This window comes from Leiobunum rupestre, chromosome 3 (assembly GCF_980474605.1).
Source record: "Leiobunum rupestre chromosome 3, qqLeiRupe1.1.hap1, whole genome shotgun sequence".
Classification (NCBI taxonomy): domain Eukaryota; kingdom Metazoa; phylum Arthropoda; class Arachnida; order Opiliones; family Sclerosomatidae; genus Leiobunum; species Leiobunum rupestre.
In genome coordinates, this window is record NC_143386.1 from 10,681,757 (window position 1) to 10,753,845 (window position 72,089).

Genomic DNA, 72,089 nt, shown 5'->3' on the forward strand with positions numbered 1-72,089 from the left:
TATACGGTTTATTGTTTATTTGTGTTACCAAGAACGTATTGAAGTTACTAAGAATATTGGACTACAGGATTCTGATTCCCATCCTCGCAGCCTTTGTAGCTTAAATTCGTCTGCTTTCCCATTCAAGTTTGCTATATGGTATGACTTTGAATGTCCCTTAAATGCAGACGAACTTTCTCCACAAAAGCTGTGAGGATGGTACCAGGGGTTGATGCTATGCTGAAATATTCTTAGTAACTTCAATACATTATTGGTGTTACAGTAAGTATTTTTTCAGTTAAATAATTTCAAAACATTTGACATAGTAATAGAAAATCGTCACGTCATCAGTAAATGTAAGGTTTTTTAACAAATTCTGGTACGGATGGAGGCAGGAATGCGTGTTTATCAGGCCAGTAAATGAATGACTGCAAAGCGGCTGCCGAAAGCTGAGTCTGAACATATCCGTACAAAATGTCTATACGTATTTCCATTCGCTTAGTTTCTCTGAAAAGACGTAAGTTATAAATATGTTAGCGTATTGTTTTTTAAAGGGCCATAAAATTATTTGATATCAGGTAGCTCGTGATAGTAGATCCAACGAATTTGTCACTTTTCAAGCCCCATTCACGAAATTCAAACGATTCTGTGACCCTTTAAGATAAGTAGTTATAATTATGCCAAGAACCGTTAACGGGTCGAGACCACTGAAAACAAAAAAGTGGCCCTATGTTTTCTTAATCTAAATGATTTAAAATTTTGTTCACACCCAAGAGTTGACACCTACGGTTATGGTTGCAATTATATTCTTTGGGCGATAACAACCGGAACGAAATGTGATTAAAATGTTGGTGATAGTTGTTAACTGACGGATTATCGCGAACCAATCGAAATAATTATTGATGTAGCTTTTACTGTGCGCAGCCATATAAAGTTCCAACATTTTTATACAGTAAATCGGAGCGATAACTTTCCTGTTGATATTTCTTTTCCCAAAACGGATTTTAGTGCCCTCTATTGTCTTTTTTTCCTAATTAATATCAACATTTAAAGGATATATAGTGATAATTGGTCTGAAGGTACCTGTTTAGAACGTGGACGACGATTGCTCCGTCAGTTCTGAGGAAGGCAACGACGTCAATTTTCAGATCCTGGTTACTTACAACTGACTGAATTTTTACTGAGTTTCTAGGAAGAAGTTTGCTGGAAGCGATAAAATGTTCAGTTATCGAAATTAAATTAATTAAATTCCACTCAGGAATAAATAGAATATATTCCGAAAGCTAAGCCGTAAAGGTGGTACATTTAAAATGTACTTATCCATATTTCAAAAAGGGCAACTTTTTGAAATATAAATAACACATTCATTCATTCAAATGGTTTAAAATTCAAGCGTTATTTATCCATTGCTCAAAAAAAGAATTTTGAGTCTGGTTGTAGAACTCGGTCAATTCAATTTGAGAACCATACCTGAAATGAGCAAGAACATAGAACATTGGTTGTTTGTAAAACTCTTGCGCAGTGGCATTTACAATGATAGGAGCGTCTACAAAATTCTCGACGATGTTCGGTCCGCCCTGTTCGTCGAGGGCCAAATTCCAATCCACCCATCCGCTCGTTGAATGCTGCAGGTCCTTAAAGGCATAGTGAAACCAAACATTATGCACCTATCGATTTATTGATGCAATTCTCTTTTCTGGGTTTTAGTCGGTATCTAGCATTTTGTATGATAGGAATTTAGGAGCCCCCAGAAGCCCTCTGGCCCTCCTGCATTCCTGCATTGCGGGTCTTATTTACGCCACTGCCTCGGGCAAAAGTGTACTTAAAAGGCAACAAAAGTGGAGTGGGAAGTAAGAAAGAAGCTGCTCAAACTGGCGAAAGGAGAACATGTGCATAGTTCGAAGAAAATGCAGGTTGAGCAGGTTCTGCCACTTACTTTTCCCCACGTCACTAGAAATTTCTGCGGGTTTTGGTATGGAGGTTGTCGACGATGCATAGATCAGTGGCGTAGATTTCCGTGTCCAAACCATAGCTTTGACTGTATTAAATTTTCTACCCACTTATCCATGAACGTATTCCTATTATGGCTGCCCTAGAATTATTTCTGGCTACGCCACTGTCAAGGGATGGATAAAACCGATCGTCGCCTTCCATGTCGTAGCTTGCTCGTGGGTGCAAAGATGGGCACTATCATATCTTTTTGAATCTGATACTTTTTTTGATTGATTTAAGAAATTTTCTTTAAAATTCTATCAATTTTGATATTATTTTTAACACAAAAAATTCTATACAAAGAAAAATTGATTTTGAAAGGTTTCAGAATACCGTGATTCCGCATATTTATCGTTACGAAAATTTGATTTTAATGGGATAGGACAGTGTGTCAGAATTTATAGCCCGGTGTACCTAGTAACAAAGACCATACCACCGGAGGCCTATCATCATAGTGCCCTACGCCAGCGTCCCCAAGCCCGTACAGGTGACAAATCCAGCCTGGGTAGCAGAACCCCACTACTGATGGTCTCACCTTTGACGCAAGCCACTCAACCCAGCAGAAGGTGCAGCAATGGGTGGACCAATCCCCACTTCGCACACAGCAGTGGGATTTAGAATGGATGCTATAGCAACTCCAGCCGACACCCTACCTAAGAAGGTAAGGAGCCAAACCCTTTGGAAAGAGCTCCTAAAGGGAAACTACGAGCACACAGCAGCCCAAGTAACCCGGCACAGCTGGCACCGGAGATCCCGGTGGGCCCCAAAAGGCGGGGAAACAGGACCGCCGTGCCCGCATATGGAGGCTCGCCGCCCCACAGCAGGCTACCCAATCCGCCGAGGCGGCCAGTTTGCCTGGACCCTCTCCGTTAGCCTGAACCGAAGTTCAGTATCCAGCCCAAACCTGACCGAAGTCGGAGGTGGAGATAGGACCATTTGATCAGAGCTAACATCTCCCAGTGCGCCACCGCCCTTATGGGTTACAAGAGCCGGACCCCGACTCCCCGGTAAAGCCACCAGTTATTGCACACTCTAACCCGTTTAGGGCCAATGGGATAGGACACGTGTCGACAACTATTGAAAAAAAATTGAAATGATATTCATTTTTACAGGTCAAGTGAAATTTGATTTGAAAGTGATAGAGGTCGCCATCTACCGAAAAAAATTGAAACGAGATTGATTTTTGTAGGTTAGGTGAAACTTAATTTTTGATAGTTTCGAAAAACTAAGTTAAAATATTGATTTGAATCTAATATAATCTTCGGCTCTCGGTCAAAAAGTTGATTGCTAACAGTCTTTTTCATTTTCCTGCTTACGTAAAAGGGGGGAGAGGCAAATCGTAGTTTTTTTTATAAGCCAGTTCGTCCATGCATGGAAGAACGGTCCATGCTCCCTCTAAAACGTCTTTTGACAAGAGTCACGTGATTTCGCGAGCAATGAATTATTTTCGGCATGGGTAAAGCACGGCCAACTTCGATGACGCGCTGTTCGCGCTTAAGCGCGTCATCGAAGTTGGCCGTTGGCAAAGTAAAACTAATACCAAACCAAAACTGTAGTTCACATTATTCCGGTGGATTAGGGATTAGGGTTGTAAATTTCTATTTAAGGTATTCGGATAAAAAAGTGCCTATTTGATTTGATATATAAACTTAAGTGATTTTAGTGAAAAATTGATTGGAATTTAATAGAGGTACCTTGTAAAGATTTTTGAAAGGAACAAAATTGATCTGGTAGAAAGTACTCATTGGATTTTGATTTGATATATAGACTTAACCATTAGATAAAAATTGATAGGAATTTGATAGTGGTGTTTACTCAAAATTTTTGAAAGGTAAAAATTTATTGGATAGAAAGTACTCATTTTTGATTTTCATTTGATATTTACACTTTTTGGGATATTGATAGAAAATATGATCGTAATAGTGATAGTGGCGCTATATGCAAATTTTGAGAGGAAAGAAAATTGATAAAGAAAAGTTACTCATCTTTGATTTTAAATTGATATTTAAAAGTTGTGGGGTTATAAAAAAAATTGATCGGGATAGTGATAGGGGCGCCATCTTAATGATTTTGAGAGGTAATAAGATAGATAGGAAAAACAAGTGCCCATCTTTGCGTGGGTGTGACTTGTATTCGTTGCCATGGTAACGCGAATAGTTCGGCCATGATATTAAGTTAAAAGGAACTACCTATAGACTGCATTGCAAAGGATGATAAAATTATCGAATAAGTACATGTACATTAGTCCATTATGAAAAGGGATAAAAAAAGCTAAACCCTAAACAAATTTGTACCGATAAAAGACGCGAAACTCGCACCAAATAGATATTCGAGTGAAAAACTAAATTAAATTAAATAAAATAGCCAGAAATTCCAACGGTAGACCGGTTTCGTCCTATTTGAGAAATCTGGCTTGCGACTATTACACAGAAAACAGAAACTAAGTCTAAACATTAAAAATTTCAAAACGCATTGCGTAGTAACGGAAAGCCGAATAGCGGGAGAGTGGTGGAGGATAGTATACACGAAATGTTAAGATGCCCATGGCGGTCACCTGAAGAAATTTACCGTGTACGGGCCTTTATAATAATGTTGTCTATGGTTTAAACTACACCGAAAATGGCCAACTTTCGTTTTCCCGCCTAATGTGGAGGTAGTAAAATTAATATTTTGCGGTGTAGTAATAAATCGCGTCTTTAGTCTTTTGGTCTGAAGCAGAAATAAGCTGTCGGAGTAAATTCCTCACCGTTTTTACCTGGAAGTTACGAATGGCACCAAGTTTGCCAATAATCAGGTCGATAATTATTTTACGCGTTTACGAGGCTTAAGAATTTAACTAAAGTTCAAGCTCTCAAAAATGAGGAATACTTCTATGATATCCTGAGCGTAGCTCTCTCCTCTTTCCCAGCTTCCGAGTTCCACAGGGTTTGTCTCTTGGGAGCCTCGACAAGCCTCCGTTGACAAAATGAACTTTTGCGGGTGTCTCTCCAGCGTCGTATCCAGAAGTGTGGCTGGGGCATAATTGTTCGTGTACCAATGAAATGCGATTCCAGAGACGTACTGATCGCAATCATGCTCACCGAAGATCTAGATTAAATGTCAATTTTACTTCCTACAAGATGACAAACGCGGCAAAAGCAAAGTGCTAACAGCTCAATACGCTAATCAGGTCGTCACGGCCGATTTAACCCTTCAGTAGGCCTTAGGCAAAAATCTCAATTACTGTCTTTTCGGACCTTCGTAGGCCCTATTATATGGAATCGTAGGCCCTAATTTAACTTAAAACTTTTGTAAGCCCTAGGCATGCCTAGTCTGATAAGGCGGCCCTGCAGGTCGTAATTTTCAGATGTCTGAAGATTTATAAACTTTAAATATTTAAGTGCCTACTTAACCCGGGCTTAAAAGTCTAGAAAACACTTAGCACAGCACCACTGTATTAGATCTATGCTGTAAACTAAATAAAATAATTATTACTATTATCTGTAATGTTTCCCTCACCCAGAAAATTGTATTTAATGATCAAACGTTTTAAGAGCAGCCACCGATTAGATAGCGCCACTAACAATTGTAAGTACTAAGGGGCTTAAGCTATTTCTACCAATGGGAAAGCAGGTGAAAGGTTATTTCCCTTTACCTATATTTTATATTGGGCAATGTAAAAGCGCTTGCTTCTTGAGAAAACACATATTGGAGAGGAGAGCTGTCCTGGATTATGTTTTATTTGTCCATGTTATTTATGGAGAACCGCTGTTAAGTTTTGTAGCCATTTTAAATTACACGGCAAAACTATCTCAAACTGAGACTTCAAACGTGATTACTACCCACTAAACGTTTACCAATGGCTTTGTATTCAGCTAATGAATACACAGATATGTTGCTAGCTTAGGGCCCGGTGCAGAGACGTTTTTAAGAATCGCCAAATTAACAGAAAGGGGGCGTGGTTTCGGAAAATCGCGAGCTTCGCGCCAAATCGGTGTGCAGAGACATCGCGATCGCAAAATAAACAGGAATGCGTTCTGTTTATTTTGCGAGTGGTCTACGGCAATCGCTAGCCGCCCCAAAGGCAGTTTGTTCGTTCCAGGGAACTAATAGCGTTTTCCATTGGGATCGCTCGGGATTTTACGATGACGTCAGGACTCTTACTCGGACCGACGCGAAATCCTTGTGAGAGCAAAAAAAGTTGCTCCGTAACTGATTCAGTTAGACCAGTTTTGAGTGGTCCGCGAGCGAGTGATTCCGCCAATGAAGTACGTAAGTACACGTAACTCGCCCTCGGAACAGGTTTTTTCTACCCAATGGAAAACGAAAAAAAATTACAAGCAGTCCGCGATCGCTCGGACCAGGCCAATGGAAAACGCTATAAGAAAAGCATTATCTCTCTAGGGGTCCCTCTTCGCTCGGGTCCGCGCGACCGTCGAAAACTTTCATAGCCCAATTTTCGTTTCTACACTCCAGCAGTTCACCCCCCTTTGGATGTAACACTTCTCGATATCTCGGTTCCTGTATCTTCAAGACATGCTGTCCCCTTTTCAAAACCGGTTGATCTCCCCCACCCTGCCTAACCTTGAAAGTAATTTTGAAAACTCCCCCAAAAATACGAGGTCGCCACTATGCAGAACGTAAATATGGAATCACTTTTTAGAAAACAAGTGAGGTCCATACCGATTTTTTTTCGGTGGTATAGTGCCTTTAAGGAAACCCAAACTTTTAGCTGTACAACGACACATTACCGTCCACCGCAAATCGTTTTCTACATGTGGAAATGAAACATCGAGGAGCCATAACAACAAACAACGCAATAGTTATCCAAAACGTTTGCATATAAGAGAAAAATCTTTACGAGTAAAGAAACAGTCTACCATGTTTAAAAACTACATTAAACTCGACCACGGCCCCCTGCACGCGCTCACGTGGGCCAATCAAATACGGGTTCTTAAGGTGACGTATTCCATAATCGAATTATTATTTTCAGAAACTCAAACTAGATGGCAACTAGGAGCAACAAAACTCAAGGAGAACGCAGCTAGCCTTTAAACACGCTAACGAAGGGTTGTGTACGAATTTCATTGGACGAGCGTCACGAGCCTTTACGCTTAACGTTTTACGGGCGGGGGGGGGAGACAATTTCAGGATTTTCCCCTTCCGACGGCAGCAGGCAATAAAGCGTTTAGCCAATGAAAAATTTACACAAGAAAATCCACGACTTTTGACGGGTTGCGTTCTCCTTGTGTGAGGTGTAGTGTTTGTTGCTCCTAGATGGCAACCAGTTGTTGCCGTCAAAGACTATATATACGCTTCGCTTACTAGACAGGAGTGTTCTATGGCTCAACTTGCATACCGATTGTCGCTCGATCTCGACGCTGGTCAAAATTTTCCCCTAGCTTGAGCTGTGTTACTAGTGGCGCCTCTAGCCCCGGGTCAAAATATTACTCCAGCTTTTACAGTGCTACAGAGGTGTTAACAGGTTTTTCCTAGGAACACGCCTGTCTAGTAAGCGAAGCGTATATATAGTCTTTGGTTGCCGTAGTCACTCTTTGAATCGTGATTGGCTGATAATGACGAAACCTCCGATAATGTAATTGGCCCATTTTGTATTTATAGTCCAGGGAAAAGAGGATTGAACCTTGAATAAATTAGGAGGCAGCTGAATTTTGGTAGGCTTGTAGTATATGACTATGTTAAAGGGGCTCCAAAGTTCGGTGGCAAAAAAAAAAGAAAATTGAGCAAGCTTTTCCTTCCCCCCAACCCCTCACTCGGCCTTGGCAGAGGCGGGCAGTGTCAATCGTAAATTTCGCACTTTACTGACTTTACACACATTTTGCCACCGAACTTTGGAGCCCCTTTAAGCAAAACCTGAAAAGTCCCCATGATTCCGAGCGCCGCTCCCCCTTTTTTTTATTAATTAATTTTTCCCGCCAAACCGTTAGAGATACAGTTTTTCATGTAATAATAAATGGTAGCATTGGATATGACCTTTAAAACGATTGCTCATTTATCTCTCTATCTAGTGCCGTTCCGAAATTAGTGTATACATCAAAATCGATGATTTCCCAACTTGAGGGGGGCGTAAAAGGGGGAGCGGCACTCGGAATCATGGGGACTTTTCAGGTTTTGCTTAACTAGTCATATACTACCAGCCTACCAAAATTCAGCTGCCTCCTAATTTATTCAAGGTTCAGGGTTTTTAAATTATATTTTCCCTGGGCGGAATCATTCTATGTTATAAGATTTCTATGGTCAGGACCATAGATATAAGAAATGTATATAAAGGTCTAGATAAATTTCGGGGCGTCTAAGCCTAACATAAAATACGGAATTGACACCTAGCATACTCCGAGGAAGGCACGTGACCAAGAGCGCGAGCTCTCTTAGCATTTTAGTACTAAGTGCTTTACCTTTCCGCAGGCCGTAGTCTTTGGACACCATCTGTTGGTGACTTTTAGTATCATTTTTAAGCAGGAGACAATTATGGCTCTCGCGACGATAGCGCGAGCTTTCTTACGATAGATAGCGCCTTATAAGGATAGCCTGCAGAAAATACGCGTTTCTGCTAGCTGTCACCTCCATATAGACGGTAAAATAAATGGGGGGTGGAATTTTAAACCGTCATTGCCACTTAAAAACTGGAGTACTGGACACTAGCCAGGGAGGGAACACCGGATTGGTTGGTATTGGAGCATGCGCAGAGACCAATTTTTAACTGTAGCCGAGTAACAAATATCTAAATCATGATTCTTCGTAGAGCACGTGGCGCCATCTAAGTAAACTAACCGTGAAAGGATGATCTAGATAGCTTGGTTGGTCGGGAACTGGACGTTTGTACAAGCTAGGGGTATTTTCAGAAATAACATTTTCTAAACACTTCGAGAAATGTAGGTTGGTTTAAGAATTTCAAAAATACCTTTAAACTTAGTGGTCAGTATATAAGTAAGAATCCATTTAGGTACCATAAGAATAGACGGTAAAATAAATGGGGGTGGAATTTTAAACCGTCATTGCCACTTAAAAACTGGACACTAGCCAGGGAGGGAACACGGGATTGGTTGGTATTGGAGCATGCGCAGAGACCAATTTTTAACTGTCGCCGAGTAACAAATATCTAAATCGTGATTCTTCGTAGAGCACGTGGCGCCATCTAAGTAAACTAACCGTTATATTTCGGGAATAAAAGCTAGACAAAATGGTTGTTTAACTGTAAATTTACCTATAACTTGAATTCTTTAAATTAAAATACAAATTATTAATTGAGATCAATCGTAATAGACGTGAAAAACGATTGAATTGACTTCAGTGACAATTAAAGTCGCAAAGTGGGGAGGCTGGCAGCCATGCTGTCACGAAACGTTTCCCCTTTTTTCCTACCCCCAAATTCAAAAACCCTTCAGAGGCTGGGAAGCCGTTGGAATTTATTTTACCGTCTATTCACTCCCTTTCAAATATTTTATCTAGACCTTTATATACGTTTCCTATATCTATGGTCAGGACGGTGTCTACATGGACTAATTAATTAGTCCATGGTGTCTACAAGGAAGATTAATTCGGTGTCTAGTCGTCGCCCACCACGCATGCTCGTTTCACGCGGCCCACTCAAAAGAGGGTCGACCTCACAACGATTTTTTCAGTTGAGTGGTAATCAGCTTATTTTAATAAGAAATATTTTGGTACAAGCTAGAGCAGTACAATTCGAATAATTACGTGGCGAATTGAACTAGCGACGAAATAGAACTTAATCGGCGATGATTAGGTTCCATGTCGCCACTAGTTCATTCCCCACCTAAGTAATTATCCCAATATAAGAGTCTCTAATAAGGGTACAAACTGGGCACTTACAAGGAGAGTCCCCGATGTGTTAATTGCCGATTTTGTTCAAAGTCGGGCGTATATAATCAAAGATAATTTAAACTCGTACCCTAGATTCGAAATCACTCTCTCGCGCGTGTACGATAGCGTTTACCCACTTCCCGCTGGAACTCAGAAAAAATTCGCTCCCTGGTTTGCGCCTTACCGCAACCGATGGAGCCCGATTTTTCTGAGGTCACGTGCCAGAAAAGGGTAAACGCTTGGTAACAAAACCGTCAATGGGAAAGCTCTCAGTATTCGAATCTAGGGTACGAGTGAAGAATTTCGGTTTATTTCTTCTCGTAACAATTTTAATTTTAGGAGAGCGTTTGATTTTAGCAATCGGACTGAAACAATCCACTAAACTATCGTTTGATCGAATTGGTGAAATAACTAGTGAAACAAAGTATATTTAAAACCGAGAAAAATAGCTTTATTTTTGAGGACTTTTATTTTTTAAAAGGTGAACGCTTTGACGTCCGAAAAGCCAAAGATACCGTTTAAACCCCGCTCGTTCGCTTTCCGCTCCCCCCAAGAGATGACACTTCACACGTGTCTTGGGCCTTCTAGAAAAGGAGCATCCGCGAACAATGCGGGGGTCCCGGGTCTCATCTGGCAGCCATTACAAGGGCTTGTCGAACTCGAAAACGTGTACGAATACATCATTAACGACAAAAAAACAAGTTTAAAAATACAAAATACTTTTTAAGAAAACCGTTAATTTTTATCTTTTTGACATTTAGTTTTGAAACTTTTAATTCTTAATTTTAACATTCCACATAGTTTTAACAGTTTCTTAACAACGAGTTTAAATTATCTTTGATATAATGTAGACCTATCTGAGATATGAAATTTCCCAAAAGGAGACGTTGCACTTCCCTTTCGATTTGCCATGGAAGCTGAAAATGTTTTGACCACTTTAAACAAAAAATCTCCATTTTAAAAAGCATGGAATGTTTTCGGTTTTACCTAAGAAAAAAAATTAAAATCACGAAATAGGTAATTTCGACCACGTTTAGGTAAATTGGAACATTTTTGGGTAAATTTTAACATTTTTGGGTTAAAGTTGTAAATATTTTTGGGTAAAATAAGGAAAAAATCTCATTTCTGTTTTAAGTGGTCAAAAACATTTTCGGTTGCCATGGCAAAACCAATGGATAGTGCACCGTTTCATTTTGGGAAATTTCAATTTCATATTGGTCTACATTAAGCCCGACTTTGAACAAAATCAGAAAAAACACTCTCCTTGTTAGTATCCGTACCATGGTTTATGAAAATTAAATCTGGGGATCTAAATGGCGGAACTAACTTTCGTAAGTTATTATATTGTTTTCAAGAAATTGCAGTCCCTTTTCACTTGAAAGGGGGCGTTAGTAGTTTAGATTATTATTACTGGGTTAAAGTATTTCAAGCAGAAATACAGAAAATGGGAAATAGAGTAGTATCAGTGTGACGTCTCCCATACTTTTCACACGTTCCTAAAATTCTATAACATTCTGAGATTATGTACGTTAGGTTAGGTAGAATCCGACTCCTTGAAAATAAGAGCTGGCCTGTGGTCGTTTATTCACTTCATTGCATCGAGTCTTAATTTTTTTAAACATTTCTGCTCATTTTGTTCTTTGAAATCGAAGTTGGAATTTTTTGGATACAATTTAGCTTTACCGAAGCACGTCAACAAAAAATAAAAGCAGACGAGGAATCGGAACTTTTTGCAGGTAAGCTAGACGGCGAAATGAAATGCGCCCAACGGGGCCAAACCCGAGGCCAAACCGAAGGGCAGTTCACTCCTTCTTAGAGTGCAGAAGTAATCAAGGTTAAAAATTTAATTGGATTAAATTTAATACAGCCAAAGCTACAGATATTAAATTTAATCGGATTAAATTCAATACAGCCAAAGCTACAGACATCAAATTTAATCAGATTTAATCAACCAAGAGTGCAGATTTAATCATGGGAGTGAACTGCCCCTCGGGCCAAACCTAAAAACTACGAATTTTCAACGGAGCCTTTTTTCTAAATTATGACAAATTTTGGGGCTTTCCTAATCGAAGAGCGATGCTATTCATTTTACAGAAAGAGAACAATTGTAAAATACGCTAAAATCCCCTGATACTACATAAACACTCTTTGCTTTAAGGGCGTACTAAAATAATTTTATTATTAAAAATAAAATATACCATTTAATATATAATATCATAACCAACATAATAACCATTATTATGAAACTGAAAGACGTCGGTTAATGATATTAATGATGGTCTGTCGTGGGAGGATTCCTAACCATAAATTCGTCTAAAGATTATTTTTACGGCTGTATATACGAGCCAAAGCACGTTTGGGCAAGGTTTGGGTCTCAAATTCGAACAAAACTACCTTCAGAAACAAAAATAAAGTTTAAAATATGTTCCGATTTAACTCGCGGAGAGTTGTCAGTCCTTAGGATGTAAGTGACCTTCTCGGTTTCTTACACGAGACTCTTCCACCGCACGATGTTTTCTTCTTAATGGGAGATTTTAACCTACATGTTGACTGGTCGAATCCGTCCCTTTGTACAGCCCAGGAGCCAATTTTTTGCGATACTGTGTTTGGCCTTGGACTTCAACAGACGGTATAACAAATCCCACACGCGGAAATAACTTCCTTGACTTGGTTTTCATAAATGACGAACGTTTCCTCACTGAGATTCACACTAGAGACAGCCTACCAGGTTGTGATCACTTTGCGGTTGCTGGAAGCCTGAACTTACCTCGGTATTTTGTTCAGAGAATTCATCGAACTATTCTCAATTACAAAGATCGGTCTAAAAATGATCTTGCAGGCACTTTGTACTACGCTCCTTGGGACATTGTTTTTTCTTCAAGTGATATTGATGTGACTTGGGAACTTTGGCTTGATCTCTTTTGGGCATGAGTTAGGGACAATGTTCCGAGTATAACCATTCATGGAAAGAAGCGTCCGCCCTGGATTACGGCTGGTCTTGTTCACGCGAGCCACGTGAATTCTCTTTTTAGGAAGGCCAAATGGTTGGGAAGAGATTTTGATTGGAAGAAGTATCGGGATTTTAACAACACTTTGAGAACTAAGACTAGAGGTGCATATGATATATTTGTGTCAAATTTGCATGATACCATTGCTACTTATCCTACGCGGTTTTGGAGTTTCGTCCGCTCAAAGTCCCAACTCCCTCCACCGTCTTCGTTTAAAGTAAAGAATGGGCAAATATCATGTCCTTTGGCCATAGCTAAGGCCTTTGGTGAATTCTTCTACCGAAGCTTTAGCATGTCAGACACTACCTTAACTCTACCATCCGTTTCGAAAAAACGCCTTGAAACGTTTGAAGAATGGATCGGCCTGTGGGCCGGATGGTATTACATCCTAGGCTTCTTAAATTGATGTCTCCTGCCATAATTGACCCGATGGTGAAAATGTTTAAGTTATCACTATCGATGTCTTCTCTGCCTTCTGGTTGGAAGCTTGCTAATGTTGTGCCGGTCTTCAAAGGGTCGGGCAAGCGCAACGATCTTTCAAATTATCAACCTATATCACTCACGTCTGTCGTTGGAAAATTATTGGAATCGATTGATTACGAGAAGCTGAATAAGTTCTTGAAAGACAGTTCCTTAATACCTACCTCGCAGTATGGATTTCGAAGGGTCGCTCTTGCACGCACCAGCTTCTGAAGTCTTTCCACGAGTGGTCTTCCTTTTTCGATGAGCGTAACCCAACTGACATTCACGTGGTGGCCTTTGACTGGTCAAAAGCGTTGGCTCCGTTTGCCACAAGCGGCTTATTTTTAAACTTCAAAGAATCGGGATCACTGGTGAGGTATTGCTTTGGCTTCGGGATTTTTTATCCAATCGCTTTCAACGAGTGACCTATCGTGGTGAATTCAGCACGTACCTTCCAGTGCGTTCTGGAGTACCTCAAGGCTCGATTTTGGGACCATTACTTTTCAACGTCTTTGTGTCTGATCTGCCATCTGTGTTGACTTCAAAATGTTATCTATATCAGTATGCGGATGACAGCTATATATCTCTCGCAATTAGATCTTCCACGGATCTTTTGAACTTGCAAGATAACATCACTAGTATTTCCAATTGGGGTGTGGCCAACAACATTTCCCTCAATATTAAAAAATGCAACGTCATGGTAATTACAAGGAGGAAGTCCCATGATGATGTCACCTATAATATTAATGGCGTTCCACTTAACCGTGTGTACTCTATGAAGATTCTCGGTGTCGTCGTTTCAAGAGATCTAAAGTGGACCTCCCACATTAATTACGCTAGCAATCGAGCTCGCCGCTTTTGTGGTCTTATTCGTAGAACCACTGGTTTTACGCCTGCATCTACCACATTATTTCGTTCGATGTGCTTGCCAGTGCTGGACTATGCGTCTCCAGTTTGGAATCCTTATCTCAATAAGGATATTGCAGCACTGGAACGCGTACAGCGTAATTTCCCGAGTTACTACCTTAAGTAGCCTCGGTCGTATTTGCCTGGTCATATTCCTTATAGCCAACGCTTACGAAATCTTCACCTTTGGCCACTCTCCGTTCGTAGAAGTGTTTCGGATATGGTCACACTCTTGAAAATTGTCAAGTCACCGACCTTTAATACAGATGACAAAATGACATTATGCACCCGGAAGACCTACCCTACGTATAATCTAAAGTTTGCTAGATGCTTGGCTTTAGAAAATTCATTCTTCTTCAGAAGTGCACGGACTTGGAATCTTTTACCAGCTGACATCCGGGTGAATGACACTTCTCTTTCAATTCAACATTTTCGGTCTTCTTTTCGGATTGGCTTATTCAAAATTCTTAATTTATTTATTTATAATTTAATTAATATCTGGTATAATTTATATTGTGTATTTGTTTTTAAATTATTTATTTTAATTGTTTGTACTGTTTTGGTAACCACCCTGTATAGGCTTTGCCTCTGTGGTTGCCTGCAAACTTTGTGTTGCGAAATAAATATTATTATTATTATTATTATTATTATTAATGATTTATATGGTCATTGCCGAGACAGACTATCATTAAGTAATTTATCATTAGGAGAATAGGAAGTGTATTATGTTACTTATGGTATTACGCAGTATGTGAATATGTAGCTTTTTATGAATCGTGTACTATTTATAGTAAACGAGTCATTATAGGCTGGTGTCGTCCATGTGTGTGTGTGTGATCGGGTATGATTGGGAACGCGAAAAAACGTAGCCAAGCGGGGGAAATTCCTCTTAGTTTGCGTTGTGTAGATCATCAAGAGCCCTATACAAATCTCGCTTCCGCATATATTTTAGATAAATTTTTTTCTGTTAATTTTATTTTCAGTTTGAACATTTTATCTGCTTTTTATATCAAATAATTTATATTACTGAAATTCCTCGAATTAATTATCTTGTCATTTTAATTCATTTTGGGCTCTCAACGCCATCTCGTTACAAAAAAAATAACCAAGAATTTTGGAATTTGCTGTATTTTTCAATTATAATTATTTATAATAGTATTTAATTTCAGTAGTATTTCCAAAAATTTTAAAAATATTAAATTACACTCTTTAAACTAAAATAACTACTAACAATAAACAATCTGAGAAAACACACGGGTACACGATTCATATTACAAAAATATATTTTTGTTTCCTTGTTTATAACTTTGGTCGTCATTTTCCAAAATGGCGAATTTTTTACTCTTCTTTAAACGTGTGATAGAAGAGCGCTTCGTACTATTAGTAATAGATTTATTCACTTTAAGCACTTAAACAAAGTTGCATAGAATGTTTATGGTGAACCAAAATAAAATAAAAGAAATTAGCACAAGGTTGCCAGATAATCGGCGAGCGAAGCACCAGGGGGGAACGAGTTAAGAACTGATGCTGCGTTCCCTCTTTGAACCGCAATAGCAATTCTTTGCGTGAGAAATTCCACCGATCGCGGCTCGCCGGTAACCTCACGAATTCGACGCCCGATTTAAACATCGCAATTTTACAAAATCTTTAATTGTAATATGTGGAAACAATATCGATTTACCCGGTTTCAATGCATGTTTGCCAGCTTCCGGTTTGCTGTATTACGCAAAGGGGCGGACTTAGAGTTCCTGGATCAGGGGGCCCCGAAAGATCCCACGTCAATACGCTAGTTCGAAAAAACATTAAGCTTATTTAAATTGAATAACAGTTTTACCCCATGCTTTTTCAAAATGAAAACAACCAATAATTTTGAAACTATATTGATTCTATTTTTCATATTTATAGTATAAACGAAATATGAAATACTCTTTCGACAAACACTAAAGAACGAATTCGAGTAAGTCGAAATACGGTACCGCGTAGCCTCTATTTCGTTTTACGGTGATCTATTGAGGTAAAACCGTACCAAAACGACTACCTTGTAACCTTACATAACCAATCTCTTATCCACTCTGTAACTACGTGTCAGGCGCTCAGCAGAGTGGTAGTAGCCCCACCCTTTTCCCAGCATTAAACAAATTTGAATAGTCGAACTATAATTTGGATAATTATGGTCCAGTTGTTTCTTCCTTTAAGTGGGTGCTATGGCATTTCTTTTTTTGGTTTTAGTTACGTTGTGACTTGTCACGTATGGAAATCAGGAACGTATGTAATTAAGTGCTTCGTCTTAGACGAGGGGTAAGACACTCTGCGAACTCGGTGTACACTGCCGTACCTTTGACAGTGCTAAATGGAACTCGCGAACTCTTGAAAATATGTACCTTTAACAGTGCTAAATGCACGAACTCGGTGTACCGATTATATGAGACTGTCTTACCCCTCGGTCTTAGAGGGGTAGGGTGAAAAGTTAGGTTTTTGCCAAGTCAAATAGAAAAAGGTTCGTTTTTGGGTTCAAACAAAGTTCAAATAGAGAGGAGCATGCAGTGGTATAGCCAGATGGGTGGGCCAAGGGGCAAGTCCACCTCCCCCGAAACGTATGGCTTTTTTTGATTCCCATTGTGTGCTCCCTCCGAAATCAAATCCTGGTTACGGTGCTGGGCTGGAATCCGGGAGAATGTCACTCAGAATTAAATTCCGCTATTTCGTTCTTGAGTATCGGAATTCTTTTTTGGCATTTGGCTTCCGCAAAATTCTTAATTTCTTATGTTAAATTTAATTTTTTTTTAATTTGGTTTTATCTATTTAAACCTTTTTTGTAGAGCTTTCAAATCTTTAATCTAATTTTTAATGGAATCTAACCCCCACGTATAGGCCTCTGTGGTTGCCCGCAGAGTTTTATTTTGCGAAATATTATTATTATTAAATCAACAAACCTTTCTAGCTTGAATATTTTTTAGATATAGACGCGTCATCAGTCATGATATTTTAAAACTACTGTGCAATAACACATTAATTGGTATAAACTAGATAGTAACAAATTTGCAATAGCATTTTTTTTAATGAAGGTCTATTAATTAATTAAGCAAAAACGTATTAAATGGTTTTTACCTCTCCGAGGGAACTTTGTACCCTGGAGGGGTATTACAATCACCGTGTCTGTCTGTGGGTCTGTCTGTATGTCTGTGGGTCTGTCCGGGCTTATTTATTTAATAATAATAATAATAATAATAATCAGCTAGGCTAATACCCAAGACACCACCTTAGTGGTCATCAAGCAACTTTTATAGTCATTAAATAGCATTTAACAATTGGATATTCGTTATTAAAAGCTTCAAAACCCGTTATGTTTTCGTGAAATGAAATTTAAGCAGATGAATTTTATATATAAGCTAGATTACTCCCTCTACACCTCCTTTCGAGGAGGAGTAAAAAGTGTAACGTTTGAGCTCTGGAACAAGCGAACAAAATTCGGAACAGGGTAAATCTTACCCCGAGAACAGGCGAATAAAACATTTTAATGTAAAAAGTTTACACTTTTTGTCCTGGGACAGGCGAAAAAAAAACCACCTATTAAGTAGACCCCAGTTAGTTACAGAGGTGGGCAAAAAGTTGCGAGCGTTCGGAAAAATGAGCATATAGAGTTTTAAACACGGCTTGCTCAAGTGAGCGAGTACTCAAGGCAAACGAGTTTATTTTCTCTATCTCTAATTGAGCAGCCTCTGGGCGAGCGCCGAATAGTTCGCTCCGGCGTTGATGGCTGACGGCGCGCTGATGGAGATTCCCCCCTCGACGGGTTAGTTCCCTCACTTTTAAGCGCTCACCGCGCGCTGAGCGAGATCTCCCGATCGTCGGAATAGCCCCCTCACTTTTAAGCGACGCGTTAGTACCCTCAGTAGAAAGCGCTGACGCAGCGTTGAGGGAAAATTACCGAGAGAAGGAATAGTTCGCTCAGATTTGAGCGCTAGCTACGAGCGGATTTTGATCACGGTGAGCGACGGTAAAGTTCGTTTACGCAAATCGCTCACAGCGCGGCGAGCAAAAATTTCAAAAATCAAACATTAAACTATTACTCGGCTATGGGTTTATTATTTACTTTTTTTATTAATAAAATGAAGGGTACTCTAAACGTCGGGAGTTAATGATATCTCCGATTGAATAAAATTCAAAGGTTCTTCCGAATTTATCCAACGATAAACTAGACTGCAAATATTCCGTTTAGTGTTAAAAGAGCTTTATTAAATATTAAAAGCCACAAATTATAACAATAGGCGCTGGTATACATTCTTTTGGTCTTGACAAACTTGGCAGGTGAAATGGGCTACGCGGTACGCGTTTCTTCATTTTTAGGGGATTGTGGCTCGCGCTACTTTAAAGGAAAATATTAGCGCGCTCTCAACTTAAATTAATGATCGGTACCATAAAAACAAGTGGACATTTACTAACCCCTAATCCAACTCATTTGTAAATCTCCAGAATTTAATAGACAGTTTTAGCAACTACCTACAGGGGCGGTGCCAGAAGATTCTTAGGTGTAGGCTAATAATGTTTATCATTTGTGGGCCCCCTGTTCCTCAATATTGGACTTATAATTCAATTTTGCAAATTCAGGTAATTTATTTATTATTTGATATTAGTGCGGTTTTTAAAATTTTACAGTATTAACTATCATCACATATTTTATTTGAATTTAAAAATCGACTTGATGTGGCCCCGTCAGATCGATTTGTGGGCCCCTATTTGAACACAAAAGTAGGCTATAGCTCGTGTTGCCTACCCCTAACGCCGCTCCTGACTACCTACACCGGGATTTTATTCACAGTGAACGACGACAGAGTTCGTTTACGGTAAATCGCGAAGAGCAAACATTTCAAAAATTAAACTTCACATTTGACGGTATGAACAAGTTAATAATAAGATTATTTTTAATGTATATGTAAAATATAATACAATATCTTTGCATATAACCATCTTCGATTTTGTCCATTGTTTATGACATCGACAAAAATAACCATATCATCAAATGATCAAGCTAATTGCGAAGATTCACGGTTTTTAAATAATAATTTTTTTCAGAAAAAAAGGGAGGGGTTGGAATTAATATAATGGCCAGCCTGTGCCAATATTAAAACTGTTTTAGTTCCAAATTGAGGTAACTCGATTTACGCGAATTTTCTTTTTTGCCGTTTTTCAAACTTCCTTTACACTAAAAATATAAATATTACAAATAGCGGCCAATGTATAGTTACAAAGTTATCGATTATTTTCCATTTTTAAAAAGCATTACGTTATAATTTTTTTTCCAATTTAAATAATATTTTTTAGATACCTGGTTTTGAAACTAATAGCGTTCTTTTCGTTTTTATTTCACACCGAATTTTAGAAATAATAAAAATGTTTGAATAATTCTAATGTCTAGTTTGTGCGGGTAACAAAAATCAACTGTGAAGAAGCTGTCAACGATCACCGTCAAGCTCAGCATGTGGGGAGTGGGGACCCGCTGGCTGCCGGGGAGTATGAACAAGGAGGAAGGGGGGTGGCATTACCAAGGTAACCTATTTAAAGTTACTATAGACAGTAGGCTATAATCACTATGCTGTAAACATCTGTGTCGCGCGAAAGCGATCCAAATGTAACGACTGACGATCACGATAAAAATTACATCATTCTTCCGAACTTCAAAAGGGCGTTATTTTATTTCTGGGGGGGGGGATTTCTATTTGAACTTGTAATAACTTACACACAAATATTTTCTTTACATTTTTCTGTTTTTATTGCTTACGATGTTACACTTTATATACAATATTGGAAGTATTTCAATATTTATTTAAATCTTCGCTCTTGCTTGATACCTACAAAGATTCTCAAAAAAAATTGTGTGGATCGTGTCATTTTCGCCTAATTTGGTTTGCACATGTTTCTTAACAATGAAACGAAACCAAAATTAGTTACAGACATACGCCAAACGAGGAGGCAATGAACACCGCTAATGCCCCACAATGGAACATTTTGAAAAAAAAAAGGATCCACCGTGGAACTTCGTATGTCATTAGAAAGTGTTCATCTTGTAAAATACGGAACAATTAAAACAGCGAATATATTTTAGTTTCAATAGTTCAGCATTTTAGAATCACACAGTCTAATGGTCTTTAGACCAAACGAAGGTGGTCCTGAAAAGGACCGTTTTGGTTTTAGCCAATTATTTGGCTTCTTCTGGTTTTTGAATTTTTGAGACCTTTACGCAAGAACAACCAGCTACAGCCACTTAGGGGGCTTTGTTGGCATTGTCCAACTGCTCCTTATACAACTGGAGTTCAAATTCCATTGCCCCGTTCTTTAACTTGGCATTCATCAGCTCGTCTGGCCTTTGGGCGAGTTCTTGTTCGTTACAGAAAATATCAAAATATTTTTCTGTAAATCGTCCTAAGAAATAAAAAAACAAAAATTATCAATAATTAGTAACAATAATAATAACTATATGTAAAACTAAGTTGCTGTATTTACGTTTTAGCGATCGGCTTTCAACTTGAAGCTTGAAAAGAGGGGGGGGGGGTGGAACCTCAACCCCTTTCCAAACTATCCCAATCGTTTCAATTTTGGGACCCGCAGGTGGAGTCCAGACACAAAGGCGTCTCTTTCGGCATCTTAACGAAAAGACAAAGGTTGACCACTCATAGGAAACGTCTCTTAGTCGCAGCGGGACATGACTAACCAAATATTTCCCCGAAATAGGCATTCACTCGCTAATTTAGGCTTGACTTATAATTTATAATATACATATATAAATATACTTTTCGCTAAACTGAACTCCCCCTAAAAATGAGTCGTATAGCTTCATAGATAGACTAGATCAAAACTAGCCCTTCTGAAACCGAAATAAGTATATAGGAAAACGGAGAAAACCATGTATATTCGGGCCGCGTCTACGGAACGTTAGCTCCAAAGTATATTTTTCTGGACTACGGATAGACTAACATGAAAACGTTAATCAATAAAAATAAAAATACTACGTAATATCATAAATCCATAATTTAATGGAAATAATTCACTAAAAGCTATTTACAGAGTGACGTCATCACGGTAAAAAATCGCCCCTAGCGAGATGCTGATAAAGGGCACGTCATACACGAGAAGCCCTCTATATAGAGTGTCTCTTGTGGCTAGTTATCAGTAAACGTTTTGCATATAAAGAATAAGACGTGTCATACTTATGTAACAATATTATTAACTAATGGTATTATTAGCTATTTTTACTACATTTATTTACAATATTTATTTATTCTGTGTTACTATTTACTAAGTTGCGACTAATCGGGCCGATTAGATATTATTGAACCTTGGAATCTATAGCCGACATATTCAGACATTAGAATAATATTAGTTAATTCAAAAGCATTGAATTGGCGGCTTGGCCCGATTCATAAAATCCTATTTGGCTCTGCAAACCTTTTTTCCCACTTTGGGCTTTTTTTTTCCAACACTGCCCATTCCAGACAGCAAGGGCGCCACTTACTCGTTACTGCACCTGACAAAAATATTAAAATAGGGGGACAGTCGATGGAGGGTTTTTTCTATTTAGCATCGAACCCATTTTCTTCATTCTCGCAGTTTTCAATTTCAACAATAGCGTGTACTTCTTAACGTCATATGACGGGGGGTCAACGCCAGAATTCCGAACTGACGCCAATGAGTCGCCCCTCCCTTGGGTCTTAGCCAATGCTAGGGCAATTTCGAAGTTTCCTATACTTATACCTCGCTTCGTAATCCTTTCTACAATAATAGTATAAATAGTAGGTTCCTTTCTCATTTCGTTACAGTTTCTTGTCGACTTTTCTCAAGTCTGCGTCTTTCGATTCTTATTTCGGTCCTTCCTTAGTTTAATTTTTTCGTGTTTTTTGCTTTAGCTGTTCATAATTTTTCTCGCCTTCGAAGTTTAATTTTTTCGAGTCCATAGTTTTGGAGTTATAGTACTTCGACTGTGGCTTGAGTTTTTTTATTCAGTTTCAGGCTTTAAGTTCGCTTCCGTATTTTACAAGATGAACACTTTCTAATGACATACGAAGTTCCACGGTGGATTCTTTTTTTTTCAAAATGTTCCATTGTGGGGCATTAGCGGTGTTCATTGCCTCCTCGTTTGGCGTATGTCTGTAACTAATTTTGGTTTCGTTTCATTGTTAAGAAACATGTGCAAACCAAATTAGGCGAAAATGACACGATCCACACAATTTTTTTTGAGAATCTTTGTAGGTATCAAGCAAGAGCGAAGATTTAAATAAATATTGAAATACTTCCAATATTGTATATAAAGTGTAACATCGTAAGCAATAAAAACAGAAAAATGTAAAGAAAATATTTGTGTGTAAGTTATTACAAGTTCAAATAGAAATCCCCCCCCCCCCCAGAAATAAAATAACGCCCTTTTGAAGTTCGGAAGAATGATGTAATTTTTATCGTAATCGTCAGTCGTTACATTTGGATCGCTTTCGCGCGACACAGATGTTTACAGCATAGTGATTATAGCCTACTGTCTATAGTAACTTTAAATAGGTTACCTTGGTAATGCCACCCCCCTTCCTCCTTGTTCATACTCCCCGGCAGCCAGCGGGTCCCCACTCCCCACATGCTGAGCTTGACGGTGATCGTTGACAGCTTCTTCACAGTTGATTTTTGTTACCCGCACAAACTAGACATTAGAATTATTCAAACATTTTTATTATTTCTAAAATTCGGTGTGAAATAAAAACGAAAAGAACGCTATTAGTTTCAAAACCAGGTATCTAAAAAATATTATTTAAATTGGAAAAAAAATTATAACGTAATGCTTTTTAAAAATGGAAAATAATCGATAACTTTGTAACTATACATTGGCCGCTATTTGTAATATTTATATTTTTAGTGTAAAGGAAGTTTGAAAAACGGCAAAAAAGAAAATTCGCGTAAATCGAGTTACCTCAATTTGGAACTAAAACAGTTTTAATATTGGCACAGGCTGGCCATTATATTAATTCCAACCCCTCCCTTTTTTTCTGAAAAAAATTATTATTTAAAAACCGTGAATCTTCGCAATTAGCTTGATCATTTGATGATATGGTTATTTTTGTCGATGTCATAAACAATGGACAAAATCGAAGATGGTTATATGCAAAGATATTGTATTATATTTTACATATACATTAAAAATAATCTTATTATTAACTTGTTCATACCGTCAAATGTGAAGTTTAATTTTTGAAATGTTTGCTCTTCGCGATTTACCGTAAACGAACTCTGTCGTCGTTCACTGTGAATAAAATCCCGGTGTAGGTAGTCAGGAGCGGCGTTAGGGGTAGGCAACACGAGCTATAGCCTACTTTTGTGTTCAAATACACCTATCCTCATATACCATACAGAATAGATGAACCGAAGGGGCGCACGCCATCAACTATAAATTTTAATTTTTATATTTGTCGAAAGATGGCGTTCACATCGTGGTCTGTGGTGATTGGTTAAAAATGCGTAACTTACGTCTCGATGTAAAAAAATATCTTCCCCAACCTTTTTCATGTTTTTAATTGTACAAACGTTTAATTGTCTATTTAGTGATGTTTCTACGTAAATACCACTAAATATATTCATGTATTTATTTATTTTAATCTTCAGTTATACTTAAATTGAACTTCTCTGTACTGTTAAAATAGACAAAACAAGAATCATTTTTTTCTCTTAAGCCTTAGTCATGAGATACTGTAGTGTTTTTATGTGTAAACAAAAAGGAAACATAGATAAAGTTGGAAAAAATGTAAGTAACTTTGGATTAAAATATATGATATGTCTCCTAAAAATGGATATTTGCTTTAGGTGTCTTATCATAAAGTACCATCAACTCAGACTCAAAGGAAAAAATGGTTGCAACTTATTCGGAGAAGAGACTATCTGTACAATTCTGTAGCAGGCATTCACGTTTGCTCGTTACATTTCAAAGATGATGATTTTGTAAAAAATGTAGCCAATAAAAAAGGGATACTAATGGATGGAGCTTTACCATCTTTATTTCCTTGGAAAGCTTTTGAAGAACAAGCACCTGCAATTGAGGACACAGAAGCTACAGCAATGGTAGTGGAAGAAGGTCAAATGGAGAACGAAGAAATAAACAACGTCGAAGAATCCTTGAAACCCACGATAGAAACCCTTCAAGCTGAAAAAATTGATCTTCAAAAGCAAGTAGAAGTCCTAAAGAAGCAAGTAGATGATTTAGTAGTTAAGAACAATCATTTTAAGCACAATTTAGAGAAGACCCAAAAAGAACTTAAAGAAGAAAAAGAAAAGAATTTATTTCTAGGAGATAAATTGAACAAAATGGCTTTTAGCATCGAATCAATTAAAGACAACGACGACAATATAAGTTTCTATACAGGGTTACCATCGTACAAGAAACTCATGGATTTATTTGACTATTTAAACCCAGGCCCAAACGGAGAAAATGTGATTATATGGAGGGGCAGGAATACCAAAGAAGATGGCACCTCTCCAGCTGGACGCCCTAGGAAATTATCAGTTATGGACCAATTTTTGATAGTTATGATGAGGTTAAGATTGGGTCTTATGGTTAAAGATTTGGCACATCGGTTTGGTGTTTCCGAAAGTGTGATAAGTTCTACGTGCATATCGTGGATTAACTTCATGTATTTACAACTGGGCCAAATGAATATTTGGTCAGATCGAAAAGACATTGATAAACACATGCCGGAAGTGTTTAAAGTTAAATACCCTTCTACACGGTGCGTAATTGACGCAACGGAAATAAAATGCGAAGTTTCAAAATCTATGGTTTTGCAAACGGCTACTTATTCCAACTATAAATCGACGAACACGTACAAAGGTTTAATTGGAATAAATCCAAATGGCTACGTCACTTTTGTGTCTGCGCTACACACTGGTAACATTTCTGACAAAGAACTGACTAGGAAAAGTGGTTTTTTAGGATTAGAATTTAACGAAAATGATTCAATTATGGCAGATAAAGGGTTTCTCATCGAGGATTTGCTAAAAGAACTACCTGTGAAGGTTTTTTTAAACATACCCGCCTTTTTAAAGGAGAAAAGTCAATTTTCAAAAGAAGAAATAATTGAATGTCAAAATATTGCAAAAGTTAGGATTCATGTGGAACGTCGTATAAATAAAATTAAGCGATTTCATATTTTTGACAGGCCAATTCCTATAACATTAGCTCCTATGATCAATCAAATTTGGACTGTGGTAGTACTTTTAACCAATTTCCAAAATCCGATATTGAAGTGCGAAGAAGACGAAGCTACTGACTCGTTAATTGACTTGGATGAATTTAACAAGTTATTGGCAATTAGCGAAGATGGCGATGAAGAGAATTGGATGTAATTTAAAAACATGACAACCTAATGTAAATTTTAATTTTAATTTTTTCATTAGAATGTAAACCAGATCAAAATACATTGTGTTTAATAGGTTTTAAATTAAATTTCTTAAGAGGCAAAAATACATTTGCACTGATTTCACTCATTTTCATTAGTTTTAAACTGTAAATAAGTCAATTATCTATTTTTACTATGAGATCTTTTAAGGAAAGTTGTACTTTTACATACTTACTCATATTTGAAATATATCTAATATATTCTAAAACCATAATTAAAATTCATTCTTATAAACAAATTTGGGGAAATTAAATTTTTACAGAAATAAAATATCTCACTAAATTGACTTAAATATGAAAGGAACTAATTTTTAATACCCTGTTTAAGGCAAGTTGTACTTTTACCTACTCATAAAATCTCACTAAATTGACTTGAGTATGAAAGGAACTAATTTTTAATACCCTGTTTAAGGCAAGTTGTACTTTTACCTACTCATAAAATCTCACTAAATCGACTTAAATATGAAAGGAACTAATTTTTAATACCCTGTTTAAGGCAAGTTGTACTTTTACCTACTCATAAAATCTCACTAAATTGACTTGAGTATGAAAGGAACTAATTTTTAATACCCTGTTTAAGGCAAGTTGTACTTTTACCTACTCATAAAATCTCACTAAATTGACTTGAGTATGAAAGGAACTAATTTTTAATACCCTGTTTAAGAAATGTTGTACTTTTACGTACTAATATTTAAAATATATAATTATATTCTAAAACCCTAAAATTAAAATTCATTCTAATAAACAAATTTGGGGAAATTAAATTATAAAGAATAAAATATCACTTATTTTCTTTGAGATTCAGCAAGAGCTGGGAGCATAAAGTTGAAGTAAAATTCCTCAAGCTTAATGATCATATCATTCCACTTGTTTTCATTTAATCTAATTCTCTCTATTATTAAACCCTTTTCAAAGTAGACCACGAAGTCACACCAACTAAAGCCTGTCAATCCCATTTGTGCTGTAACTTGATAATGATATGGGTGAGATGTTTTGAGCTGTGGCGAACCATCAACTAATTTCATATATGACTTTGGGTCATTTATTGCCTCCGACGGTTTCATGTCTTTCATGGTATAGGCCGACTTAATTTCTAAAAGACCAAAAGACTGAACTTCTTTTGGGTCGAACACTATGCCATCTGGCGTAGTCCCTAACCAAAACATTTCTGGAGAGATAATTAATCCATTCAACTTCACTTCAACTTTATGTCCAAGCTCATGCATATGTTTTATGTACTCTAGCCTTGCCACAGATTCCATTTTTTTACCATAGTTCACAGCTCTTATGTGGCCAATGTCCGAAGGAAAAATAACATTTTCTATACCTAGCTTTGACCACTCCTTCCGCTTAGGCCGACAGACAGAGGCGAATGAAGACGAGCAAAGACGGTTCTTTCTCATATTCTTCCATTCATCGGATTGATCTACAGTTTTTCTCTCCACTTCTGCACATTCCTTCTGGGTTAGCGTGATATTCTGTAATTTGATGATAGTCAGTATTTTTATATTATACTAGATATTAGCAGAAGTAAATGAACCAAAGTTATCAAACCGAGCATGAAAATGGGAGGCATTTTCCTTATGGATTTATCTTAATCACTTAGCTTATGTCTAGTGCTATCTAGCGCGTACGTATTTTCAAAAAATCATTTTATTCCGTAGTAAAATCACTTGTTTGTCATAAATAATAATACATTACCTGACTCAGCTAGTTTAAATAATAGAATACATAAGAAATTGTAGATGGCCTCACCAAATAAAATTTACTATATTGTGGTAATTTTAGGGTAAATTGGGATACGCGAAACACAATATTGAAATTTTAGATTGAGCGCATAAGGAAAATGCATCCAGTATGGGAAATATAGGAGACTGATAACTTCGGTTCATTTACTTCTGATATTAGAGTTTAAGCTTCACCTACTTTAAATAATTCCGATTGAACTTCATTCAAAGGGAACACACAACTCATTGATTTGTAATGATCAATATGATTGACAAATGTTGGAATCTGAACTGATGAGATATATTTATTCCGCGAATCCCGAAATTGTGGTGCATACTTGGTTAGATTGTGGATAAGATCTGCTGAACTATCTACGTTTGTCAGTTGATAGGTTAGAGGTGAACCATTTGATGCACAGCCAAGCTTTGTTTCTTTCCACCCTTTCGTATTTGGCTGTGGAATCAATTTCATGAAGTCAAACTTCATTGCCATCTTGGAGACTTCTTCCTCCATTTCTATCTTAGTTCTTACATTTCGGCGAGCTTCGTACGTCTTTGAACACATTTCTTTAGCGGAGCCATTCTCCTTTGGTGACTGGAAATTTACATCTAAAAGACACAACGGTCTTATCTTATCCCCTCTTTTCCTATTCCAGCGTTGCGGCATTTCCGTACAAGAAACTGGGGTATTTTCAACATCATCTCGTGACCTTGCAGATGTTTGAAGATGTAGCAATAGTCTTAACATAGCTATTAAATGGTTACATGTTCCCGTAGTTCCATACGGGCATTCACAATAACCATCCAGTATAATTCCTTCTACATGCAATGCAGTTACTACCGTATAAGGATCTAGCCTTGATTTTTGGCTTCGGAAGCATTTTCCTTTTACGTAGATAATGCATTTGTCTCTGTTAAAAGAAGAAAATAATAAAATGTTTGAACCTAAAATTATTAAGGTAAACCTAAATATGAAGTCCGAGGCTTACCTATCGGTGAACGTCATTATGGTTTTCCTTTCTACGTATTCTTCAATAAAGAAGTTATAACTTCTTTTCAAATGATCTTGCGTATTGTTCCGGGATTTATAATACTCTTGAATATCATTTTCACTAAATTTTGGTATGTTCGATAACGAATGTACATAACCTACGATCGGAAAAATTAAACCATCCGGAACTCCAGCCGCCATAGTTTTCTGTGAAAACTTAAAGGACTCGCGATTGGTTTAAACGAAAATTGATATGAACGCCATCTGTTACCCATCTCTTGCTAAAAGTTTTTATAGTTAATGAAATTTCGCCCCTGTGAAAGGTTCTTTGCCTCTGGCAAATGAAGATAGGTGTATAGGGGCCCACAAATCGATCTGACGGGGCCACATCAAGTCGATTTTTAAATTCAAATAAAATATGTGATGATAGTTAATACTGTAAAATTTTAAAAACCGCACTAATATCAAATAATAAATAAATTACCTGAATTTGCAAAATTGAATTATAAGTCCAATATTGAGGAACAGGGGGCCCACAAATGATAAACATTATTAGCCTACACCTAAGAATCTTCTGGCACCGCCCCTGTAGGTAGTTGCTAAAACTGTCTATTAAATTCTGGAGATTTACAAATGAGTTGGATTAGGGGTTAGTAAATGTCCACTTGTTTTTATGGTACCGATCATTAATTTAAGTTGAGAGCGCGCTAATATTTTCCTTTAAAGTAGCGCGAGCCACAATCCCCTAAAAATGAAGAAACGCGTACCGCGTAGCCCATTTCACCTGCCAAGTTTGTCAAGACCAAAAGAATGTATACCAGCGCCTATTGTTATAATTTGTGGCTTTTAATATTTAATAAAGCTCTTTTAACACTAAACGGAATATTTGCAGTCTAGTTTATCGTTGGATAAATTCGGAAGAACCTTTGAATTTTATTCAATCGGAGATATCATTAACTCCCGACGTTTAGAGTACCCTTCATTTTATTAATAAAAAAAGTAAATAATAAACCCATAGCCGAGTAATAGTTTAATGTTTGATTTTTGAAATTTTTGCTCGCCGCGCTGTGAGCGATTTGCGTAAACGAACTTTACCGTCGCTCACCGTGATCAAAATCCGCTCGTAGCTAGCGCTCAAATCTGAGCGAACTATTCCTTCTCTCGGTAATTTTCCCTCAACGCTGCGTCAGCGCTTTCTACTGAGGGTACTAACGCGTCGCTTAAAAGTGAGGGGGCTATTCCGACGATCGGGAGATCTCGCTCAGCGCGCGGTGAGCGCTTAAAAGTGAGGGAACTAACCCGTCGAGGGGGGAATCTCCCTCAGCGCGCCGTCAGCCATCAACGCCGGAGCGAACTATTCGGCGCTCGCCCAGAGGCTGCTCAATTTAGCCCTCTCGCTGAACAAGAGCAGCTGGAATTCGAATTTGAAGCGCTCGCTCATTACTGCAGGATTTTCAAAAACGAGTGCTCACTATTTTTGCCCACCTCTGCCCAAAGCTCGCTAAAACAATGGCGGATTGTGGTACGCAAAGAGCTCGGGAAATAAATTGAGAAGTAAATGCTTTTTACCTACTTTAATAAGATAAATAATACAACACGGTAGGTCAGAATCTTTTAAATTATTAAAATTTGAGTTTCTAGCTCATTATCGCTATTATTGTCAGAGCCAAGGCCTAATCACAATCATGATTTACGAAACAAAAATAAGCCAACCACTCTTAGCAATTTTACAGGTGAGAATAAATTATAATAGGGAATTTTATTCATTACTACTTTGGGTGTATTCTAAGCCTTGGTTTATTTATAGATCCTTATTTGCTGGTAGTGTATGCAGTGGGTTTTAACTAATGAGTCAGTAATGACATGGTGAATTTGTTCAGTGTATCAAAGATCTTTAGCTATCAACCAGCGTTTATACCAATTCAACTACCGAGAAGATACCTTTCCTCAGGTAGACTAGGAGTTGCGATAAAAGATTTATTGGAATATTCAAATTTATTTGGCATGCATCAAGAGCTTACCGAGCCAATTTGATGTATTACCCGAGGGGTTGGCGATTTATCATTAAATTTAGAAGTGATTTTGGGATTTCAATGTTAATAAACCATAGAGAGAGTTAAAAGATTTTGCGTTTTTAGACAAAGTACGGAATTTTGGTAAATGTCCGACCCCTCGGTATTACCTTAAAAGTGTTTGTCAGTTAATTCTACACGCTTATATCATTTGTTACAATTTATACATGGACTAGGCTATGTATATGCCAGATGATTAAAAAAAACTTATATCAAAAAGCAGGACAATTGTTGTACGTGTGATCAATATAGGATATTTCGCTAGAAATTGCTTTAGACAATTATCAATTTTTGTACACTCGTGAAATTGCTGTTTTTTATTTATTGATGTATGTTATAACTAGATTTATTTTAATTGCTATCAGCTAAGTTTTGATATAAATATTTTCCTAAAAACCAAATGATACGGCTCATTTTCTAACAGATAATCATTTTCGGAAAATGTTGGCTTATAATAGTAATGAATCTTATTTTCATTCGTTATTTTATTGGTGTACCAACCACATTATAAAAATATAGTTTTAAAATGACAAAACCATTAAATAAAATGCAACCAATCTAATAAATAATAAGAGTAAGAAAATTATATAATCAGAAGGAACCAATTTTCATGCACTTATTTTATAGCTTTAAAAAAAAATTGGATAACCTCTCATTCTTCAGGAACTGATTTGGTTTCCCTTAGTGGCTATGTTATATAAATATATTTTATTAAAATAACGGATTTAACTATAAAAATTATAAACCTAATAATATAATTAGAGTAAGAAAATTATTAATTAGAAGTGCCATCATTTCATCGTCAAAATGCAAGCCAACCATAACCACGTGATAGCTTTTTGCGTCAAAAATCGAGCTCTCCTATTGGTCCGTGACTTGGGTAAAAAAATTCGTAAAAATAACAGCGTCGCCGATTAACAGGAATCGCTAAAACGTCTCTGCACCGCGATTTCGATTGCGGTGATCGCAAAATAAACAGCTCGCTAAATCTGAATCGCAAAATTGCGATCCTGTTAAAATTAACAGGAATCGCAAAACGTCTCTGCACCAGGCCCTTAAGGGCTGGTTTTCACTAGAGCAAAATCGCCACGACGGTGGGCGTCAGCGTAAAAAAATCCCCGTTAGGCCTAATGCAGTATTTTTGCGTCGACTCTCACCGTTGTAGCGTTTTGGCCCAAGTGAAAATCAGCCTTAGGCTTTATCGTCGATATCTGCGATAAAGCCGCTATAAGCGACCGTTTGCTCAGGGAACTTTGTTCTAGGTGGTATTGTAAGTACCATCGCGTATTTGCGTTAAAATTTTGTTATGATAACGTTTCTCTGTACCGTTTCGGAGTAGCTTTTCTGAACACTAAATGAAGAAAACGTTTTAAAGCTGGTTTCACACTCGACGGAAAATTAGCAGCGTAAAGTTGAATCAATTTTCAGCTCGACGTTTATTATCGTCTTTCCGGCATATTTTCCGTCGAGTGTGAAACCAGCTTTACTTATTAAGTGATATACCCATATCTACTACTCACTAAATTTTGTCCACCTTTTTATTGTCGTTTTACAACTGAAATATTTCGTTATTTAAAAACAAACAATGACGTCCCAGTCTAGTCTTGACTAACATCATATCAGAATCTAACATTAAATAAAACAACCACTAGTAATACGTAAAAATCTAACAAATATCGGTTTCTTGGTTTTAAAAATAACTAAAGAGAGAAATTGTATAGCAATAGGTTAAGGTGAAAATTGGTAACTTAAATAAATCGAAGCAAACAAAATTGATGAGTAACGATGGAAATGACTGGTGGTTTAGAGGAACTGTTCAAAATGGCCTCCTTCGTGGTCTACGCATAATTTCGCTCTACGTACTATTGCATGGCAAGAAGCAATAGCTTCACCGTTTCTTTCGACAACATTAAAAGCATCAAAAATCCTAGAGCGAAGAGTGTCTTCGTCCGGAACTTTGGTTGCGTAAACCAAACCTTTTAAGCGGCCCCAGGGGTGTAGGATCCTGAGATCTAGCTGACCATGGCGTTGGTCCGGCTTGACCAATCCATCGCTCACCGAAGTGTTTATCTAGGTAGGCTCGCACTTGGCGACCAAAGTGGGGCGGCGCACCACCGTGCTGAAACCAGAGTTTAATGCGATTATTAAGTGACATGTCCAGGGCCGTGCTTAGGGGGTGGCGAGCAGGGCGGTCGCCCAGAGCCGCTAAAATTTTACCATAGGGATGTGCGGGTGAATTGCGCTTCATCTGACCAAAGTATGCGCCGTGTAAAATCCTCGTCCAACTCGTGTTGCTCTAACAGCCACTGACAGAAGATGCGCCGTCGTGGAAAGTCTTGGGGTTTCAAGTGTTGCACTCTTTGGTAGTGGTTGGGCTGTTGCGTGTCTTTGTTTAGTGTATGCCAAACACGTGTGTGCGGAATGTTCAGCATTCTGGCAACGCGTTTAGTGCTAATAGTGGGGTCATTATTAACCATGTTTAAAATACGACCTTCAACTTCTACTGGTCTTCTTTGTAGCCTTCCTCTATCATAACCCGGGACTGTAACACTTCCTGTTTCTCGTAACCTTACTTCGACTCTTGAAATAACTCGATAATCAGGGTGCCGCCTATTTAGGAACAAATTGGCGTATAGACGTGACGCAGATTCGAAATTTCCTTCGCAGTAGCCTAAAGCTAGCAACATATCTGTGTATATAAATGATCGCTTTTTGCTGTCATGGTAACCAGGACGCGAAAAAAAATCGTTAGTAAAATAACTGCGCGTGAATTTTTTCTTTATTAAAAGCGACGTTTATTGGCGCGTGCACATCGCTATGAATGAAAAGGGGATCGGAGAATTGTTGAGTACGTTACTTTAATTGGGGGTCATACCTACAGCAACTAATTCACAACTCTGAAACGGTAGCCCGGAGGGAAAAATGTCAGAAAATTTTCGTTTCCAAATGACGTCTAAAACTCGTGGAACTCCGCTCCTACCACCATTTACGATACACCCTGTATAATGAAGACGAATAAAATTTTGGTAAAATCGGGTGAATTAATGTGATTACCCTTATTTGGAAAATATTACTATGGATTATTTGTCTGCCTGTGGAACTGGAGTACTTGTGGATCGACTGTTCTCTTTGGGGCCATTGCAGCTACCTTTCAACGGCCAGAAAATGTCTTCTGACGCAATCCGTGAAGGTATTTCTACTGGTATATGTCACAGAACAATCACGTTAATTTGTTCTTGGTATCTGTTGCTGAAAAGGTTTTTGCAGACTAGTCTTATGTAATAATTTGCATTTGTATATTTTATTTTCCGAGCGTTACTGAAAACATGGATTAAAAAAAATAAGGATGTTCAGCGGAGCTAGATATCTCTACTAAAAGAAGTGTAGCTAGGTGTCCCGAACTTGTATATGTCATCCCCTTCCCACCCCGCCTTTTACTGCGGCAAACGGAAAAATAATTCTAAATAAGCGCCATCTTTCGTTTATTCACGGCACCAAATATGCGCAGTATATGAAGACACACCTAATGTTTCATAAGTATAATTCGAAAACATAATCAATTTTAATCATCTACGTGGTAACCGTTGTTCATCGTTCGTCTGCTGGCCAGGATATCGAATTTTTTTTTCTTAAAATCTTCCGGAGTTTGCGAGAATTTCCGTCTGGTTTTATCCGCTAGAAGGCGCTATTTGGCCCAGTAATTTTTCTGGTCAGAGGTCATGGTATAGTAGGATTTAATTTGTTTTGACTGATTGATACTTTTTATATTTAATTGCAATTAAGTTTAAATCTTTTTGTAAAATTCGGTGTATTTAAAACTAAGAAAATACAAGTATTATAAATGGTAAGAATTTTAAATTTATCATATTTAGGTTTATAATTATAAAAAAAATTAAAGTATATAACTTTGCTTTAGCCTTGTCAGGCAATTATAACTTTAAAGCAGACATTTCAATAATATTTAAATTTCTTTTAGGACACCGTCATCATTATAAGTTGCGAATTATAATAATAGAATTAAAAATGGTGGAAAGCTGTCATCATACCACTAAATTAACAATTCTTAATTGGATCTTTTCAAGTTTCTTTGTCAACTACTCGTCTACAATATTAACAAGTTCTTATGCACATTTAATAACTTCGGAACTTCTTGAGAGTTCCTTATGTAATCTTAACTACCTCACTGAAAGTTCCTGTTGATTAAAGCATAAATAATTTAATGGCTGCAAGTCAGAAATAAGAATTTTACGGTACAGTATTAATTAATAGACTGTGATTATTGAGACTGTGATTATCGAGACTGTGATTATCGAGACTGATTGTCTAGACTGTGGTTATTGTCTTATCTTAAATATAGCTTAAAATGGTATACCACTGCGTAATTGAGAGTTGCCTTTCCAAAAAAGAGAATAGAAAAGGATTGGAAAATAAATTAAATTTTGAAGAAAAGAACATCGTATATCAAAGAGTACCATTGGATGAATTCCTCAGGAAGAAATGGGAAAATTCTATGAATCTGTATATTAGCTTACATTTTAAAGAAACTGCATGACTACAGTAGATCAACTACTAAACGAAAAATATTACTTCCAAATTCTGTACCTGAAGCCAAGAAAATCAAAATATCAAAAGAGAGCTCTGTAGTTGAAACATCACAATTGATCTGTGATAATGATCAAATCACTGAAACTGTCAAAAAGCCTTTGAGTCCTCTATAAACCAACATTGTAATGTTGGAGACTAGTTCAAAATGCGAATGAGTTTGTTGCATCACTTCCTGGTCTTAGATCCTCAAATGAAATGGCGTTAGAACAACAATGTTATAAAAAAGCTTTAAGTGCCTCAACACCTCAAGTTTTTACGTCAAATGTTGGAAATGTCAAGGAAATATTACACCGCATACGACTTTTTCTGGAAAATAGTATTAACAACAAAGACACCAATTTAAGTCCATCCACGCAGAACAAAATCAAAGTAAATAAGGACTTTTATTCTCCAGAATTATTTAGAGGCACCTCAACTGATGTTATGAAAAATATTCGTAAATCTCACTCTGAACAAATTTTAGAACTAAGCTTTTCTCCAATTCTAAGAACTATCCAAGCTTCAAATAAGACTACTGATGAAGAGAAATCTACCTCAATTCAAGATCTACCTCTATTGAAGAACCAAGTATATCCACCGATGAGGCTAAATTGCCAACCCAAAATACGAAGAAGGTTAAAGCGAAAATATGTAACCGAAATGTAAAATTGTATGAAACCACTCGAAAGCAAAGCCGAAAAATATCTAAACTATAAAGAAACAAAAATTCAAACAATTAGATCAAGCCAGGAGAAAAGTGAAAACAAGGATCCTATATGTTAACAATAGGCGAAACTATAAAGTCAATTTGGTCTTAACCAACTTGCTAAAATGGGAAAACAAAATCACGTGACTACCATATCACCGCCAACTCGTGTTCCAAGTTGGCCGTGCGACGGTAAAGAAAAAAAAATTCCTTCCAGATACTGCAGACAGCTAATTAACTTCCACTTTTCTATTACAAAATGTTCTAAACAATAATAATAATTAGATAATAATTTAGATGAATCGATCAAAATTTAAACGGCTATTAGCAAAATAAAATAAATTATAGTTCTTAATTCTTAGGATAGATGGCGTTACCGTTCTCCACAAAGTCACGTGACTACCATCTTGTCAGCCCCCCTAGACTTGATAGTCTCGAGAAGCTTTACCAACCCAAGTCAACTGCTCCATTGTTTAGACCAGAGTTGCCAGATGTACGATCTGGATCGTATTTGTACGATAATTAGGCGGTCGGTACGATATACGATCCGAAGGTGGGATCGTACGTCTATAATACGATCCCGACATGAAATACGATCCAAAGTACGATCCGAGAATCAGGCCCGTATATCCGCCTGGGCATATTTAGTAACATATCAGCAAAGCTCCGACTTTTACCGTAGAATTAGAGAAATTCAGGCATAGCCTAGTTCCAGGGATCGGAGTAAGTGCAGCTCGTGAAAGGTAGCCCGGTAGTCGTTGGTTTATAATAAAACTAATAAAACGATTGATCTATAATTTCCATACACCGGACATCGTAAAATGTATTTATTTTTAAATCATTTTATATAAATTAAAAAAAAATCCTAGTCACAGACTAGACTATTTTCGGGGAGTTTTCATGAATATATGGGGTTTAGGAGCCGTACGATCCCAATTTTTTAAAATACGATCCATACCGTAGCTCTGTACGATAATCGGGCTTTCGGAATCTGGTAACGCTGGTTCAGACTAATTTTCTTCCACGACCCGACAGCAAGCCAGTGCCGCTGACATTGAACGTAGGATATTCTAAAGTTAAAATATTTTCCGTTCACTTTTCCTTCACGTTTACGCTGAGCCTTTACGGAAATATTTTACGTTTGCGATTGGGTTTCCTTTTCCGTGACATATTTACGTATGTGTGTTCCAAGATTTCTTAGAGAAAATTATTTCAAATGCGACATACCACATCCGCGAATCTGGGAAGAAAAATTCTTTGGTCATCCATGATCATAAGTTTTAGGCGCTGAGCATTATATCCAGCTTTAGTCAATATCGGTCCTAAATAGTGCTTCACAAAATCTCTTTCGGTTTCCGCTGTAAAACCTAAACATTGGAAGGGAAAATCTTTTACGTAACCATTGGCTGGCTCATTTTCAACCGTAAGTCCCCAGAAGTTGACTCCAAGTGCTCTCTCGTAAGATTGCAAAAACCTGAGGAAAATTAACGGAAATTAATGTTACGGTGGCTTTAAAATAAAGATATGAAAGAAACAAGATTCATGGACCAATCACATTAAAGGGGCTCCAAAGTTCGGTGGCAAAATGTGTGTAAAGTCAGTAAAGTGCGAAATGTACGGTTGTCTCTGCCCGCCTCTGCCGAGTGAGGGGTTGAGGGGATGAAAAGCATGCTCAAGTTTCTTTTTTTTTTTGCCACCGAACTTTGGAGCCCCTTTAACTTAACAAGCGCCAATATAACAGCCAAATACGATTTTATAGCAAAAGCAACGCTTTATCAATCACCTTGGCAGTGGCTTTTCCTAGCGCCAGGAGACATGTCAAAATATCTAGTACATTTGGCGGAAGAATACTAACACTAATTTCCGGTAAATCAGTGGCGAGAATTTCAAAGTACGCCTATTTTCTGTTAAATTCCGAAGGTTTCTAGGTGTGTTATATTAATCCATTTTAGAAATGTCTATTTCGTAAATTTTAAAGTGATCACTAAATATTTAATGTACATTAATTTTAAGCTTAAATTAGCGTATTTTTAGTATTATGCTCCTAAACAATAAACAAATCGACTGCCCGTATGCCCGCTTGTAGTACTAAAAATAAATTATTACAACTGTTTTTAAATCTTATCTATGTTAATTAATTAATTAATTAAGTAAGCGCCTATGATCTAGCGTCTGCTACAAACAAATTAAAAATATTAGAAGAAAGACGCAATCGATTCTTACCTGACGAAATAATTGGCATAGGACGTGTAATATATCGGTTTGCTAATAAGCCTGCCATCGCCCGTCATGTTTCCGTTGCTCTTCATCCAAAATGGTGAACTCCACGGACTTCCGAAAAGGTACAAAGGCTCGGAGCACATCGAGATAGCTTGAAGGATATACGGGATCTACAAAGGATACAGAAGGGCGGTCACCAACGCGGTTTGTTGAGATTATAGGCGCTTAAATAAAATATCTTCAAGGGAATCGCCCAGAAGCAATATTTCCTAGAACCAGGACCAACAAGTTACTGTTTATATAGTGCTTGTTGAAATGGAAATTTTTCACCTGCAAAAAGTGTTTTCTTTTAACCAGGCACATTTTTTTGACACTTTAAAGCTTAGCAAAAACACGACGCTCTGTTTACAGGTGAGAAGTTTCCATTATTTCAACAAGCAGTAACTTGCTCTCGGATATTAGTTCTTGGCGATTTCCTTGAAGATAGGGCGAGAAAAAATGTTTAATCTTCTTGAGAGGGGACCAAAGGGTAACGATCGAGACGAATATTCATGGGTGAAATGGCGGTATTTCGTTTTTATAAACTATTTTGGATAGGTCAATAGCCAATACCTTGTAATTATAATCTTCAGGAGCGAGTGAGAAATGATTTAGATAGAAATCGTTAACGACATCATCGTACGAATAAATGCGAGTTGAAAAATCCACACTGGCCATCGGAACTCGTGCCATGTTGTACTGACATCCTTTGAGAAATGAAATTATATGAAATAGTCTTGATAAAAGGATTCGCCACCAAGCCTGTCGACTTTGTTAAACACTAGAGCAAGTGCATTGCGTCGCGTGACGTTATGAAGTTAAAAGCCAGTTCTGCTAAGGCTTGTGTTCACTAGGACAAAAACGCCACTACTGCCGAGCATTGACGCAAAAATCTCCGTTAAGCTTGGTTTCCACTAGCGCGCGTAGTAGCGCGTCATTCAAATTTGGAACGTACAATCGTTTATAAGCGCGTAAGGAAAAATATATTACGACGCGCCCTAATGGAATTTGCGGAAACCAAGCTTTTGGCCTAATACAATATGTTTGCGTTAACGCTTGCCGTCGTAGCGTTTTTGGTTAGTGATAACTACCCTTCATGGTCGTTAGAGACTCCTTTATCAAAAACATATAACAAGAAACGTTGGTAAAAATGTTTACAACATTCAGTGCTTTCACTTTGGGAATTGGCAAAATCTCTTTTTCTATAATAGGTTACCTCATAAATTCCCCTTTTGTCCCTCTTAAATATTAAATTTTCCCTGTTAAATCTTAACATAATATACGTAAAATATCCTATTTTGGTCGTATAAAAGAAAGTTTCAACAACCCATGTATGTATATGACGAAAACGCGTCATTTTCATGTATGTTGAAAATGTTTAATTCCGAAATATTTTTAAACAATTTATTTATAAGCAAGATTTGGAAAAAAGTAAATGAAACTGAAAGCCAAGATAGTATAAACCTCATAGCTTTCGGGTAATAGTCCCCTTTTCAAGCGGCTAGGCAAGCGGACAATTTGTGTATATCCTTTATTCAGTTTACATTTATCTTTTTCATGAATTTTTTTTAAGATTTCAGATCATATAATTGGAGTAGTAATGAAAGTTGCCTTTTCTACGTCCGTGGAAACTTCAAACACCTTGCCACTGGTTGCTAACTGCGAACACCGATTATTTACTTTACCTAATCATTGGATCACTGCACTGGAATACTAATGGATGGTACATTGTCGAAATCCTTACCTTCTTTCGAGAAGTACGCTTTTATGATATCGTGCTGCAGTTTCTTATCTAAGCTTGCAATGTTGAGTCCGGCCGAGTCGGTGAAAGCTCCACCGAAGCCAACAATCTTCTGATACTGCTTCGACGGATCCACGGTAACAATAAACACTTCTGTGAATTCATAAATATCAACACATTTAAAGTTCATGGTTTTAAACCAGGGATGGGCAAACGCTGGCCCAATTGTTTAGTTAGAAATTTAAAAGACAAAGAAAGTGATGTTGGGAAAATAAGGCCTGGGCCTACTTGAAATTTAGGTAGGGTCCTTCATAAGTCGTCTTAAGGGGCCTCCAAAATTTAATATAAGTACCTCCAATTAATTAAATATCCGAAATTGGTTTGCGAAATAATTTATTTATGAATTTTTCAATATTCAATGTGAGTTAACGACACTGCTGTTTTTACCTCTCAATCACCGCGTCTGTCTGCAAAGGTTAATCATTGCGTACGCAGTTGCTAGGACTGTCGAAGGGTTGGCGTCAACGGATTAATTTGCGGTTGGGTTGGGTTTGGATGGTGTTTTTTCGTTAACGCTCACCGTCGTGACAGTTTTAATTCAGTTTGATTCGACATTTCGTTATTGTAATGTTTATGTGTAGGGTGTGAATGTTGACTTCGTGTTATGACGGTTGTGGGTGTTGAGTTTGTTGTGTTTGTGTTATGACGGTTATGGGTGCTGAGTCTGTTGACTCTGTGGTGTTTGTGTTTGTTGGCTGTGTTGTGTTTATACTGGTGTTTTCTCTTCCCATTCTTCTTATTGACTTTTAGGACGGACCGAGTGCTGAGTGTTATGCAACCTCTCAACGTCCAATGGCAGGGTTTCCACCAATTGTTCACGGTATTCGTCTTAGTTTCAAATTGCGATTTAATGGCGCCGGCCGGGAATCGAACCCGGGTCTGCCTCGTGCAAGAGATTTACTCTAACGACTCAGCCACCAACGCTTGTTAAGTTACGGTGTTTTTCTAAAAAACAGCTTTGGCGAATGTCCTTTACAAAGTTATAACGTTAGGTACTATAATTTGTTCTACATCATTTTAAATATTTATAAATTATATTACTCTTATATTTAATTAAATATTTATAAATTATATTACTCTTATATTTAATTAAATATTTATAAATTATATTACTCTTATATTTAATTAAATATTTATAAATTATATTACTCTTATATTTAATTAAATATTTATAAATTATATTACTCTTATATTTAATTAAATATTTATAAATTATATTACTCTTATATTTAATTAAATATTTATAAATTATATTAATCTTATATTTAATTAAATATTTATAAATTATATTAATCTTATATTTAATTAAATATTTATAAATTATATTAATCTTATATTTAATTAAATATTTATAAATTATATTAATCTTATATTTAATTAAATATTTATAAATTATATTAATCTTATATTTAATTAAATATTTATAAATTATATTAATCTTATATTTAATTAAATATTTATAAATTATATTAATCTTATATTTAATTAAATATTTATAAATTATATTAATCTTATATTTAATTAAATATTTTAGTATTTTAATGTAAAACTTGATCGTGATCATTAATTGAACTCGGATCGCATTGTTACAACGCTGATAGTTCACCGCCGAGCCATTGACTTCATTAGGGAAAATATTAAAGTAAAGGAACCATTATGATAAGGCGAGGTTTTTTTTTACTAAACGGATGAATACAATATCTGTATATATTGTTTATTGAACTTTGTTTTTTAATTTTTGTGAACTTGTTAAAATCTAAATATTTTACGTATGAAAATTTAAAGGTCAAATCTTGTTTTAGCGCAGTCAGCAGATAAAATGGTTAAAGGGTAGAACCCGTTAGTTTTTGGTAATTTATTTCGTTTTTCAGTCTTTTTTTATCTATTGTGTGTTTAGCGTATTAGTTTTCAAGGGTAATAGTTCATTTCTGAAGAAAATATCGAGTTGTTTACATAGTGGTCTGGGTTTTTAACTGGGTCGTCATTACTTCGTAATTTATTTTAATCGTTTTCTCGACTGATTAAGATGTTTAATTCAGTTCATCAATTGGGTTCGTTTGTTTTATATATAAAGAGCACTAACTATTCCGTCTACGGTCATTGATATACGAGCTGTCGTTTAGTCAAGGGGCTTTATGTGCTTTGTGAATGGTAAGTTTTTCGCTTCTTGTTAATTCATTTTTTATTGGTGTGGATATTTGGACATCTACGATTCCTAATGCAGTCATTGATTTCCTGGGTGTGCGAGTCATTATATGATATTGGAAATTGGACGGTATTGGTCTTTTTCAAGCGGCATGTGTCACAACGTCAACAGGAAGTCTACGAGTCGTCCACTACCAGATGTCAAATATAGCTATTCTACGGTATCTTCATCAAGGGCGAGTGTTGAAATAAAATGAGCGTTAAAGAAGCGGCAAGTATGTCGTAAGCGAGAAAAATACCAATACCTTCTGTAGATATTTCTATCATTAAAATTTGCTTCGTATTATATTTAAATGATAATCTTGTTCTGTAAATAGGGTTAAATTCAATTGTCCATTGTTTTAGTACGTCTAACTCGCTGTTGTAACTACTTAATTTATATTATTCTGAATAAATTAAACTCGGTTGTTTCGTCTCAATTATTTTAATTAAAATTTTATACCGGGCAGGATTGATCCGGGATTACGTTTTTAGTAAATAACTCTGAATTGCGGAGATATCTTTAAGGGACGTCTCGAGAAATTAATACCACTAGGGACAATTCTTCCGAGGAGAGGTATATTTTGGCTTGCCAACTTGTTATTCCTTTCAAAGGTACGAGTCACTTTTCTTTGACAGTAGTTTATTTTTTAGTTTAATTTTTAACGCTACTATATCCAAATTATATCTTTAATTACCTCTCCGAGGGGTATTACAATCACCGTGTCTGTCGGTGTGTGTCTGTGTGTGTCCGTCTGTCTGCGGCAAACTCGTTCGCAATTTCGGAGCAAAGTGTAATCGCTGCGTTCGCAGTTTCTTGGAATTAGGGAAAAGGTTTTTCCTAAAGCGCCCTATTTTGTCATTGGGTGTATTATAATTTTCTTTGGCGAATTGTGAGTGTAGGTGAATAATCTTCGACGTTTGGGACGGACCGAGTGCTGAGGGTTACGGTAAACGTCTCAATATCCAAATGGCAAGGCTTCCACCAAATGTTCACGGTATACGTCTTATTATCAATTTGCAATAGTATCGTGCGGGAACTGAACCCGAGCCCTCCTGCAAGACAGGCAAGTGTTCTACCACAGAACCACCGACACATGTTACGCTTCATTGAAAATTATAAACTCATCTGAGCGGAAGAGTATAATAATACTTTTTAAAGTCTACATTTTTTACGTATGAAATTTTAAAGGTCAAATCTTGTTTTAGCGCAGTCAGCAGAGATAAAATGGTTAAAGGGTAGTTAGTTTTTTGTAATTTATTTACGGGTTTTCGACTTAGATATAGTTGTATTAATGTGGTGGCGTTGGTTTAACGTTTATTGATGTACGAGCTGTCGTTTAGTCAAGTGACTTTCTGTGCTTTGTTAATGGTAAGGTTTTTGCTTCTTGTTAATACAATTGAGTTGATATTTGGATATCTACGATTCCTAATGCAGTCATTGATTTCCTGGGTGTGCGAGTCATAATATGATATTGGAAATTGGACGACATTGGTCTTTTTTACGCGGTATGTGTCACAACGTCAACAGGAAGTCTACGAGTCGTCCACTACTATAGCTATTCTACGGTATCTTCATCAAGGGCGAGTGTGGAAATAACATGAGCGTTAAAGATGCGGCAAGTATTTCGTAAGCGAGAAAAATACAAATACCCTCTGTAGATATTTATTTCATTAAAATTTGCTTCGTTTTATATTTCACTGATAAACTTGTACCGTAAATACGGGTAAATTCAATTGTGCGTTGTTTTAGTACGTCTAAATCACTGTTGTAACTACTTAATTTATAATATTCTGAATAAATTAAACTCAGTTGTTTCGTCTCAATTATTTTAATTATAATTACAATTTTATACCGGGCGGGATTGAACCGGGATTACGTTTTTAGTAAATAATTCTGAATTGCGGATATATATCTTTAAGGATCATCTTGAGAAATTAATACCACTAGGGACGATTCTTCCGAGGAGAGGTATACTTTGGCTTGCCAACTTGTTTTATCTTTACAAAAAAATGGATATTAAACTTACTTCACTTAGTGTACCTACGTACCTTCATTTTCGTAAAGTTGTAAGTTCTAATGTACATGCGAAGTACCGAAGGAATGAATGTAAATTGATAGACTGGAATTCAGTCGTAGAAATAAGTAAATAACCACTCATTTGTTAAGTGTTATCGGTACACAAAAAAGGATCAACACACTCTGTTTTTAGTAATGTTTACATTCATAATTATTTCTAATTTTTTCGTCGCGTACCCATTTTACAACTAGTACACGTAGCCTACTTCTAATGAAATAATGCACTTTTGATATTTATTTATCTAATCTCATAAAAAACAAATGGGTAATAACTAAAAACAATTGGGACCAAGGCAGAATACAAGACTTTGTTTTGACGGCAGTTTTCGAGAGCCCATAAATTTGAAACTAAATGCTTTAGAACCCATGCTCATTAGACATTTTCAATTCAGTATTACCCAAAGAATACGCACTATAATTTTTAACATAGTATGCCTTAACACCTTGTATTAGGTTGTTTCTTCAAAATACCTTTAGAGGTATTATCAGGAATCCATAACGGAGCACAATAGGCGGAGCTTATAAGCCGAGTGTTAGCTCATCCTCTCATAAAACCACGTGACTAATGTGTAGTTTGCTCTGTCGTCTGCTTGCTAATTAGGGTCTTTGGTCAAGGTCATTGAAGATACGCTAATATGGTCTTTGGTAGAGTTTATTATAATGTTACAAAGTACTGATAGACCAAAATATGAATAAGAAAAAAGTTATTAAAGAACTTAAAAACGGTTGAAAACAGTATTAAAGGAGAACTGTCACCACCCTAAAATAGGTTAAAAACCGTTTAAATGGATAGAGGACGTCCGAAAATGGTTGTACCAAAAATTTCATGTTAATATTTCCAGTATTTGATTTATTATAAGCAACCAAATTTCGTGTTTTATCCCCCCCAACTCGAGAATCTCAGAACAGCTTGGTTGAACCTACCGCAGCGCCATATCGTGAACGAAATATTTTTTCCCCGGTTTTATCGTTTTTCGGTCGGAACTTCCGTCTGCTACGACATTCTGCTTGGCTTTTTAACCTAGTTTTTTTTAGATTGTAGTTAATCGTGTTTTTAATATGATAAAATACGCGAAAAAGTAGATTAGTCCATAATTAAAAGGGATAATATAGCTAAATCCTAAACAAATTTGAAAAAATTAAAAAACTTACTAATAACTCGTACCAATAGGTCTTCGAGCAAAAAACGCGAAACTCGGATCAAATAGATCTTCGAGTAATAAACTAAATTAAAATTAAATAAAATAGCCAGAAATTTCAAAACGCGTTGCATATAGCAACGGAAAGCTTTGAAATTTTTAATGTTTAGGCTTAGTTTCTCCTTTAGATTTGACAGTCGCCAGCCAGATTTCCCGCACGGTACTGATGAGTTCCAAATAGAACGAAACCGGTCTACCGTTGGAATTTCTGGCTATTTTATTTAATTTTAATTTAGTTTATTACTCGAAGATCTATTTGATCCGAGTTTCGCGTTTTTTGCTCGAAGAACTATTGGTACGAGTTATTAGTAAGTTTTTTAATTTTTTCAAATTTGTATAGGATTTAACTATATTATCCATTTTAATTATGGACTAATCTACTTTTTCGCGTATTTTATCATCCTTCTCACAGTCCATAGGTGGTTTCTTCTAACTTAACTTATCGTGTTTTTAATATGCTTTACAAGCCACCCTTTCTCAAATTTTTGCCGCTTAATTCTTTTGGCGCTGCACGTAGTTTCAACCGCGATTTCTGAAATTTTTGAAGCCGTTTGATGTAGGTTGCGGAAAAAGTAGAGTAACTTTTTAAATTCTTTTCCAATAACAATAAAATTTCAGGTTTTGGTGACAGTTCTCCTGTAATTGAGAAAGTTGTTTCGGAAGTCAACATATTTTTAAAGAACGGAATTTTTAATATTCCTGGCAGTTCATGCAAGGAAAGATCTAATGATTTTAACACTTTGTGCCAACTAGGAGCAACAAACACAATGAGAACGCAGCTAGCCTTGTGTACGAATTTCATTGGATGAGTGTCACGAGCCCTTACGATGAACGTTTTACGGTAAGGGAGCAGACAATTTCCGTATTTTCCCCTTCCACCGGCAGCAGGCGCTAAAGCGTCTAGCCAATGAAAAACGTACACAAGAAAATCCACGACTTTTGACGGGTTGCGTTCTCATTGTGTGGGGTGTTGTGTTTGTTGCTCCTAGGTGCCAAGCACTATGGAATAGACTTGATATTTACGGACAATTATTATTGCTCTTTTCTTTCAAGCTTGATCACAAACTACTGTCTTTTCGAAACCATGAATTGGTTTTAATGACTCATCTATCGCGGATTCTAAAACATCTAAATCAACTAAAACGACGGGTTCTGCCATTTTTCTCGATGATGAACACTAGCAGACGACTAATAAAAACCATGGGTGAAATATACAAATATCTGAATATTTGTAATAACCAATCAAACGTAAGGCCTTCCACGTCACCGAATTTTACGTCATTTATCACGGTATAAGCGTTTTTGTCCCAACCCAGAATCTTCCGCCACAAAATACCACAGGGGATATGGGGAGATATTCATTCCAAGTAGCGTTATGGATTCCTTTTATTATATGATTATTCTGTAGACATTTTATAAGATTTTCTTTAGCAATTCTAAAGATTTTTTATAGCCACTCTAAAGGGGATTTTATAAAAATTCTTAAAGGCCGAGAAGAGAGATTCTATTTTCTCGTGCGTGAATTTCGACCCCCGCAAAATGGAACTTGTCGAATTCTTGAGGAGTGACAGCGTGGACAGCGTGACCGACGGCTTAGACTGTTTTTGAATAGAATATCGATAATGAGCATCACTCAATCTGTCAGAGCTGTCAAGTAATTTGTCAGAGCTGTCAAGTAAATTGTCAGAGCTGTCAAGTAAATTGTCAGAGCTGTCAAGTAAGTTGTCAGAGCTGTCAAGCAAGTTGTCAGAGCTATCAAGCAAGTTGTCAGAGATGTCAATCAGTTGTCACTCGTCAACAAATTAAGTACAGGATGATAGGGGTGGAAATTCGCTCTCTTCCCGGTCTTTAAGAGGATTCTACATCCTCTCTAAAGGCGATTCTGTTGTAACTCTAAAACTAAAATTTAATAGCACCTGTTTAACTTAATCAAGTTACTCGTGATTATATCAGAGCTGCCATTTCAGTGGCTTATTCAATTTCGAACATGGATAAGAAAGCCCTAGTTTCGGAGCTGAGGAGTGTGGTCCTTTTTTAGATGTCTTAGAAGATTCTAAAGTAACTGTAAAGTGGTTTCGGTCCAATGAAGTTTCTATAGCAACTCTAAAGAGGATTCGAAAACCACGCTTAAGAGTCTCTATAATTTCGAAACCTACTAATGATTTCAGGGGCTTCTCCAATTTTTGACTTTGAAAGTCCAAATTTTTGGAGCTGAAGAGTTTGGTCGGTTTTTGTATGATTTTGAACTTAATGGAAATCTTCAATCCGATTATTTATCAGAATAAAACCATAGTCATGTTTAAATATTCACCATATATAGGAAATTTTTCAAATATGATTGTAGTTTTTCTACTTTATGGGTGAATTGTTTTTGATAGTGGTTTTATAATGTAAATGTAACTAGATTATTTAGGTTAATTTTTAAACAGAAATTTCATTATCTTGTACCAAAGGTTCATAATAATTCCCATCGGGGGAAGTATTCCATTTCTCGTTGAACCCACGTTATTTTGATGATAGATAATTCTGCGACAGTTCAAAAACCGCGGCCGCTTTCCATTGGTTCTTAGTATTATGATGTATTTTGAAGAAAAAAGTAGTACCGGAGGTAGTCACCGGGTGGTTTTGGGGCTTTAAAAATAAAATGGCGTCTTAAGACCGAGCTGGAGGCCACAATTATAAATTGATTTACTGATAACCTGTTTCTGGGACCGATGTCTATGGCCATATTTTTAACCGAAAAGGGTTTATAAATCATTATTTTTATACCTTTGGAAGACTTAATGTAGGGTTGACGACATTACTAAATAAATGAAGATATAAAATTAGATTAAAAGTAATATTTGCACCTTTAAGGCTTTAACTGGTAAGAGCTCTAAACAGTTTTTTTTTAGTTCGAAGAACTGTTTTTGTTATAATATATATATATTTAGGCCACAGTGCCCTAGCTCGCCAAATAAACTGGAACAAAACAAATTATACACATTACTCATTCTAAAACCACATGTATGTACAGCCGCCACGAAGTTGAATAACATTTAACTGAAATTGGACGTTCTATATAGAAAATATTTGACCCACTAACTTCGAATCACAGTTTTTGTACTCATAACGCTAGTACATGTAGGTCACACGTGATTTTACTTTGTTTTATTTTTATTATCAATGCTACTAGTTCAAGTTTCGTTTATTTTTCACCGAAGGACTTCTGTAGTGATATTTGACCTCTGACCCGAGATATACTCTTTAGGTAGAAGCGTAAGTAACGTATAAATAAGTGTGACACTTCCTATTCTCACAATACTATTTTTTTATTCACGATAGCCTGTTAGGCCAATAACCATAGAAACCAGTACAAGGCTAAGTGCCGAGAACTCTGCGCGAGCTGTTACTAGTCTTTGGAAGTGATAAGTAACCTTGGAGGAGATAATAAGTAACGATGGTCGAGAAATCACCGCCAAGGCTTAGTAAAATATGAAACGCTAAAATAACGTATACCGCAGGAGATTATATACGTGTATACTTGAATCCATGGCCACCGTGCTGCGAAAGCTGCTCGAGAAACAGGCTGTGCTTAAACCTTGGATTAAGAATGTGTTTTTGGATATAGCATTTCCAAAGCTCCGCGTGTATGTGGAGCTTGAATATTGTACCGCTCCTGTAGTTATGTTTTAACAGAGATTTTATCATATTTATTTATTAAATATATTTTTGCGTTGTAAAGTTAGTAAATACGTATTTATTAGTTATATTATGGTATTCATATTCAAAATAATATAATAACAGGAGCCGATGACCAGGAGTCCTTAGCGGTTGCCGTGTTGAATGGTCCCCGGCATCGGCAACGTAAAAAGCGGTTTCCCTCGCCTCACGCTTCTCCTCCCTTCCCCTCCAAACTCTCTCTATTTCCCCAAGTCCGAGGCCATCTGTGATTTCGCCCTCTGGCGGCCGCGGGTGGAAGCGATTTATTATATTTTACTTCTCTAATTTCATTAAATTTCACTTAATCGATGCAATATTTTTAATAACTAGTAGCTTTTCCTAACAAATTCATGACGATTTATGCAATTCATTTTGTATTATAGATTCGAGATGATTTTTTATACCTAAAACTTTCGGAGGTACATTTATCGTGATTGGATAGTAAATACACATACGTGGTCAGGAGCGAAAGAGCGACAATATTAAAGAAAAATAGAAAAACCCCGGCATTCCAACGAATATCCGATCTTAGTATTTAGGGTTCTATATGGCCAGGTTCACACTTACCCCTAAAATCACTTCGTTTTAGATAACTAGTTTTCTAAACCAGGGTGAGAAATCGCTTCGTGTTGACGAACCGGGGTCAAGCGATTTCCAAGAATTATCGTTGGCGGTCAAAACTGGCATTCAAACCGACCTAAACTGGGTTTTAACCTCTTGTGTGACCGTGGTTTAAGAATAGGGCCAGATCAGACTTTCGTGAAGCGCATTCCAAAACCGGTTTTCTCTTCCGTTTAAGTTCCCTTTTTTCCCGCGGGAGTGCGCCCAACATAATATTTTATCTCTGACTCGACTTGAAAATTGGGGGGCTAAATTTGAAAGAGAGAAGGCACGTAGTTCTTTGCCGACGCGAGCTTGAAAAAGCGCCCGCTTGAGGACTCCTGCATTGTCATCGGCTCCTGATAATAATAATGAACGCTGTACGATACGCGCATGTGCCGAGACACCATTTCCCTGGCAACGTGATCTCCCGCGCGAATTCTTTTTACCCCTTCTTTAATGCGCTATAATTGCTATATCCAGTAAGCGTAAGCTTATATTATTAATCCAAGCTGAAACTATGTCGAATGTAAGACTTTGCGCGATTTTTTAAATTCATTGGTTGACTGCTGACACTCATTCGGAAAACAGACTTACCAGAAAATTAATTTCAGAAACCCCGATTAGTTCTTGGATAATTTATCATTTTATTTTCGAAACTGATTTAGTTCGGCGAAATTTTTTTTAAAAAGAGTACAGAAGGTAAGTGAACTTCTATTCGAGACGACTCTTAAACCACGCCCGTTTATATGAGAATCATCAGGGTCACCACAGTCTTGCTTAGATATCCCAAGTGTTTACATATATTGTTTCCAGCTTTTATTTTGGCAAGTGGGTACTGATTTAAGCTGGTAGGCTTGGTAGTTTTATCACCTCTCCGAGGGGACTATGTCCCCTAGGAGGGGTTTTACAATCACCGTGTCTGTCGGTGGGTGTGTGTGTGTGTCTGTGGCTGTGTGTGTGTGTGTGTGTGTGTGTCTGTCTGTCTAAGCTGCGAACGCGTACGCATTTTCGGGGCAGAGTGTAATCGCTGCGTACGCAGTTCCTTAGAATTAGGGAAAAGGTTTTTCCAAAAGAACCCTCTTTTTGTCATTGGGTGTAGTATAAATATTTTTCAATTTGCTACCACAAAACCACCAGTTTCGCCGCCAGCAATAGGCACGAGTAGGCACGTGTCTACGTGGAAAACTAGAGGGTGCCCCAAATTTATTAAAAAAAGGGGGCCCTATTTTTTCATATTGGTAAATTTTCCGTAGCCGAATTAATAGAGAAATTGCTGAAAAATATCAAACTTGTGACTATCAACTAATGCACATATTTTATGGGTTTATATTTACTCCATTTAAAAAGGATAATACCCATTGTATAATACCAGGGGATATGCGCGTAAGCAAAAACGCAACGGTTGCCTTACGCGGCTGTCACTTCTCCTCCCGCTGAGGGGGAGTTACGCGCGTGGCTAGACGAAACACGAAATCGCACAGGTGCGACAGAGAGAAAAATAAACAAACAACAATCTTGTGACTAGATTTAAGGCTTGTATATAGTTATCTTCGCTATATTTTGACGACCGTCTGTAGCAGATATGTAGACAATTGTAGTGTATTATTTCAAAGAAAAAAAGGGTGACTCCCTTTCTCTTTTTATTTCGTGCCTATCCTATATGGGGGTACCATCTTCTGATATAATAATGCATAAATATTTTCACACAAAGTAAGCGTTATTTACATTTTTGAAAGCATTTCAATTTTTAATGGGCCTTGGCTGTATCACTCGGCGATTTCCGAAGACTAAGAGGAATTCGCCGAGAGTTATTAGTCACATAATAATTTACGTTGTCAATGGCGAAACAGACTATTATTAAAAAAACGCATTAGGTAAATAGGTAGTGTCATAATTATGTTTATATTTTACTTATGGTTGAAGTAAATTTATAAAAAATTGGTGGGCAAGAGGGGGCCCCAAATTGTAGTGCCTACGTGGGAAAAAATCCTGGCGGCGCCACTGAGAACCACGGATACATGTTACGCGGCACTGAAAATTAGAAACTCTTCCGAGGAGAGGTATATTTTGGCTTGCCAACTTGTTGTATGCGAGGTCCCATTTCTTGTAATTCGAAATTTGATTATTTTTCTCTTCCGTAGATGTGAAATAGCGCATGAGCTTCTTGGGAAATTCCCAAGTTCCCAAAGGGTTATTAAAATTGCATTAAAAATGGCTTAAATAATCAACACTATTTTTGTAAACAAACCATTATCCGGAGAACTCAGAGGCGTAGATTTTTGGAATTCCAGAAATGTGTTTTTAAATCGGCTACCAGCTTTGTTTGTTTCGTAAACGCTGACTATACCAGGTTCCTGTTGATAGCAAGGTGGTAAGATGTCACAGTAGGTCAGATTGCAAACGCAAACGGTGCCGTATTGATATTCTCTCGGAGCACACTCGTATTGGTGACCTGGAACAATATAATAATAATCAACTAGGCTAATACCCAAGGCACCACCTTAGGCCGAAGTCATCAAGCGACTTTTGAAAACCTTAATTCAGGTGGCCGGGTTACAATGCGTAGGAGGGTTGTGGCAAGCCCTGCATGCCAACATCTCTCTACACTTACTGTTACCGTTAACCTCAACAAGTTTTTATGCAAGGGGAAACTGAAGAACTCGGGGGAATCCCCTTAAACCAGCGGGGAGAGAACTTGCAAACTCAACTCAGAAGGAGTGGTTCCGAGTTATCACCCAGTGCCACAAGCTGGGATCGAACCCGGCTCCTCTTGCTGCGATGCGAAAGTGTTAACCACTCCGCCACCTCACTTCAAATGTACAGGGCCGGAATGACGACATTTTAATCAAGTGGGCGTTAGAAGCAGCCTTGGAAATAACGGTGGTCTGGTGGTCAAAGACCAGTTAATTAATTGGTCAGACCAGTTTATTTATTCAAAATTTTGGGGGTCACTGGTCACCGTGTCCAGTTTATTAATTCGAAATAATAACAAAAAAAACAGAAGGTGACCAGTTTAATAATTCCAAATAATAGGAGATGACCTATTAATTTCAGGTTTTTATCAATTTTGATTTCCCTATTCACTGGATTTCTATGTACAGCGACTCCGCTTACTACCGCCGCGGCCGCAAGTTGAGGTTTTATGTAGAGTACCTTCGCTCGCATCCCTCGAACGAGTCGAACTGTCTAACCCCCCTCTGGCCTCAAACCTCTAGTCTCGCTTTCCCCCGAGTACGGTAGGCCCCCTGGCTACGCGGTAACCGACCAGGGACTCTGGAGTTACGGGCCCTAAAGAAAGAGAGATAATACGGTAAATTACCAGGGTCTTCTAGGAAATGTTAGTAGTCTTAGGTGAGATAGTACGATATTGTACTATTCTTGTGGTACTCATAAAATAAAGTTCACTATTTTGAATATGTGTAAAGTTAATGTTACAAACATAATCTAACTTCTAAACATGTAGTATAGGTTTTTTTAGGCTTATAAATGACATTAGGACATTTTATATAAGACTAGTTTAATCATTCATAAGCTAGGGGGTCACTCGTCATAAGGACCAGTTTAATAATTCATATGCTAGGGGGTCACTGGTCATAAGGACCAGTTTAATAAAAACCTTATTTCCAAGGCTGGTTAGAAGTGGACTGTCAAGGGAGGTAGGGGGGCTAAATCCAACGGCAGAACGGCCAAATTTGGTTCTGTGGGGTTTCAATAGTGGTTTGGGGTACTATGCCCACCTGACTAAAACGTAACCAGGCTGCCCAGGGTAGGCATTGTAACCACAAGGCTAGTAAGCCATCGGGCTCTTAATAGGCTGACCCCCAATGATAAATTTGGCCGTTGTTCCCAAAGGATGTAACGGGGAGCCGTATCGGGAAGCCTCGGTGGGTTTGTTTACGTTTATAGTACCCTCGGGAGTGGAGAGATGGCGCCACCAGTCCAGCGGCCGTCGGCCGTATCTGGAGTTCAAGGGTCGACAACGGCGGGCTTTCGGATGGATATAAAGAACGTGCTGGAGAGTCCGAGGTCATTGCGAATCCTGGGACCGATCAACGATCGACTTACCTCCTGTATTAAAGTTTAATTTGTAATCGGTTGGTCTAATAAAGAGTTTTTAAGAATGAATCCTGTGGTTTTAATTCGGTTGGACAACAAATAACTCAGTGGCCAAACCTTGGTCTCCCGTACCCCTACATTTTTGGACGCACCGCCGAGATACGGACGATCGTGAGTTATGGAATTTTCCGGAGTTTTTTTTCTCGCTATGTGTTTTTTCCTTTGGTAAATTGGCCGGTTTAACTTTACTTTTTATCGTTATGGGGTTTTTTAATGTAGGTTAATTCCTTTTGGTTTTTTCGTTTTATTGGGGTTGTTCCTCATTTTATTATGTGTTTTAATGGGGGGAGTTTTTCTTGTGGCCTATTTCTACGGGAAGTGATATGCGAGGAAGCGGGTTTTTGGACAGTTTTATTTTGGGTTCATTGGAATGGCTCCGGGTCTGAGCCGGGTTTAGCGGACAATTCGGGTGGCTGTTCGGGCTTTGGAGGCGAATGGTCTCCTTTGGGTCCTCCGGAAGGCATCGGGATGGTTCGGGGTCGTCGCTCTAAGAAGGCGCGGGTTCGAGAGAGAGCAGAGGGTGGATTTCCGTGGCGGCCTGGTTGGCAGGACGTAGCGAGTTTCGAAATTTGTTTTTGGCTTTGCATGAAGGGGTCTTTGGCGGTAGCTTAGTAGGACGGAGTTTGCGGGGTTGTTGTCATTTGGAATGGAAAATCTTGGGGATTTGGAACGGGTACCCGCTGATCTCGGGGACAGATCTGATTGGTTGCGGTGGTTCGGACAGCGGCGTGACATCTTGGTGGGCGTCCTCAAACTGAGGGTTTAGCTGATACCGGGGGAACGTCGGGCTGCAGGCCTTCAAAAGAATCGGGGAGCAGGGCTGGGGTTATTTGTCCCGCTGGTAGTTACTTACTGGTGTTGGGTCCCAATCTCGATTCACGATTTCCGGACGATGTATGGCTTTGATTCTCTGGGTCTTACTTTTGCCGTTCTGGGGTCCCGGGTGGAATGCCGTGAGGTTTCGGGGGTTCTTTTTGGGCCTGGTTCAACCTTAAACTAAGGTGACGGATGGTTGTTGCTGGGTAATGGGGAAGCTTTGTTTCGACGGTATCCGGGGGGGATCATCGGCGATTTGCGGGCGACGATCGGCTATACGAATAATGCACTGAGCTGTGCCATTGTTTAGGTTCTCTTGCTGGGACTTGATCGGAAGGTGGGTCGTTGGTGCGATGTCTATGGTTACCCCGGGGCCGGTTCGGGAAAAGTTGCGGTCGAGTCCTCAGGTTGCGACGTATCTGCGGGATCATCCTAGCCAGGGTCGGGTATTGAGTTTGGATAACTTCACTTTTTCGTCTCGGGCGGTTGGGGGTCCTCCGTTTGAGATGGTTCGGGATGCCTTGTGGTGATTCGGTTGTTTTATTTTCTTGGTCTGGGGGTGGTTTTTTCCTCTGGTGTGTTTTTCCCAAGGCTTCCCTTTTTTGGGGAGGGGGGAGATGTAACGGGGAGCCGTATCGGGAAGCCTCGGTGGGTTTGTTTACGTTTATAGTACTCTCGGGGAGTGGAGAGATGGCGCTACCAGTCCAGCGGCTGTCGGCCGTATCTGGAGTTCAAGGGTCGACAACGGCGGGCTTTCGGATGGATATAAAGAACGTGCTGGAGAGTCCGAGGTCATTGCGAATCCTGGGACCGATCAACGATCGACTTACCTCCTGTATTAAAGTTTAATTTGTAATCGGTTGGTCTAATAAAGAGTTTTTAAGAATGAATCCTGTGGTTTTAATTCGGTTGGACAACAAATAACTCAGTGGCCAAACCTTGGTCTCCCGTACCCCTACAAGGAGCTGGCCCAATTCCGACCATAGTGCAGTCGGTCCCTCTCAGATGAGTTACTTAGAAGGACATTTTCATGGTTCTATTTCTAACAGGCGATATTATAAAGTAATGGGATGTACATCATGTACTAGACTTATATGACAAAGGAAAGTAGTAACGCTATTAGAGACCGTTATTTGGTGAAATTCACGAAGTTTTACCTGATGGCGCCATCAGTCTGAAACGTACATATTTAAAATAAACTAAAATCCGTCAAAAATATAATTTTTTTCCGTGTTTCTTATTTATTCCGAATTATTCCCGAGTTGAAGTTTTGCTAATAGCCTTTCCACAAAACATCACTAAAAATAATGTTTTAAGTTTTTTTTGGTGTGCTTAGTGAAAGGTAAGCATTAAAAAAAATCAAATTAGCCGGGCATCTCATTGGTCCGTTAAAACTGAAAAATCAAGTGCTAAATAATACGGGCCCGCGAGAACCCAAACGGGTATCGTGATCGAGATACATTTTTATATTCAATGTATCGACGTATCATTTATATTTGTCGCCTGAGAAATCAATGGTGTGAGGGTCCGAATGTCGATACTGGCTAGAGCGACGAGAGATATTTTGATATCCGATGTATAATTTGATGTGTCGGGTTTTAAAGTTTACGTTTTATAATAATAATAATAATCAGCTAGGCTAATACCCTTGGCACCACCTTTGGCCTAAGTCATCAAGTGACTTTTGAAGCCATTAATTCAGGTGGCCGGGTTACAATGCGTAGGAAATTCCAAAATAGGCCCAAATGTAGGAGCAACAAACGCAAGGAGAACGCATCTAACCTTTAAAACACGCTAACGCAGTGTTGTGTACAAATTTCATTGGACGAGCCTTTACGCTGAACGTTTTACGGAAAGGGGGAAGACAATTTCCGAATTTCCCTTTCCGACGGCAACAGGCGCTAAAGCGTCTAACCAATGAAAAATGTACGCAAGAAAATCCACGACTTTTGACGGGCTGCGTTCTCCTTGTGTAGGGTGCTGTGTTTGTTGCCCCTAGCCCAAACTTATTATTTAAACCAATAAGAGACACATGCAAGGGAGCTGGGGAAAAAGCCCGTGGGCCGTCGGCAAAGGGACCTTACGCTTGGTTTTCAGGGCCCGATAAGATAGGGGCCCATTGACTAGCCCTTCAGCACACCTCCCCCCTTGGAAATTTCACTTAGAAGGGACCGCGTTGAATTTGTAGAAGACATTTCACTTCATCGTTGTCTGTTCTAGCTAGGAGCACTCGAGCAACAAACACAAGGAGAACGCAGCTAGCCTTTACACACGCTAACGCAGTGTTGTGTACAAATTTCAATGAACGAACCTTTAAGCTGAACGTTTTACGGTAAGGGGGAAGACAATTTTCCCCTTCCGACGGCAGCAGGCGCTAAAGCGTCTAAAGAATGAAAATTGTACACAAGAAAATATACTACTTTTGACGGGTTGCGTTCTCCTTGTGTGGGTTGCTGTGTTTGTTGCTCCTAGGATCTAGGAATATGGAGCCCTCTATCTAGTGGGGTATACGTCATTTTAAAACTTGCATACCTTCGATGGGGTACACACATGAAATTAGAAAAATACTAGTTTCGCACACGCTTCGCTTGCTCGTGCGCGAACTTGGTTTTTGAAACGACGCATGCGTGCGTGCTCAAAATCGACTTGCCACCTTTGAAAGGGTTGACGCATAAAGTGATTGTGAAGGTTTTGTTTTTATATGGTGGTTTCAAAAATGTACAAAAGTCACATCATGGGAATTGTGTGTATTAAAATGTCATCTTGTTCTAAATTTATTTGTAATTCCTTATTTGGTTCTGAAAATCTCATTTTTGAATAAGAAAAGGCAATTAACATATAAAGGTAAACTGAGAAACAAAAAATATTTATATATTTAAACAGTAATTTTTTTTTTACAAATCCAGTACGCTCTAGTGAAAAATTATTTTATTAATCTTGAAAACAACGTGAAAATACCAAAATCTCGGGCAAAATTTGTTCCAAAAGCTCGAAATCCGCCTAGAAATCAACACGAAAATCGTACTGTGAAATCTCAAAATTAGTTTCTTATTTCTGAAACCACTTGGATATTAAAAATCCCGTACACAAAATTTTGGCAAATGACGGACCGCTCGGGCTCGCTCGCAAAACTCATTTTGGGGTCCTTAATTCTTATCACGAGACTCTTTTTTCGTAACTATTTGGGGCTTTTATTTAGACTACTGTTATTCAACTAAATTATTACTTACCTTTTATTAAAATAACGCATTGTAAAGCACAGGCTAAAAACACACATAAGCTTCCAGTTAACATCGAAACTATCGAATCTTGTTTAGAGATCTAGATTGTTAGAAAATCAGGAACGGAGGAGCTCGCAAAACGCAGTTAGGGTAAATGTCATAATCGCGGTTAGGAAGCCACTCGTGTGAAGTACAGCTGCTCCGTAAATGTAACGCCTATAGTCCGCTAGACCATGGCCAACTTCGCGCGCTCACTACGCTCGTACCAGGCGGCCTACCCAAAGAATTTCAAATCCATGTATTGGCGCGAAATAAAAGTTTGGTTTTTAGTGTCTTCGACGGCCGTCGGGAGCGCTACTTCCGGACCTTGAAGTCGGCTCCTTTTACGATATAAATAACATGGTTTTCTATGGCGCGAAACTTGACCATAATGAGTACATAGTACTGGAAATTATTTAAATATCAGAAAATTGTATTTATTTTATACTTAGGTTATAACTTAAAAGTTCAATTTCCATAAATAACCCCTCAAATACTTAATTACTTAGGTAATTTTTAAATAGTTTGTATGAATAGTTAAGCCTTGTTGGATTTTAGATTTGTTGTCTTTTAAAACAATTTTCGCGGCCGGAAATTCGAACACTTGATAATTACTTAATGCTGTGTTATATCAGATTTATGTAAAAAGATATTTCATTTTTCAATTATTATTTAAAGTTGTTACATATCAATAATTTTTGTATAAATTACCAAAAATGCCTTTGAGTTGCGTTCCCTATGACCCATCTGTAAAAGGCAAAACACCTGGAGTTTCTTTCCATGAGTTTCCTTCTGATGGGGCGTTGAGAGGCATGTGGCTAGAAAATATCTCTAGGGATAATTTTCTAATAAATGACAGATCAGAATTGAGCGTTGTATGTAGTTTATATTTTTGTGAAACAGATTACCGTAAAGGTCTTAAATTACGAACGCTGGAAAAAATGGCAATACCTACGGTATTCCCACAGTGGCAATCATATTGCTAGTAGGCCAAACAGGCAAACCCTTATGTTATTAGGCCTAACTCCCAAGGGCGCGGGTGGTGGCACCAGTGTGGGAGTTGGTATAAAAGGAGGTAGCAGAGAGAGAGATAGGGCTTTTAAGAGCATAGAGGCAGAGCTGTAGAGTCAGTGGTTAGTAGCAGTCAGAAACTAGTATGGGAGTGGTTAACTCTCAGCTAGCCTGCTAGTCAGTTTTAGTTTTCCCCCAGTGGCTGCCAGGTTGCATTCTCTTCCCTTGGTGGGAATATCTAAGAAATATTAGTATCTTATTATAATAGGATAGTTATTGTATAGTTCGCACTAAGTAGAGTGGCTATACAGTATCCAACTTATATGATACCAAATGCGTTGAGTACAGAGCCTGATATGCAACGAACCACTTTAAAATTGGCAAGTTTGGCTTACGTAGCTGGTTTTGTGGTACAGAAAATGGAGCAAGCTGAATTTTGTAGCTTGTGTCTCGAGTGCATTTCCGGACCCTTCTCTAATTCACCACTTTTAGACTTTATTAAAACATCCGACAGAGGAGGTATAAGTTACCCAAATAAGGATTTTGTAATGGTTCATTGAGGCAGCACTTCCTTATTTACGAGAATCAGCAAGAATTAGCGAAACTTACCAGGTGTCCAATTTTGCATTGCAATTTTAATGTCCCTCATGCCTCGATATCTGCCAAATTTATCTGTGACAAAATAATACCAACCGTAGTTGATAACATAACTAGGACAATTTGATTTGAGAAAGTAAAGGAACTAGTTTACAAACCTCAATCGAGAAAACTTCTGAAAATGTAAAGGTCTTTCATCTTCATTATGGATTTTCATATTTTGATCACCATACACCAGTGATACTTCATTGTTTTCCAGGATTCTTTCATATCTAACATTCATAATTACCAGTTTTCATTCATATCTACCAGTATTCATATTTACCAGTGTTCATTCATATCTACGAGTATTCATATAATCATATTTACCAGTGTTCATTCATATCCAAAAGTATTCATATAATCATATTTACCAGTGTTCATTCATATCTATTCTACCAGTATTCATACTTTTTTTACCAATGTTCATTCATGTTTTCGTTCATTATCACTATTATTCCAACTATATATGTCTCTAAAATTTAATGAAAAAATGCAATTATTAACTTTTACGTCAAACAAATTATTTCATAAAAATATTAAGTATTTTTTTATGCTCATTACACTAAAATTTTAGTTGCATCACTTTAAATATCAGTTTAATTGTTTATCTACTTGCCATAAAATAGTTTAAAATCCAAACCAAAACGTTTGATGAAAAATTCCACATGTCGGTTTGTTTACATTCCATTCTAAACACATGATTTTCACTGGCGCCTGAGCGGTGGCACTTTTGGAAATAGTCGATCTCGGCGGGAAAAATAAATTAGAAAATTTTGAAAAGGTTTGTAAATCATGGAAAAAGGTTTACTCTACCTCTGACATCGACGAATATAGCGAATAGTTTTCAATAAATTCCTTAAAGTAACGAAAAACCATAATCGTTCCATTCGATTCTATGCTAATAGTTAGGTCCGGAGGTGGCTCCAGCGCCTCCATAGCGGCAAAGAACGAATTTCGCTATTTTTGATCTTTTGGGTAGGCCGCCTGGTGCGAGCGTAGTGAGCGCGCGAAGTTGGCCATGGCTAGACGTACTAATTCATATTTGACATACATTACATCATAAGTAAAATAATAACAAAAAGTATGACAATTAACGAGATTTGCAATCAAACTGATTTTCAAAGTTATTGCGTAATCAAAATGTTTTCTTAGCACAGAGCCCTCTAGTGTCTAAAATATGTGAGACTTCCGCTAAGTCGAAATATCTGGTTTCCGATAGATAAGCGGAATATTAGGCTAAAATGATAAAAATTAAAAAAGTTTTCTCGGCGCCACGAGCTCATGGTTTTTTTATTACACATGATTCGCACGAGGGCTTCAAAACAAAGCGAAAGCCCCTCACGACTCCAGAACGTGCTAAATTTCAATGCAAACGAAAATAATAATCAGCTACTCTAATACCCTTGGCACCACCTCAGGCCTAAGGGCCCGGTACAGAGACGTTTTTAAGAATCGCAAAATAGCGATTCCTCGCTAAATTAACAATTGTCTTAGAAATTTACCCAAAAAAAATCGGACTGTGCACAGGACTAAATAAAGCTATTTACGTCACTGAAAGGTATTATTTATTTAGCTTAAAAGCAATCAAAAGTGGCGTACAAACAGGAATCCAAAACAATTTAGAGATCAATTCCATTAAAGAAAGCAAAAAAGGTGTTTTACAAAACCTCAATTCATAATATTAAATTTGACAATTCATTCTTATTTAATGGTTTTGCTTTTGATATATTTAGTTATCTTTTTTGCCTGCCTAATGTTTTGAGAGTCGGAAATAAACTTGACATTTAAATACTTCATTCGTACAATAGTTCGCATTTTGACATACGCGAGTATAATTCCTCTGGGGTATTTGGTTATTTTTTCAGAAATTATATTTTTTAAATTTTTACAAATATCTCTTTCTTTGCTCAAAGAAATGTCTTTGGAATTTTTGACTTCGTGAAATTTTATAAATTCCAATTCCATTAATTTCGTATCTTTTAAGAAGTTTTTGGAAGGGATAGTGATACCGCCATAACTCAGGTGTTCCACCCATGATGGCACCATATAATTGTGGTCGTTGCTTTCAATTGATTTTAAATTTAATTCTGGGTACTTATCATGAAACTTTTTGGCTACCCATCCCGTGAGGTACTCCATTGCACCTTCTTCATAACTCGTCAGGATTAACCCATTTTCTTTATTAAGCGTAGAACTCGTAGAAGGCAAACTTAAAGGTAATTCATTTAAATTGAGAGGTTGAGACTCGGGTTGAGAACCTGCTATTTTACTGATTATTACCAGAGGTGGTCTACGGATAACTTTCGAATATTTTTTTACAGGGGATTGTGTCGGACTATTTAAAGTAATAGTGCCCTGTTTCTCGGTAGTAAATTGATCTAAGAACCCCAAACAATCTAATTCTCCATTTGAATCTTCAATATCAATGGCGTCTACGGAAATTTCACCCCGTTTTAAAATATTTGTTAAAAAATACTCATCATCCGATTGAGATACCGTGTTAGTGTTTGATTTTAGCACCCCAGGGTTTTTCCCAAGTATGATCATTCTAACTCTGTAAATCGCGTTGAGAGGAGTTGGATGGTCATCTAAGCCTCCACGGGTTCTTAATTGTGAAAAATAAATTTCAAAACAATCTTGGTTGACACGGTGAGTTAAGATTATATTTTTACCTTAGGGATAACTTCAGCGTTAAATATATCTTAACTTATCATTGATTCAGAGGTCATGATGATACCTTTTTGGAATTGTTGAATATTTTTTTTGCCAATGACAGTCATGGACTTCATAAAATTAACCATTTCCTTCAGTATTTTAACTTGTTCTTTTTTGTGAACCCCAAACCCACACTTCGGAACTGTCGTACCAATAGCAATATAACTGTTCATAACATCGAACCACTGGTTTACTAAATCTAAGAAGTCTGCCGTTTCACTGTCAGAATCAGTTCTCCTTACCAAAGACTATATAACGCTTCGCTTACTAGACAGGCGTGTTCTATGGCTCAACTTGCATACCGATTGTGGCTTCATCTCGACGCTAGCCCAAAATTTCCCCTAGCTTGAGCTGTGTTACTAGTGGCGCCTCTAGCCGCGGGTCCAAATATTACCCCAGCTTTTACAGTGCTACAGAGGTGTTAACAGGTTTTTCCTAGGAACACGCCTGTCTAGTAAGCGAAGCGTTATATTAGTCTTTGCTCCTTACAGCAGTCGCCACACTGTGAGACAATAATTCAGCTGCAAGTCGAACGTATTGCTTTTGTGTTTTCTGGCATTCTAAATGGAGTGTAGTGAGCTTGTGTAGTGATTTTATCTCTGCATTATCTTTTTTTAATATTTCTAAAATTGGTTTCTTGTCTATAATACACCCATCGTTCAGAAAACCATAATCAATAAACCAGTTCCGGATTAGTTTCAAAAGATGTGGAGTATCAGCAAAGAAAAACAATTTTAAATCGGGATTTGATGGGTTTTCTATGAAGCTTCGGTTCATCGAAATTCCCAATGACCTCCATAAACCCTGATTACTACCCCCCAGGTCACTGACACAAGCCACAACTTTAAACCCAGCTTGATGTACCTCTTTTATTGTTGAAAATAGAATTTCTTTCGTCATACTTTTGTCAAACCCTAAATAAATGGGCTGCTTCCAGCTAGAAAGTAGCCCACGTACCATTATAACCTGTAATTGCTGGTGTTCACCAACTATCTGGTCATTTTTTAGGTCATATTCCAACAAGGGTCTTACTTTAACTTCATCAAACGTTAGTGTAACAATTTTTTCCACCTCTGTCATATTTTGGGTATTGGCTTTCATTATTTTTAAAACGTCACTTAGAACTCCCTGACTAAAGTCCAATTTTGCAGCATGTCGCTTAAGAGTAGCTTTATGTGGTAATGGATAATTTCTGTTCTCCCTAAGATAGATATACGCTTTCTTGCTTAAATAGCGTAGTGCAAATGCATTAGCAAGGTCCTCATCCGACCATTCCAACTTCTTTTTCCCTTTTAACCTTTTAATTTGAACTGGGGTGAAACATTTAAAAATAATACCTTCATATTCACGATATAGTTTTGAAAGTTTGGTGTTTTCTTTTTTTAGACGTTTTACATCCTTTTGCAGTTTTTTGTTAAGGACATCTGAAGCCGCTAAATTGTATTGAATACTTTGAATTTTTTTGCTATTTTTTATCAATTTGAAACAAATATTACTGATACTTCGATTTTTCTTTTTAAGTTTGCGTTCTAATATGGAATGTTTTTTATTGCCTCTTGCAAATCGCATTTGCATGAATTAATTCTAGGGGTTATTCATTTACCATCTACAAATGTTTCTGCGCATGTGCGACTTCTAAACAACGATTTCACTGGTTGCGAAGTATTTGTGAAATTTAACTTATTTTTGGGATGTTTTTGCGTTTCTTCCAAACTTATCACAGTTTTAGGAGTATCTGTACCTCTCATCACAGCATTAGAGCTTGTATTTTGGAAGCTTATCTCAGAGTCTGACATATTTGGAAAATGTACTACGGTGTTTAGGGTTTCTTCTAAACTCACAGTTTTGGGGCTTTCTACAAAGCTCATAAAAGCGTCAGAGCTTGTATTTAGAAAGCTAATTGCGGTTTCTGGGGTGTTTGGCACGCTTCTCACGGTTTCGGGGGTATTAGGCAAGCTAATCACAGACTCTTCGGGTTTAGACACACTAATCGCAGATTTGGGGGTTGAAGACAACCTTATCACAGATTCGGGAGTGGCAGAAAACTGTATCATAGATTCGGGGGTGGTAGACAACCTTATCACAGATTCAGAGGTGTTAGGCAAGTTAATTACAGATTCGTTTTTTTTTGTGTGTTTATCAAATGTTCGGTGGTCATAGGCGCGTTTACCAAAATTCCAGTGGTCTTTATCAAGTTCGTAAAAGGTTCCGGTTGAGATAACTCTAGTTCAAGTGATTTGCACTCATTCTGAATAGGGCGAGGGCGCGGAGAGTTATTAATATATTCATCGCTATTCCGTGTTTGGCTCTCTCTTGACAGTCTTTGAGTAGGGATGGTTTCATTTAACGGAAGTTTTAAAGTTAGAATTGCATGAGTTTTTAGCCTTTTTTTGGTTTTTTGATTAAGCAATTCTGCTCGGAAATCTCTCTCAAAGTCATCTGCTGAAAAGTGGTCTAGCATATTTTATATTTATTTTTTTACTTTCGTTTTGAGGTCCTAAACATTTGGCTAACCAAATAACTTGAATTTTAGTGTCAGATGGGAATCGATGCGATGAAACAAGTGAATTTGAGTTAAAATAATTTTTAGAGCCAAATACAGAACATTTAATTGCAGGCATCACTATATTTAAAAAATATTAATCATTAAAATTAAGCAATAAGACATGCAGAAATTTAATTTAAATCGGGGCTGTCCAAAATCGATCTGATAGTTCGAAATTTTCAAGGTCAAGTAACAGAATAAACCTAAGTATGACATTATATACGAATCATAACGTGTTTAGGTCTCAAATTTTAACAAAACTACCTTCAGAATAATGTTTAAAATTCTTAACGATTCAACTCGCGGAGAGTTGCTCGTAATGATTTATATGGTGATTGCCGAGACAGACTATCATTACATAATTTAGCGTTGGGAGAAGAGGAAGTGTCCTACTTATTGTTATTATGTTACTAAAAAAACTAATGGTGTATATTAAAATTAAAGTCAATATGCGAATGCAGTATTTAGCAGTGGCGTTGCCAAAAATCGGAGATCGGCGAATGTAAATGTTAAAAGCCTAGATGGGATTAAAATTTAGTAAAGTCAAAAACGTACATAAACTTATATACTTAATTTAAAGTATATTTTACCAACATTCTAAGTATTAAATCTTATGAATTGAGCTAGTTGAAGGATAATATACAGCTTTGATATGAAAATATAAACGTTTTGGAAAAAAAAGTTAAAGATTTCCGTAGTGTACTGAAAATTAATTGTAAATTAAAAAATTACTTACAAAATATACAATTTTAACAGGAAACGCGTGTAAAAAAGTTACGCAACCAATTTGTTTCCCCATTTTTTTATTTTTTTGAATATCGATTAATGTACGGTTTAAAAATTAAATAAATATGAACTATTTTGTAATGTAAAAAAGGTCATTCAATATTTAGCTCTAAATGTATAAAAAAGTTAAAAACATAATAGACCAGATAAATGTGAACTTTAAATTTGCTCCCCATTACGTCTGATAAGAAAATTTAATTTGGAAACACTTGTTTTCGGTCGCTTCATGGAACGGGTCACCACTCTCACTACTAATGATTTATATGTATTTACTCACGCGCGCTTGTAATAATGTTTTTTAAATTTATGTCATTAAACTTGTAAATATTCAATCAAACATTCGCCTAGTTCTTTAAACCACTTGTGTAATAATTTAGGTAGTTTTTCAGTCGGCTGCCTAGAATTCTTAGCTCTCCCACTGCGCAATTACCAGCGCACGAAACAATTACCACATAAATTTGGTGCCGAAACCCGGGATTATCGGACTCACGGTTCCTTTAATCAACGAACTTGTACGAGATATTGAACTTTGCGAATTGAAGATTGAAGATCGGGTAAGACCAGAACAAAAGCGAATTCATACCACGATGTCGGACACACCAGAATTGACCAAATATAAAGGAATGCGAACCACAGTAAGAACCAAAACCACTAAGATGATCAACGCCATCAAAGCTCTGGTAGAAAACCCGTACTCAGACATCGAAGACATTGAGGACCACTTAGCGTTACTTAAATTGAAGGAAGCAAGCCTCTCAGACGTAGACCAAAGGATTGCGATCTTACTAAACTGCACAGCGGAAGACGATCCCAACCTTATCAAAGAATCAATCGAGGTTCAGGACTACCAGGAGCGAATTGTTCTGATTCGAAATAGAGCTAGAAGGGAGCTCAACAAAAGAGAAGTAACCATTACCAACGAGGACTCTGACAGCAAGCACGATCGATTAGCCAGTTCACGAGATCAGTCGAAATTGCCAACTCTTCACCTACAACGTTTCAGTGGAGAATTCACGGAGTGGCCCGCCTTCTGGTGTCAATTTCAAGCTACAATCCACCAGCGACAAGGACTATCCAGAGTAGAAAAAATGAACTACTTAATATCGTATTTGGACGGTGACGCGAAAGGTGCCTTGTCGGGACTTAAAGTGACCAACGAAAACTATGAAGTTGCAACAAAACTATTAGAAAAACGTTACGATAATAGAAAGTTGGTAATCAACGACCTCATGAAAGGTCTAATGAAATCAAATCCCGTGGACGATTCCTCCGATATAAGAGCTTTACGTAAGTTATATGATTTATGTGAAACTAATTTAAGGAGTCTTAAAGCAATTGGGGTAGATATCTCTGCTAATAGTGAAGCATTATGTCCAGCTTTAGTTAGTCGTTTACCAGAAGATATTCGTCTTAAATTTAGTATGGAGCAGGGTAGAAATGATGATTGGTGTATAGATACTTTAGTAGAATTCCTTAAGAAAGAGGTGGAGGGACGCGAAACCTGTGCAATGTTAAGTAATTCCGGTTCAACCAAGCGAGCTTATACCAGAGATAAATACAAGCCTACCAGGGTAGATGTAAGCCGACAACCGCACGAAAGGACTCCTTCGTGGTCCAGCGCTTCATCCTTTGCCACCAACGTAACACGCAGAAGGGTCTACTGTATTTTTTGTAAATCAGATATTCACGCCACGGTTGATTGCTCCAACTATACACTTGAAGAAAAACGACACCTGGTGAAAACGTCGGGAAGGTGTTACCTTTGTACGTCTACCAGACATAAAAGCGAAACCTGCAATTCCGATTTCAAGTCCTGCAGAATTTGTAAAGGAAAACACAACGCTTCTATCTGTCACAATAATCCGTCTCATAAGGCATCCACAACGAAAAACGATACATCAAAGTCTCCTGACGAAACCTGCGTCAAGGCCATTGGAGTTGGTAGTATTTCTGGAGTACAGAAGACCGTATTTCTACAGACCGCCAAGGCTCTAATCAGAAGTCCAGAGAGTTCCGAGCCAAGTGAAATTGTCCGGTGCCTACTGGATAATGGTAGCCAAGCGTCATTCATTCAAGAATCGTATTCACGCAAACTTAACCTTCCTATTGTCGGGGAACAAGTCGTCCAAATTTGTAACTTTGGAAATGACAAACCCACTACCGCCAAAAGAAGACTTGTACGTCTTACCATCCAGAACGTCAAGATCCCAAAAAAATCAGTTACCATAACTGCAGTCGAAGTACCATTCCTATGCAATACCATTACCCTAGTCAACTGCGAGGAAGTCGAAACATTCGTTCGATCCAGAGATATACAACTAGCAGACGAACCCAGCTATCAACCTCCATGTATGACTAGCATTGGCGTGCTAATTGGAGCCGATTTTTACTACGAAATAGCTAGCGGAAACATCAAACGAATCGCCAGGTCACTTGTCGCCGTCGAAACTAAGCTTGGATGGGCCATTCAAGGTCCAACAGGTTCCGGTCCAGTCACTGCACACAGCATTTCCGTCACGTCAGTTTCCATTGTCGAAACCGAAGTTTCAAACGCCTTGAGATCTTTCTGGGACCTGGAATCCTTAGGAATCCGAGATGAAATCGAGGAGGATAGTTCAGAGCAGGCAGTAATCGAGAACTTCAAGAAGGAGACAACGTTCGTTGGGGGCAGATATATAGTCAAGCTTCCATGGAAAGTTTCAAGATCACAACTACCGAATAACTTACCAACGGCCACCATGCGCATGAAGAAACTGGTTCAGACATTCAAGCGTGATCCCATATTGTATCAAGATTACAAGGCCGTCATAGAAGAGCAGTTACGAATGGGTATATCCGAAAGAGTTGAAAATCCCAATGAAGAACCCAGCGGTACATATTACGTTCCTCATCAGCCAGTTCGCAGAGACACTAGCCAAACGACTAAACTCAGGGTCGTTTTCGATGCGTCAGCTCATAAAAAGGGTTGTCCAAGCCTCAATGACCTTCTATTTAGTGGTCCTAATCAGAATCCAAATCTTCTTAACCTGGTATTGCGATTTCGGAAATATCGCGTGGCTGTCGTTGCAGATATCGAGAAGGCGTTCCTTCAAATCGGAATAGCAGATGAAGACAAGAATTGTTTAAGGTATTTGTGGGTAACAGAAAATAATGGACGTGTTCAGGAGGATCAGTTTGAGGTTCTCTGCATGTCCAGGGTTGCATTTGGAGTGACTTCTAGTCCGTTTCTTCTTTCCGCGACCATCAAGTTACACATCGAGAAATATCGTGAAATCGACGAAGAAACCGTCAAGTCATTGGACAACGACCTTTATGTCGACTCCAATGGCAGTGTAATTAAGCGCCCCACCTCTCTTCTTTATGCTATGGAAATTGGTTAAGATCGCGAAACTAGGTTGAAATAATATTGCATATTATTGGGGGCAGTGTAAAAAAGTTACGCGACCAATTTGTTTCCCCATTTTTTTTATTTTTTTGAATATCGATTAATGTACGGTTTAAAAATTAAATAAATATGAACTATTTTGTAATGTAAAAAAGGTCATTCAATATTTAGCTCTAAATGTATAAAAAAGTTAAAAACATAATAGACCAGATAAATGTGAACTTTAAATTTGCTCCCCATTACGTCTGATAAGAAAATTTAATTTGGAAACACTTGTTTTCGGTCGCTTCATGGAACGGGTCACCACTCTCACTACTAATGATTTATATGTATTTACTCACGCGCGCTTGTAATAATGTTTTTAAATTTATGTCATTAAACTTGTAAATATTCAATCAAACATTCGCCTAGTTCTTTAAACCACTTGTGTAATAATTTACGTAGTTTTTCAGTCGGCTGCCTAGAATTCTTAGCCCTCCCACTGCGCAATTACCAGCGCACGAAACAATTACCACAACGCGGCCACGTGTTTGCTATATAATCATAAACGAAACGAACAGATCTATCTCGGATAAGGGATAATAACCATGAACCAGGCCCAAAGCCTTTTTTGATAAATACCGCCAAAGAAAATTAAATAAATTAAAACAAAAGTTTCGCTCTACTACCTTAAATTAATCTGTTTAAAAATACAGAATGATATAGGCATTTTTCGAATATACGAACAACAAACAAAATAGTGCTGTTAAATACAACGTGTTATAACGTAAATAAAAATTCAATGTTTTGTTGTATATAGTCAAATTGGGCTACTATAACGATAAGTTGAAAGACCTGTAGCTGGAATTTTCCCTTTTTCTCTTTGGCACCTGCGCAGTGTTGCTATAACCAATATCATTTCCCGCGGAGTCTTGTTTCGTTTTATTCTGACCAACGACGTCACCAGACTAGGGGAAACCCACCCTCCGCGCGGTTGCCGAAAACCCGTTTCCCGCCACTTTTATATGCGCCAATCTATATGTGCCGCTTGTAAGAACCTTAAATCTAGTCTACAAAAAAAAACACGATCAGCTAAATCCTCGACGGAGTCAGACGAACTTTTTTTTATTCAAACAAGAAACTGCTGATGTAAGTCTGAGAAGACCGCGAGCCCGGCGAAGACACCATCTGATTAATCAGGGCGAGATATGTGTAACGGCCACGCCAACGGGGGGATACGTGGGGACAGGGGTGGGGACACCCGTGGCGGAAGTATTCCGACCACCCGTTGGGGGATTGGTGGTCGTCCTCACTCGGCCATGCACAAACTCTGCCTCCCGGACGCCTGGGATTACAGGAGTGAGCCACTACTCCCGGCAGTCAGACGAACTTCTATCTACGGTTTTTACTACGTTAATAACCGCCGGACTCATGAAAGCAAATTTTGTATTTGGAATCTTGGATTAAACTAATACAGATGCATTTATATTTATGATTTATTATTTATGTATGTTCTTCTTTAATTATGGGCAAAATGTTTGTTGTCAGAATTTGTTTTCATTATAATTGTGTATATCAAAAGTGACGTCAGCAAAACCCGGGAAATTTGATTTGAAATAAAAAAGATATTGAAAATGAGCTAGAGCCTAGATTTTATAGCACTCAACTATAAATATAATTATTTTTTAATTTAAACCTATGATAATTTATTGGAACAGTACTTTTTTCAAATATTTATTTTTATTTCAGGAAATAGGTAACACTAATGAATCACAAGTTATACTTTTAATCAAATACTAGTAACATTAATTAAAGCCATCTCAATTTTATTTTAGAAAAGAGCTAGCATGAATATATCACAAGTTATGCTTTTAATCAAAACACTATTAACATTATTATTAGTATAGCCGTCCAAATACATGTATTCAGACGGATATGACATTAGTTATCACTAAAATCGCTTTTGGGCTCAGGTACAAACATATCACAGAGTTAAATACTTTCTCGACAGCGGTTTTTTGTTATATTTCTTCACTCTTTCTTTAACATCAGTTACGTCTTTGGCATAATTATCCAATAGAGGTCTAACATATTTTCTTAATAGCACCTTACTAAGATTTTCATACTCATCACACACACACTTAATAGCATTTGTGAAATATGGTAATATACATTCTTCTAAGATTTCCAGTGTGTTGTGTATTGGTAAAAATGGCAAAGCGGCCATTACAAAATCAGTTATAGCTAACAATACATTTACAAAAAAATTACTAGGATATTTTAATCCTCCACGGTCTTCGTAGTTGATATATGTTAATATTTGAGAGTTGTTCCTGGGCTGGTAAAGTAGTTCCACACACTGAGGACACGATGAATTTTCTTCGGAAACACGTACAATAAAACCAGCTATCATGGCAATTGCTGTGTTTCGCAACGTGACTGGACATGAATCTTAAATTAACAGAAACATAGGTTAAAAATCATATTTTTATACGTATTCAGGGCATTCTTACCATTAACATTTATTTTCCCTATTCGCTTGAGTATTCCCAATACACAATCTGGTAGTTTTTTAATTGCATTACCTTTTGACCACTCAGACTTTGGATTTCTTTGAGCTGTTCACTAGAGCTGCTTTGAAGCTCCAATTCTCTGGTGGCATTGCCATATTTTGAAAGCTTGATTATACCAATTTTAAGTGTCGACTCAATTGCATTAACACAGCTCCGTACATCCATGGTATTGTTATAGCCACCCATTTGACGAACATGGCTAAAAATCTCTATCGCATCGCTTGAAGCTTTGCTGGTTAGAATATAAAAAAATCCCGAAGATTTCTAACCAGTAGAACAGTTGATTTGGTAGTCAAGCAAATGGCTTCGTATGTTTCTTGACTAAATTTGGACATTGGTGTGGTTGCATTTTGCTGAATCATCTCTATAAATGGTAAAAATTCATCTAAAAGCCAATCCAAACGTTCATCATTGACATCAAAAAATGGCAATTTGTTTTCATTTCTGATACGGATCGCTTGATTCGGGTTACAAATATCGTGTATCTCATACCACTTGCGAACCATCTCCATAAAGTAAATTGTGGTTTCGAGATCTCTCTCTTCAATAGCACAATGGTTGATTCTTATGAGAGTTTTTAATGCGCTGGTGACTTCCGGAGCAAATTATCTAGCTGCTCTTTCAACATTCATCTTCTCGATATTATTCGGGTAGACATATTTTCGACTAAGAAACCGAACTACTTTGACAATACTTCCTTTCTGAACTCTGTAAAGCTTTCGTAAAAAATCAGATGATATGGTTATTCCTATGAAATCCATATCTC

The 72,089-nt window shown here is 37.6% G+C and overlaps 4 protein-coding genes and 1 long non-coding RNA gene across 7 annotated transcripts; 2 read left to right on the forward strand and 3 right to left on the reverse strand.

The window, feature by feature from the left end:
• Positions 1–326: 326 nt before the first annotated feature.
• Positions 327–39,860, reverse strand: LOC149949462 (lysosomal acid glucosylceramidase-like). The gene is made up of 8 exons (XM_090169423.1): positions 39,674–39,860; positions 38,503–38,636; positions 37,894–38,060; positions 36,898–37,144; positions 4,840–5,058; positions 1,450–1,613; positions 1,063–1,182; positions 327–486 (listed from the first exon to the last, which is right to left on the reverse strand). Exons 1-8 carry the CDS (start codon positions 39,858–39,860, stop codon positions 327–329), a joined length of 1,398 nt encoding a protein of 465 aa, XP_090025549.1.
• Positions 23,825–25,643, forward strand: LOC149949463 (uncharacterized). Of its 2 annotated transcripts, XM_090167803.1 has the most exons (3): positions 23,826–23,943; positions 24,003–25,080; positions 25,162–25,643. In XM_090167803.1, exons 1-3 carry the CDS (start codon positions 23,881–23,883, stop codon positions 25,536–25,538), a joined length of 1,518 nt encoding a protein of 505 aa, XP_090023929.1. In that variant the 5' UTR covers positions 23,826–23,880; the 3' UTR covers positions 25,539–25,643. The 2 variants fall into 2 exon arrangements, with proteins under 2 accessions (XP_090023928.1, XP_090023929.1); XM_090167802.1 differs by having other exon boundaries at positions 23,825–23,943; positions 24,003–25,643.
• LOC149949464 (uncharacterized) lies at positions 26,166–28,612 on the reverse strand. Of its 2 annotated transcripts, XM_090167801.1 has the most exons (4): positions 28,307–28,612; positions 27,850–28,228; positions 27,517–27,771; positions 26,166–27,068 (listed from the first exon to the last, which is right to left on the reverse strand). In XM_090167801.1, exons 1-4 carry the CDS (start codon positions 28,507–28,509, stop codon positions 26,376–26,378), a joined length of 1,530 nt encoding a protein of 509 aa, XP_090023927.1. In that variant the 5' UTR covers positions 28,510–28,612; the 3' UTR covers positions 26,166–26,375. The 2 variants fall into 2 exon arrangements, with proteins under 2 accessions (XP_090023927.1, XP_090023926.1); XM_090167800.1 differs by having other exon boundaries at positions 27,517–28,228; positions 28,307–28,610.
• A 19,183-nt stretch (positions 39,861–59,043) lies between the features above and the next one.
• Positions 59,044–59,501, reverse strand: LOC149949465 (uncharacterized). The gene is made up of 3 exons (XR_016480033.1): positions 59,457–59,501; positions 59,311–59,373; positions 59,044–59,272 (listed from the first exon to the last, which is right to left on the reverse strand). It is a non-coding gene; the product is annotated as an uncharacterized LOC149949465 (long non-coding RNA).
• A 6,472-nt stretch (positions 59,502–65,973) lies between these two features.
• LOC149949466 (uncharacterized) lies at positions 65,974–68,766 on the forward strand. The gene has a single exon (XM_090169424.1). It carries the CDS (start codon positions 65,974–65,976, stop codon positions 68,764–68,766), a length of 2,793 nt encoding a protein of 930 aa, XP_090025550.1.
• The last annotated feature ends 3,323 nt before the right edge of the window (positions 68,767–72,089 follow it).

Bases quoted from the DNA above. Each gene is read 5' to 3' on its own strand.
- LOC149949463 (XM_090167802.1), top strand. From the start codon at position 23,881: ATGAGATACTGTAGTGTTTTTATGTGTAAACAAAAAGGAAACATAGAT. The intron at 23,944-24,002 runs GTAAGTAACTTT...TATTTGCTTTAG, and splicing joins TAGATAAAGTTGGAAAAAAT to GTGTCTTATCATAAAGTACC.
- LOC149949464 (XM_090167800.1), bottom strand. From the start codon at position 28,509: ATGGCGGCTGGAGTTCCGGATGGTTTAATTTTTCCGATCGTAGGTTAT. The intron at 28,229-28,306 runs GTAAGCCTCGGA...TTCTTTTAACAG, and splicing joins ATAATGACGTTCACCGATAG to AGACAAATGCATTATCTACG. The intron at 27,069-27,516 runs GTAGGTGAAGCT...ATCAAATTACAG, and splicing joins TTCAATCGGAATTATTTAAA to AATATCACGCTAACCCAGAA.
- LOC149949462 (XM_090169423.1), bottom strand. From the start codon at position 39,860: ATGAACTTTAAATGTGTTGATATTTATGAATTCACAGAAGTGTTTATT. The intron at 38,637-39,673 runs GTAAGGATTTCG...CATTTCTCAAAG, and splicing joins AGCGTACTTCTCGAAAGAAG to GATGTCAGTACAACATGGCA. The intron at 1,614-4,839 runs GTATTCCTCATT...TATGCCTTTAAG, and splicing joins ACGCTCAGGATATCATAGAA to GACCTGCAGCATTCAACGAG.
- LOC149949466 (XM_090169424.1), top strand. From the start codon at position 65,974: ATGTCGGACACACCAGAATTGACCAAATATAAAGGAATGCGAACCACA.